We start from the raw sequence: 72,089 nt of genomic DNA on the forward strand, positions 1-72,089 counted from the left end.
TCCACATGAGATTCGATGCCAATGAACTAAGAAAGGCAAACATGCACAGAATAAATCCAACAAAGTAGGTTAGGACTTAGGGGGAAAGAATTCCCTCTATTCGAGTGGCCACTATCTACAGTGGCTACTATGGAAATAGGACAAAGTTGAATCAAAAATAATAATTCAAAATAAGCTGTCCCTGTCTACCACTCCCGAGAATGTAACAAACATGTATATGTATTCTATAGACACATCCGTACTTATTGCCATAAAACCTAGGATAATCAAGATATCGAAATGACATAAATGTTATCATTAGATGAATGAAAATGGAAAACCTATGAATAACAGCAGAGTTTAGGCTTTTAACATAATATATGAATGTTTTTTCTGTCATCAATAATGATGCATGAAAATAATTAAGTTACATACATTAAGAGACTATCAGGAATGTGTTCTACATTCTAACCAAACAAATGTTATTTTAAAATTTTTAAAAATTTTTATTCATTATCATTTATTCAGATTACATCCAAACTGTTATCCCCTTACTTGTATCTTCCTGTTTCCACTCTCCCACCCTATTCCCCTCCTCAAGACCTCTGACAGAAGGAGAACACTTCCCCCACCATAATACCACATCCTGTCAAGTCTCATCTGGATAACCTGCTTCCCCTTCCTGTGTGTGCTGCCAGGCTTTCACACCAAGGGGAAGTGATCAAACAGAAGGCACCAGAGTCTGTCAACAAAGACAAAGGTTCTTTCTATAGGCAAAGCATTAAAAGAAAAGACTGCATAAGGAAATTATATATGATACCTATCTTTTACTCAGCAATAGGAGCAAGTATGGAGGAAACTACTGTGCTAGATAGAGTAATGTTTCACTACCAGACACTAAACATGGGGAATTAGTTAGAGAGGTCATGTTTTAGAACTCAGTTTGACGGTGAAGATCTGTATTTGTATGGATATTGGACTTGGCTGGTGTTAAGTCACTAGATTTGATAAATTTTCTTCTACTGACATGATAATAAGTCTTCCAGTGGAAAGCGAACAAAGGTAGTTTTGTGATATTTTGCACATGTGACTAGAATACATTAGCATATAAGCATCACACTAGGGAGATATGATTCAGGCTGGAGGCTATATTTAAGGATACCATTCCCTATCGTGGAAAATAGGACATGTTGTAGCATAATCCAATAATACTTCTCAATAGCACGGGCCCTTTATGACCTCACCTCTCATGAACTTTTATGAAAGTTCATATGAAATCTACTGAAATGATTGTCAATTTCTTCATGCATATGGCTGCTGACAAAGCCTGGGAACCACAGCTGCCCAAGGGAATATTGTCCCAAGAGCATTTATGGCATGAATGTGAATGAAATCATGGCACCTGAGGCTGGAGAACACGCCCTGCATAACATGTTTTCTGACCTATTTTGATGAAAATATTTCAGATCTCAGATCCAGATCCTGAGGCCAAGATTTTCCAGCTGTATCCAGGGAGCATGGCACAGAGCGGGCAGAAGGAAACTAGGGTATATAAATATGCCCCCTGCAGTCTGTAACAGTAGTAACAGATACATAGAGCTGTGTGTGTGTGATGTTTGTCTGCATGAGAAGCTGTTTTCACCTCTGCTAAGTCTCAGATTTTGGCAGACATGAGGAAGCTGCATGCTTTCATTATTTCCTTCTTGCTACTGAAATTTTCTCTCATCTTGTGCAGTTTGATAGAACCCACCTGCTTTTGGAGAATAAAACACAGTGAGGACGATGATGGAGATTTACGGACAGACTGTAATTTTGTTCTTTTCACATATCCACAGTCTATAGAGGAAGATTTTTATAACATAGTCATTGACTTTAGGTAAGTCATTAGCTTCTTCATTGCCTCATGAATGCCATGAATTATAAATCTGTGCCTGTGTAGAGAAACTCTGACGTGTTCTGTCCTGTACTTCCCTCAGTAACATGAAACTTTTCACCTTTGTTCATCATTATTTTTAATATTTTCAAGTGCATTTCATTGTAGTATGGCATTTCTTATATTATACTCCAATTCACTAAGCTGTGAGGTGAGAGATTCCGGCTTCATTTTTCTGCCTCATGCATCTCCTTATGTTAAAAGTTGCTGTTGCACAGGGTCTCATGATCTAACATGAAAACACAATCCACACCACTGGTGTGAGTTCAGTGTGAAGACGCTGCCCCATAGTGTCTCTCCAAGTGTCAAGAGCCAAGGAATTCTCCATCAGCATGTATTCCTAAAGATCTTTTTCTTTTTTTCCTTTAAAAAAAGTTTATTATGCATACAGTGCTCTTCCTGCATGTACACCTGCAGGCCAGAAGAGGGCACCAGATCTTACCATAGAGCCACCATGTGGTTGGTGGGAAATGAACTCAGGACCTTTGGAAGAGTAGGCAATGCTCCTAACCGCTGAGCCATCTCTCCAGCACCTTCCTAAAGATATTTATAAAGAGGTTACTTAATTTTGGTCTTTAACAATAGGGTTAATTTTCGTACATAGAAAGCTGTGTGACTAGTATATATGATTACATGTAGAATATTACATGTATGTTTGTGACTATACACATACATTGATTTACCCATCTATCCCAGTTCCCAATGTCATTCTGGAACTGACAGTAAGTATGGAAAAAAGTCAGCTATGAGACTCAGTGTCACCACAATTTTACATTGTTTCACTTGTGCATATGCTCAGTTACAGATTTGTGGCATGATTAATATCAGAGACATGATAAATATTCATATTAATTAATGTAAACATATAATATTAAGGAAATTTTAGAAAAACTAATATACTCCTCATGGAAAAGGAGGTATTCTCAATTTTTTATGAAGTTCTTATAACCCAAGTGCCAGAAGTTAACATTGGTGTCTGCAGAGCATAGAAAAGCAGAGAAAAAGTATTGAAATTCATCAACTTTGCTGCTATATAATGTGCCTGGGCCTTATTTATCTATGTACTGAGCTGTCCTCAGTCTCTGAGTCTCATTCTACATTTCCAGCTGACTTGAGGGAATAAAAAGACAGACTTGAAACTACTCAACACACAGATATATGATCATGGGCCATATCACATGTTGGTTGATGGCAGCCTAGAGATGTGATGACCTCTGTAGTGCTGCCCAGTTGTGCATCAAGAAAGGGCATGCAGGTTTGTTTGAATATATTCTACATGTATAATGATGGAATTGCCTAAATATGCGTTTCTCAGAACCTATTCCCTTCATGAGGTGCTTGAGGGTTTACTAGAAAGAGAATTACTCATTAGAAAGGGGTGTGAATCCCTTCTGGAATGATCATAGTGCTTCCTACTGCTATTGTGTATTAGGACATATGTAAAAACCAAAAAGAACAAGTGTAAACCGTGGAGTCTCATCCCACAGAAATGAGAATTAATAGAACTTTAGTAGGTTTCCCCTACTTTTTTTGATTTGCTTTATTTTTTATTTTTTGTTTGTTTCTTTGGTTTTACACATAACTTTCTGCAGATTTGTGTTTATTAGTCTTTTAAAAATTATTCTCTCATACAATACATTCTGACTGCAACCTTCCTCCCTCCTCAATTCCAACTGCTGCTCCTCCACCTCCATTTTCTCACAGATCCACTGCTCCTACATTTCTTCAGAAAAGAACAGGCCTCCCAGTGATACTAACTGAACATGGCAAAAAAGGATGCAAAAAAAAAAAAAATTAGGTACAAACATTCATACCAATGGTCAATGAGGCATCCCTGCTGAAAAAAGTGGGTCCAACCTCCTGGTTGGAATCCTACAAACATTCCAAGTTAACCAGAGAATGTATGCAGAGGACCTAACAGAAACCAATGTTCCTTTTTTCCTATGGCTTCCAGATGTGCCATTAAGTTGCTTGTACTTGATTTCCCAATCTCTTTTTGTTGTTTTTTTTTTTCCCAATCTCTTTTTGAAGGCACTTAGTGTAATGTTTTCTAACCCAGATATCGCTGGGTAGAGATTTTTTTTTTCAGTTTTCAAGTGTGTGTAAGCTTTTTGTTATTCCTGTTGTTGTTGAGGTCCAGCTTTAGTCCTTGGTAGTATGATAGGATTCAAGGTATTATTTCAGTCTTATTGTATCTTTTGATACTTGCTTTATGACCTACTAGAAGGTCAATTTTGGAGAAGATTTTGTGAGGTGCTGGAAAGAACGTATAATCTTTTGTGTTTAAATGAAAAAATATGTAGACGTTTGTTAGGTGCAATTTTATTCATAACTTTGGTTAGTGCCATTATTTCTCTCTTTAACTTCAGTTTCCTTGATCTATCCTTTGTTGAGAGGGGGTTGTTGGAGTCTCCCACTATCAATGTGTGATGTAAACTTTATTAAAGTATCTTCTACAAATGTGAGTGCCCTTATTGGGGCATAGATGTTCAGAATTGTGATGTCATCATGATTGAGTTTTCCTTTGATGAATATGAAGTGTCCTTCCTTATCTATTTTATTTAATTTTGGCTGAAAGTACATCAATTTTATTAGATATTTGAATGGTTACTCCAGCTTGCTTCTCATGTTTGTTTGCTTCAAAGACTTTCCTCTACCTATTTATTCTCAGGTAATGCCTATCTTTGTGGCTGAGTTGTGTTTCTTGGATGCCTCATCAGGTTGAATCCTGTTTTGTATCCATTCTGTTAGCCTGTCATTTTATTGAAGATTTACGACCATTGATGTTGAGAGAGATTAATGGCCAGAGACTGTTAGGTGCTTTTATTATGATGTTGGTTGTGATATTGTGTTTGTGTGCTTGTCTAGTTTATTTTGCTAAAGTGAAGTTATCTATTTCCTGTATCTTCCTGAGTGTAGTTAGTGTCCTTTGGTTGGAGTTTTCCTTCTAGTGTCTTCTTGTAGGGCTGCATTTGCGGATAGGTGTTCTTTAATTTTGTTTTGTGATAAAATATATAGTTTTCTCCCTCTGTGGTGATTGAAGTTTTTTCTGCATATAGTAGTCCGCTCTCATCTTTGCTTTCCCAAGGTTTACAAGACATCGGTCCAGACTATTCTGCCTTTTGTAGTCTCTGTTGAAAAGTTGGGTGTGATGAAGTATAACCTCCATCAGACCGGCATGTGGTCAGGTATGTAGGACAACTTTTGTGATGGATAATTTATATTGAAGGTCCTAGCTCACTAGGCCCTGCCACCAGAGGCAGGTGGTCCTGGGTTGTATAAGAAGTCAGGCCCAGTAATTCATGGGAGGTAAGTCAATAGTAGGCACTCCTTCATGATGTCTACTCCTGCCTTCCATTTGTACCTTGGCTTCTCTTCATGATCACCTATGAGCGGTAAGATGAAATAAATATATTCATCCCCATGTTGATTTCTCTCAGTGCTTTATAAGAGCTACAGAAAACAAAACAGGCCAGTGATGAAAAAATAAAATAAAAGAAAGTTAGGGACTTCCTAAAACATGGTTTTGTCTTCAGTTGTTGATATAATAAAAAAATAATTACAAGTTTATTGTTTGAGGTGCTATTTATTACTTATATGCTACAGAAGTGGTATTAGCAAATAAATATTAATAAAAAAGAAAAGCTGGGTGTGATTGTGGTACGCTCGCCATTGTATGTTACTTGGACTTTTCCCCTGGCCACTTTTAATATTTTTATTTTTTCTGTACATTTATTGTTAGGACTACTATGTGGCAATAGGTTTTACTTTTATGGTTACTCTATTTCTTGTTCTGTAGGCCTCTTGTATGTTTATAGGCTTCTCTTTTTTTAAATTGGGGAAATTTTCTTAAATGCTTTTGTTGAAAATATTTTCTAGGTCTTGGATCCTGGCATCTTCTCATTCCTCAATTTCTATTATTCATAGGTTTCATCTTTTCATGATGTCCTTTTTTTTTTTGGATGTTTTGTGTTAGGAAACGTTTAGATTTAACATTTTCTTTGATGGTTGTATCAAAATCTCCCATGGTATCATCTACACCTGAGATTCTTTCTTCAATCTCTTGTATTCTGGTGTTAATGCTTACCTCTGCAGTCCCTGTTTTCTTTGATAAGTTCTGTTGTTTCAGGCTTTCCTCAGTTTGTGCTTTTAATATTGTTTCCATTTTCATCTTCAGATATCAAACCATTTTAAAATTTCCTTCACCTGATTGTTTGCCTTTTCCTGAATTTCTTCCAGTGGCTTCTTCATTTCCTTTCTATAGGGCTCTGTCATTGCTCTATAAGGGCCCCAATCTGTTTGGCTGTATCTCCCTGTATTTGTTTGTGGATTTTATTTGTTTCTTCCAATATCTTCTTCATTAAGAAAGATTTGAGGTCATTTTCTTGCATTTCAGATGTATTAGAGTTTCCAGGGCTGATTCCTTTGGGATACCTGGTTTCTGGAAGTGTAATAATATTTTGGCTTTTGTTCATGTTTTATGTGATGGTCTTTAGTCATCTTGGTGTCTCTGGTGTTGGTGGTAGTTTCTGGTGTCCTTCACCAGCCTTTGAGTTCATTCTGAGACACTGAGTGCAGCTGCTATGTGCCATAGCAGGCATGTGGCTAGTGCTTGAAGCCCGTGCCCATGACTGCATGGAACTGGGAACTTTTTGTGGATTGGCCAGGTGACTTGCTGTCAGGTTCATTTGTGTTCCAGACAGTAGGGTTTCCTCTGGGCTAGAAGATGCAGGTACTGGTGTTTGTGTGCCTCACAGTTCCCTCTGAGACCAAGAGCTCAGTAGCTATATACCCCACAAGGTATGTGGTTTGTCTTTGGAGCACTGGTCTGTGCCTGCAGGGCCCCAGAAAATTTTCTGTGGACTAGCTGGGTGGCATGAGGCCAGCCCCACGCATGCTCCAAATAGTGTAGACCGATCTCCCCTGCACATCACCAGCACCTGTGTTTTGTAGTTCAATATTCAGTCCTTAGGTTGCTCTGGTGTCACTGCTGTACTGAATAAACATGGTCTGTGTTCAGTGCTGCTATCTTGGATTCCCCCCTATGTTGACATTTTTAATCTACGTGGACTTTAGTTTTGTGCAGAGTGATAAATATGAATCTATTCTCATTTTTATACATGTAGATATCCAGTTAGACCAATACCATTTTTTGAATATGCTATCTTTTCCCATTGTGTGGTTTTGGTTTCTTTGTCAAAAATCAAGTGTCCAGAGATGTGTGAGTTTATTTCTGGATCTTCAATTCAATTCCATTGGTCAACCAGCCTATTTATATGCAAGTACCATGCTGTTTCTATTAGTTATGCTCTATAGTAGACCTTGAAATCAAGGGTGGAGATTCCTTTGGAAGATCTTTTATTGTACATGATTATTTTAGCTATTCTGCATTTTTTGTTTTTCTTTATGAAGTTTAGAATTGATCTTTAAAGGACTGTAAATAATTGTTTAAGTATTTTGGTACAGATTTCATTGAATATTAGTTACTTTTGGTAAGATGGCCACTTTTTTCTTTCCACCTTTTTAATCCAGCTTTGTATATTTGTATCCTTTTTAACTATTATTATTATTTATTCATATTACATCCAGATTTTAATCCCCTCATTCTTATCTTCCTGTTCCCACCCTCCATCCCTTTTTCATTCTATTCCCTTTCCCATGATCTCTGACAGGTAGGGTCCTCCTCCTTCACTGTCTGACCACAGCCTATCAGGTCTCATCCGAATAGACTCCATCCCATTCCTTTGTGTTCTGGCAGGACCTCTCATCTAAGGGGCAGTGATCTAATTGATGGCACTAGTGTTTTTGTCAGAGGCAGTCCCTGCTCCCTATCTGCATTTGGAGAATGACCTGTCCATTGGCTAAATCTAATCAGTGGGTCTGTGTTCTCTGATTGTCATGGCCTTGGTTGGTTCAGTTTGTGTGGGGCTCCTGGGTCCAGAACTCCCAGCCTTGACTGTCTCCTTGTGGATCACCTGTCATTCCATCGCTAGTCTTTCAATTCCCCAACTCTTGAATACAATGAATAGTTCAACATAAAACAGACACAAAAGTCTGTTATAAAAAAATGAGGAAGATCTTTGATCTCATTAGCACAGGAGACAACTTCCTGAGCACAACACTAAGAGCTAAAGCTCTAAGATCAGCAATTAATCACTTGATTTATTTCTAAAGTGGTTGTACAAGTTTACACTCCACAAGCATTGGAGTAGTCTTCTCTTCTCCACATCCTCACCAGCATTTGCTATCACTTGAGTTTTTGATCTTAGCCATTCTGACAGGTGTAACATGGACTCTCAGAGTTGTTTTGATTTGCATTTCATTAACGACTAAGAATTTTGAACCCTTCTTTAAGTGCTTCACTGCCTTTCAAGATTCCTCTGTTGAAAATTCTCTGTAGCTCTGTACAGCACTTTAAGTGGACTATTTGGTTTATTGCTGTTTAGTTTCTTGAATTCTTTATATATTTTGGATGTCAAGCCTTTGCCATATATTGGGTTGGTGAAGCTCTTTTCCAAATCTGTGGGTTGTGGTTTTGTTCTACTGACAGTGTTCTTTGCATCATGAAGCCTTTCAGTTTCATAAGGTTCTGTGAAACCTCATGAACTGTGGATCTTAGCTGTCTCCTGTGCCAATGAGTTCAAGGCTGCTTCCTACTTTCTTACTGGTAGACTAGTGTTCTTGGTTTCATTTTGAGGTCTTTGATCCCTTTTACACCTGAGTTTTGTGCAGGGTGATAAATAAAGATCTATTTGTGTTTTACATATGTACACTCCAATTATGCCTGCACTATTCGTTGAAAATGCTTTCTTTTTTTTCACTGTGTGGTTTTGGATTCGTTGTAAAAGAAGTCAAATGTCCATAGGTGTGTTGGCTTATTTATGGGTCTTTGATTCAATTCCATTCATCAAGAACTCTGTTTCTATGTCAATACCAGGAAATTTTATAATATTGCTCTGTACTTTAGCTTGAAGTCAAGGATAGAGATACCTCCAGAAGATCCCTTATTTTAAAGGATGGTTTAAGGTAATTTGGGCTTCTTTCATATTAAGTTGAGAATTGTTCTTTCAATGTCTGTAAATAATTGTGCTGGTATGTTCATGGGAATTGCTTCAAACTTTTTTCTCTTTTTTTTTAGATTTTATTTTATTTTTTAATTTTAAATTATTTTATTTTTGTACATATATATTTATATTATTACACATATATACAATAGATTACCTATGGCAAGAAGAACCGTGACACAATCAGGAATCATGTAAATGTTACATTATTAGTGTTTTCGCTATTTGTATTTGACAGCCTTGAAGTAGACATCTTTTCTATCTTGGTGCATCTAAATTTCTGAATGTAAATCAATCTCCATCACATCTTGCCATTATCAACTTAGAACACTTACCTAGACTTAAAACATCTTAACCACTAAACAATTAAGCTTCATTGTAAAACTAACCTACCTGGTCTTCAACTCCCCCAGAGACTTGAGAAGGAGTAAATTTGATTATCTGAGTATGCTGTGAGTGCAGGTTAGTAGCTTTCCAAATGTAAAGATGACAGAGACAGTTTTCTACCTGAATAGTCACCCAAACCTCTCTATAACATTGGAGCATCTTCTTCAGCCTTCTGGCTCACTATATCTGACAGAGGCATGAACTATTGAGGACTTGCTTACCCAGTCTTGGCAGAGTTTGGCTGTCGACTCTGCCTGCATCCAAGCTTGCTCATTTTTTAGGTAGAATTCTGTCTGTGGTAGAAACGAGGAGCTCTTTCCAGTGGCTAGTTTGCTACATTTGAAGCCATATCCACAAGGAGGTTTTTTTGATCCTCATTATTTTCTTTGAGGTAGGCTGGGTGTTGCCAGGTGTTAACCTGGCAATGAACATTTAAAGTAATAAAAACAATTTTAAATGCCATATTCTGCATGTCTCTGGGGTTTTTGAAGATGTTGTCTTTCTATAGAGTCATATCTATCTGCTGTACCTAAGATGTATATTCTTGTGATAAAAGTAGACTAGCAATTGACATGACCAGGATTTAATCTACTAACATTTAATTTGTATAACTTCTCCTAAACAGCTTGATAGCACTTTCAAAGCATTGGAAGTAAACTTTGTTTTATAATTGAGTTATATGGGTACAATAACTCATTTTAGATCAGAAATATATATATGTATATATATAAAATATGTATGAAGAATAATCTTACATTTTAATTCTATACCATTGTATCTAGAACTTATTTTGCATCTATATACAAAATTATGTATCAGTGAATTAAAAATATCTTGTGAGTGACAGTTGAGGCATTAAATTGAAGAGTACATTCACTAATCTATTTTTTTTGGTCTAGCTTCTCTTTACATTTCTACATTCCCCCTTATTTCTTTTCAACTACTTTCTCCAAACAGGATGTCAATGTTCAATATGTTGAGAGGGATGCATGCTGTCAAGTCTGATCCAATGTCAATGTCTGGTTCTTTTGTTCTGAAAGAATATAATTTCTCACAAGCATCATAGAGTTCAAAATTTGTAAGTGTGTAGAAGGTGTGTGTGTGTGTGTATCTGTGTGGGTGTGGGTGTGGGTGTGATTCATGGAACAATTAAGGCTGGATTTCTGCTCTTTTTATGATCAGGAAAAGAAGACAACTGTAAATCTTCATTCATGACAAATGAAGAATGGCATCTAATAGCAATTTATAAGGGTTCTTTAGTCAACAAGAATCATTGTGTATGCCTAGAGATGAGCATTTAAGCCAGTCTCAGAGGTATTATCATATGGTTGGATTAGCCATATGTTACCTACTTGTTCTGGAGTTTAAATTCTTCACATCCTGATTGTAGCACCCCCCCCCAATTCCTCTCCCTCCCTCCCTTAGTACTCAGACAGAGGAGCCCTCTTCCCCTAATATCTGACCTCAGCCTATCAAGTCTCATCTGTATTAGTTGTAACCTTCTCCTCTCTAGCCTGGCATACCCATCTTGCCAGGAGGAAGTGATCTCTGTTCGGTGGCCAGAGTGGATGCCTGAAGTAGTTCCTATTCTTCAGCCATGGGATCCACAAGGAGACTGTGCTACTACTCCCAAGCAGTGGGTCTCGGTCCACATCATACATGCTCCTTGGTTGGTGTTTCTGACTCTGTTTTGTAGTATAGTTATCCTGTGTAATGTGGCTAATGTCTGATTATGAGTGAGTATATACCATGTGTGCCTTTCTGGGTCTGGGTTACTTCACTCAGGAGGGTGTGTTCCAGTTCCATCCATTTGCCTGCAATTTTCAAGATTTTCTTGGTTTTAGTAGCTTAAAAGTACTCCATTGGGTAGATGTGCCACAGTTTCTTTACTTATTCTTTGGTTGAGGGACATCTAGGTTGTTTCCAGATTTTGGTTATTACAAGTAAGCTGATATGAACACTGTTGAGCAAATGTCCTTGTTGTATGGTGGAGCATCTTTTGCGTATATTCCCAGGAGTGCTTTGGCTGGGTCCTGAGATAGAGTTATCCCCAATTTCCTGCTAAAGGACCAGATTGATTTCCAAAGTGGTTGTACAGGTTTTCACTCCCACAGGCAGTGGAGGAATATTTTTCTTTCTCCACATCCTTACCAGTGTGTGCTGTCACTTGAATTATTGATCTTTGTCATTCAGATAGGTGTAAGATGGAATCTCAGAGTTGTTTTGATTTGCATTTCCCTGATGATTAGGGATTTTGAATGTTTCTTTAAATGTTTCTCAGCCATTTGATGTTACTCTGTTGAAAATTCTGTTTAGATCTTTACTGTTTTAATTTTTTATATTTGGTTTTGTGGTGTTTAATTTCTTGAATTCCTTGCATATTTTTATATTAGTATCTTTTTTTCAGATATAGGTTTGGTGACGATCTTCTCCCAGTCTGTAGGCTGTCATTTTGTTCTGTTGACAGTGTTCTTTGCTTTACAGAATCTTTTCAGTTTCTTGTGGTTTCATTTGTTAATTTTTTTATTAATTTATTCTTGTTACATCTCAATGGTTATCCCATCCCTTGTATCCTCCCATTCTTCTCTCCCTCCCATTTTCCCATTATTCCCCTCCCCTATGACTGTTCCTGAGGGGGATTACCTCCCCCTGTATATGCTCATAGGGTATCAGGTGTCTTCTTGGTAACCTGCTGTCCTTCCTCTGAGTGCCACCAGGTCGCCCCCACCAGGGGAGATGGTCAAATGTGAGGCACCAGAATACATGAGAAAGTCAGATCCCACTCTCCATTCAACTGCAGAGAATGTCCTGTCCATTGGCTAGATCTGGGAAGCGGTTTAAAGTTTACCGCCTGTATTGTCCTTGGCTTGTGGCTTAGTTTGAGCAAGACCCCTGGGCCCAAATCTGCCTATCATAATGTTCTACCTGTAAGTTTCTAGGACCCTCTGGATCCTTCTACTTTGCTATTCTCCCATGCTTCTCTCATCTAGAGTCCCAATAAGATGTCCTCCCCTCTGTCCCAGTTTCCTGGTAAGTGAAGGCTTTCGTGGGACATGCCCCTTGGACTAGTATGCAGATATAAGTGAGTATATACCATTTAATTCTTTCTGCTTCTGAGTTAACTCACTCATTATGATCATTTCTAGCTCAATCCATTTTTCCACAAATTTCGGGAATTCCTTGTTTTTAATAGCTGAGTAGTATTCCATAGTGTATATGTACCACAGTTTCTTTATCCATTCTTCTAATGAGGGACATTTAGGCTGTTTCCATGTTCTGGCTATACTGAACAAGGATGCTATGAACATGGTTGAGCAAAGTTTCTTGTTGTGTGCTGGAGCATCTTCTGGGTATATTCCAAGGAGTGGAATAGCTGGGTCTTGAGGAAGCCCTATTCCCATTTTTCTGGGATTCATTTGTTAATTTTTAGATCTTAGAGCATTTGCTTTTGGTGTTCTGTCCAAGAAGTTGTCTTCTGAGCCAATGAGTTCCAGAATCTTCCTCACTTTTTCTTCCAACAGATGAGGTTTGTTAGGTTTTAAGTTGAGGTCTTTAATCCACATGAACTTTAACTTTGTGCAGAGTGATGAATATGGCTCTATTTACATCTTTCAGTTGCTCGGTTAGATTTACACTAAGATACTTGATATTATTTGTGGCTATTATGGATGGTGTAATTTCCCTAGTTGATTTATTAGCCTATTTGTAATTTTATACAGGAGGCCTAGTGATTTATTTGAGTTGATTTGTATCCATCCACTTTGCCGAAGATGTTTATCAGCTACAGGAGTACCTTGGTAGAAATTTTAGTGTTACTTATGTATACTATCTTGTCATCCATGAATGATATTTTTGACTTCTTCCTTTCCAATTTCTGTCCCCTTGGTTTCCTTTAGTTGTTTTATGTTTCTAGCAAGGGATTCAAGTACCATATTGAGGAAAAATATCGCAAGTGGACAGCCTTAATGATCTATCTATTGGTGAGATTGTGGTGTTGAAGTCTTTCACTATAAATGTGAGGGATTTGGTGTGTGATGTTTTTTAGTAATGTTTCTTTTTTGAATGTAGGTGCTAAGGCCAGGTGTGGTGATACATGCCTTTAATCCCAGCACTTGGATCACTATGAGTTTGAGGCCAGCCTGGTCTACAAAGCGAGTCCAGGACAACAAATGCTAACAGAGAGAGACCTTTTCTCAAAAAACAAAAACAAAACAAAACAAAACCCCCAAAAAATGTAGGTGCTCCTTCATTTAGGCATAGATGTTCAGAATTGAAACATCATCCTGGCCTATTTTCTGCTGATGAGCATGAAGTGTTCTACCCACGTCTTTTGATTAGTTTGGGTTGAAAGTCTATTTTATTAGATACTAGGATGACTACTCCAGCTTGTTTCTTTGGTATGTTTGCTTGTAATACCTTTTCCCAGCCCTTTACTCTAAGGTAATGGTTATCCTTATTTCTGAGGTGTGTTTCTGGTATGCAGCAGAATGATGGCTCCTGTTTTTACATCCATTATCTTAGCCTGTGCGTCTTTATTGGGGAGTTAAGGCCATCGCTGTTGAGAGATATTAATGATCAGTGGTTATTGGTTCCTACTTTTTCGACATTAGTATTGGTAGAGTATGTGTGTGTAAGCTTCCTTCCTTTGTTTTTTGTGAATGTGGGAGTATTTATTTCCTTTGTTTCCTAGGCAAAGTTACCCTCCTTGGGTTAGAGTCTTCCTTCTAGTATCTTCTGTAGTGCTGGATTTGTGGTTAGGTACTGTTTGAACTTTTAAAAAATGGAATATCTTGTTTTCTCCATCTATGATTATTGAAAGTTTTGCTGTGTGTAATAGTAATCTGTGTTGGCAACTGTGATCTCTTAGTGTCTTCGTGGCATCCATCTAAGCCCTTCTGGCTTTCATCGTCTCTTTTGAGAATTCATGTGTAATTCTGATATGTTTACCTTTATGTGTACTTGACATTTTTCTCTTCTAACTTTTAATATTATTTCTTTGTTGTGTAAGTTTAGTGTTTGATTGTTATATGGCAGGAAGATTTTCTCTTCTGTCCCAATCTATTTGGAGTTCTGTAGGCTTCTTGTACATTTATGGGCATTTCTTTCTTCAGGTTTTGAAAGTTTTCTTCTATCATTTTGTTGAAAATGTTTTCTGGGCCTTGCAGCTGTGAGTCTTCTCTTTCTTCTATCCCTATCATTCTTACATTTGGTCTTTTCACAGTGTCCCAGAGTTTTTGGATGCTATGTTTCAGTAGATTTTTTAGGTTTAACATTTTCTTTGATAGTTGTATTTATTTCTTCAGTCATATCTTTCACCCCTGTGATTCTATCTTCTGGCTCTTGTATTCTGTTAGTGATGTTTGTATCTGTAGATCTTGTCTTTTTCTCTAGGTTTTCCATTTCCAGGATTGTCTTGGATTGTACTTTCTTCATTTCTTCTATCAAAGTCTTGAGTCCCTTTATTCTTTTCCTTCTCCTGTTGGATAGTAATTTTTCTGTCTTTTGCCACTTTCTTTAAGTGATTTGTTCAATTATTTCATCTCGTTATTTGTGTATTCCTGTTCTCTTTTGAGAGGTTTATTTTTCTCTTGTAAGGTCTCTATTATTTTCATAACTTCAGATTTGAAGTCCTTGCATTGTGTGTAAGATGTAATAGTATCTCCAGGGCTTATTTTGGTGTTGGGAATGCTGGTTCCCAGTGGTATTAAATGATCCTGGGTATTGTTGCTTATGTCCTAAGCTGACCACTTTCCATTGCGATGTCTCTGGTTGGAGCATGTGCCCATTGCCTGCTTACATCCTAGAATTTTCTGTGGCTTTTCTGTGTGATTTGAGATCTGATACACTTCTGTTCCAGACTTTGGTGTCTCTGTTCAGTGCTAGAACTCACAGAGGCTGCTGTTATTCAAAGCCATGCATCCCTTTGCAACCCAGGATTTCAAAAACTGCCCTTCATCGAGATGTGTGGTTATAGCCTTTGGAGGCTCTGCACTCCTTTTTTTGCAGGGACTTGGGACATTTCTGTGGGTTTGCTGGGTGGCCTAAGGCTGGTCCCAATCTTGCTCCACAGTTTGGACTCCTTTCACCTGTGAGTCTACAGTACTCATGTTTTGTGGTTCTCAGATTGGTCCTTAGGTTGCTGAATAGTCACTGTGTTCTTGCTAATCAAATAAGGCATGTGTTTGGCACTGCCATATTGGATCGCCCTCCTTCTTCAATTTCTTATTTCAGAGACATGAACTTTTTTCATACAGGTCTTGCACTTGCTTGGGTAGAGTTTCACTGACGTAGTTTGTGTGTGTGTGTGTGTGTGTGTGTGTGTGTGTGTGTGTGTGTGTGTGTGTGTAGCTATTGGGAATGTTGTTGCTTCCCTCCTTCCTTTCTCTGCCTGCTTTTCTTTGGTATAAAGTTGGGCTACAGATTTTTTTAAAATCTAATTTTGTATCCAGTCACTTTGCTGAAGGTGTTTATCAGCGGTAGGAGTTCCTTGATAGTATTCTTTGGGTCACTTATGTATACTATCATATCATCTGTGAATAGTGAAAATTTGTGTATTTCTTTCCAATTGGTATCCAGTTGGTCTCTTTTCGTTGTCTTATTGTTCTAGCTGGGATTTCAAGCAATATATTGAAGAGATATAGAAAAAGTGGGAAGCCTTTTCATGTCCTTGATTTCACTGGGATTGATTTATGTTTCTTTCCATTTAGTTTGATATTGGCTATAGGATTGCTGTATATTGCCTTTACTATGTTTAATTAGATGCTTGTATCCCCGATCTCTCCCAAGACTTTTAATGTAAATGGGTGTTGGATTTTGTCAAATGCTTTTTCAGTATCTAAGGAGATGATTATGTGTTTTTTTATTTAAGTTTGCTTATATGATAGATTACATTGATGAATTTCCATATATTGAACCACTCTTGCATACCTGGTGAAGCCTACTTGTTCATGGTGGATGAAACTTTTGATGTGTTTTTTGATTCAGTTTGCCAGTATTTTTTGAATAATTTTGCATCTATGTTCATAAGGGTAATTGGTCTGAAATTCTCTTTCTTTGTTGGGTATGCTTAGTTTTCAAGGTGACTGTGGCTTCATAAAATGACTTTGGTAATATTTCTTCTGTTTCAATCTTGAGGAATAGTTTAAAGAATATTTGTATCAGCTCTTAATTATTGGAATATTTGTATCAGTTCTTAATTAATGGAATATTTGTATCAGCTCTTAATTAATGGAATATTTGTATCAGCTCTTAATTAATGGAATATTTGTATCAGCTCTTAATTAATGGTCTAGTAGAATTCTCTGCTGAATCCATCTGACCCTCTGAGGGTTTTTGTTGTTGTTGTGAGACTTTTGATGGATGTTTCTATTTTCGTAGGAGATATAGGACTATTTAATTCATTTACTGTTTCTTGACAGAGTTATGGTAATTGGACGCTATCAAGAAAATTGACTATTTCATTTAGATTTTCAATTTCAATGACATATAGGATTTTGAAGTAAGATCTAATGATTCCTTGTTTTTTCCTCAGTGTCTGTTGTTATGTCTCTATTTTCATTTCTGATTTTGTTGATTATTCTACCTCTGCCTTTTAGTTTGTTTCCCTAAGGGTTTATCTAGCTTGTTGAATTTCTCAAAGAATCAGCTCATTATTTAATTGATTCATTGAATTGTTCTCTTTGTTTCTAATTTATTGATTTTTTTTTTTTTTAGCTCTGAGTTTGATGATTTACAGCCATTTACTCCTCTTTTGTGAGTCTAATTCTTTTCCTTCTAGAGCTTTCAGGTGTGCTGTTAAGTTGCTAGTATGGGATCTTTCCAATTTCTTTATAAAGGTACTTAGTGCTCTGAACTTTCTTCTTAGAACTCCTTTCATTGTCTTCCACAAGTTTGGGTATGTTGTGCCTTCAGTTTCATTGAATTATAAGAAACTTTTAATTTTTTTGGTTCCTCACCAAGATATCAATGAATAAGGAGTTGTTCAGTTTCCATGGGTTTATAGGCTTTCTGTTGTTTATGTTGTTGTTCAGTTTCAGCTTTAATCCATGGTGGTGTGATAAGATGCAAGGGATTATTTTGATGTTTTTATATCTGTTGCTGTTTGTTTTATGACCAAGCATATGGTTGATTATGGAGAAGGTTCAGTGAGGTGCTGAGAAGGTGAATTCTTTCATGTTTGGGTGAAGTGTTCTGTAGATATCTGTTAGGTCCATTTGATTCATAATGAGTATAATTTTCATTATTTTTCTATTTAGTTTCTATCTTGATGATCTATAAATTAGTAAGAGTAGGGTGATGAAGTTTCCCAGTATTAATGTGTGTGCTTCAATACGTGGTTTAGGCTTTAATAATGTTCCTTTTACAAATATGGGTGCTCCTGCATTGGGGTGTGGATGTTCAGGTTTGAGATGGCCTCTTGGTGTACCTTATTTGATGAGTATGAAGAGTCCTTCACCATCTTTTTTAGTTAGTTTTAATTGAAAGTATATTTTAATATATACTAGAATTGCTGCTCCAGCATGCTTCATGGGTCGAGTTCATTGGAGTACCTTTTCCCAATCCTTCTCTCTGAGTCACGTCTTTCTTTATTGCTGAGGTGTTTTTTGTATGCATCAGAATGATGGGTCCTGTTTTCACATCCATTCTGTTAGGTTGTGTCTTGTTATTGGAGAGCTGAGGCCATTGCTGTTAAGAGATATTAATGACCAGTGGTTGTTAATTCCTGTCTTTTTTTTTATGTTGGTAATGGAGGAGTGTCCATGTGTATTTCCTTTCTCTTGGATTTGTGGGTTATTATCCTTGGTGTAGTTAGCCTCATTGGCTTGGAATTTTCCTTATAGTATCTTTTGTAGGTCTAGATTTGTGGTCAGGTACTGATTAAACTTTTTGTGAAGGAAAATATTGTTTTTTAAATGCACAGTGATTAAAAGTTTTGCTGGGTATAGTAGTCTGGGTGGCACTGTGGTCTCTTAGTGTCTGCATGGCATCCATAGAGGCCACTATGGCTTTCATAGTTTCAGTTAAGAAGCCAGGTGTAATTCTGATAGGTTTGCCTTTATATATTACTTGGTCTTTTTCTCTTGTAGCTTTTTATATTCTTTCTTTGCTGTGTACATTTAATATTTTGATTATTATATTGGGGGGAGAATTTTTTTTTCTTGTCCAATCTATTTTGAGTTATTTAGGCTTTTTGTATGTTTATGGGCATTTCTTTCTTTATTTTAGGTAAATCTTCTCCTTTGCTTTTTAAAAAAGATTTTCTTGGCCAATGGAGTTTGGAGGCTTCTCCTTCTAATTCTATTATTCTTAGGTTTGGTTTTTTAAATACGGTCCCAGACTTCTTGGGTATTTTGTGCCAGGATCTTTTTAGTTTCACTGTTTTCTTTGACTGGTATAATGATAAATTCAATTGTATCTTCTACCCTTGATATTCTCTCTTTCTTCTTCTGTTTTTGTTGACATTGCTTGTGCCTGGTTTTCCTGTTGCCTTCCATAGGTTTTTAAACATAAGTTTACCACTGATTGTGTTTTCTAATTCCCTCTTTAGGTCTCGAACTGTTTTATTTGTTTTTTCCATTTCTTTCTCCCAGTTGATTAAATTTTTCTCTAATTCTTTACAGGTTTTATTCACTTCCTTAATCTTTTTAATATATTTTCCTCTCACCCCCCCCCAGTGATTTATTGTCCTCCTTCAAGGCTTCCATCACTTTCTTCATGTCAGATTTAAAATCTTCTTATGGTTTGTGAGTGTTCGTAACTCCAGGGCAGTCATTGTATGTGTGTGTCCCACATGGGCCAGGCAGTTTGGAAACCAGTAGAGAGAGCTCCAAGCTGAAGGTTATTTGCTAGAGCTCCACTGAGGTCTTCTCAGGATGGTGGAAAGTGAATGTTTGAGCCTGCACTCAGCTCAGCTCTACTAGATTCCTTGTCTTTGTATCAGTTGGGTCATGCAGGAGAGGAGCAGGCTGAGATTACTTCAAGCTGATATCCAATCTGGTGCCTCTCAGGCCTCCTTGGTATAATAAATGACACATGTTGTGTTTAAATCTGACTCATCTCTGTTGGTTTACTTTGTGTAATCCAGATGGGCCAGGCAGGTAAGTATTGAGTTGGCAGAGAGAAGTCCAAGTTCAAAGATGCTGGTATGACTCACAGGCCTCCTCAGGCTGGCAGCTAATGTGGGTTGTGGCCAGTGCCCAGATCACATTTTCTTGTTAGTTTTTACTTTCCCAGATGGTCCAGACTGATAAGTAGTGTGAGGGTGGAGATAGATCCAAGCCTACAGCTTCTCAGAAGTATTACAGGCTTCATCCAGATAGCCAGGTAATGTGGTTTATGGCTAATGTTGGACTTAGCTCTTCAGACTGAGTTTTGTTGCACATATCCTCATTCCACAGGGGGCCTGCTGTCCATTCAAGTGTTTGGAGGAGTACATGGTTCCCAAAGCTTTTGATTCCCAAACCAGGGGGACATCAGTCACGATGGGTGGTCAGGGAGCTGGTTCTCATCTTCCTCAACTCCTTCCCTTCAGTCAGTTTGGCAGTCTCTGGTCCTCTGTTACCTAGACCTGTATCTTGGTTAATGCATGTGTGTGTGTGTGTGTGTGTGTGTGTGTGTGTGTGTGTGTGTGTGTGTGTGTAACTACAGGATAAAGTGCCATGACTTAGATATATGGATGAAGTCATGTTTTCTCATGTTTCTCTAGAATGAGAATTCTAAGACAAATATATAGCAGACCAAATATCTAGGGCTCTGTTCTAGTTCACGGATCAGATTCAGATATCAAAAAACTCTTTATGTACTTTTGTACAGACAGGCTCATATCAGAATGTTGTATTTTGATGAAGTCTTAATATGCTTTAGTCTTTAAAGATTTATTCTTCAATTGCCTTGTGTTAGGTAAGTTATAATTTGTATAGAAATTTAGAGAAGTTATCGTAAAAGATTCACTTCAATTAATTTGAAAATTCAGTTTTTGCAACATCCTCCATAATGATCTTGTGTCTTCTTTTAGAATACCAACATGGAAATATGAGTTTTTTCTTGTGCTGCTTTTTGCTACTGATGAGATAAACAAGAACTCTGACATTTTACCCAATGTGTCTTTGATATTTACCTTTCCTGTTGGCATGTGCTTTAAAACATTGGAAATAATTGATGAAATAATTTCACCACAAACATTTCCTAATTATATCTGTGGAATATCTATTTGTGATGTACAGCTTATAGGACCATCATGGACTACATCTTTAAAACTGTCAATTTATTCTAGAATTCCAAAGGTGAGGCTGTGTTATAAAAAGGAGAGGTAACAATTTATCTATGCCAATACCAAGTTATGACAGAGAATGAATGGGATGCATGGGTTTGTGTGTGCTGATCTGTATGTTTTGAAAAAATAAAGTATTGATATGTCACTAAAATTTCATTATATTACAAAGAAAGAATAAAGTGGGGAAGTGGGGAATTTGGGAAGTTTTTGCTTTACGTTGTGGCTTGTCAGAAATATTAAATAATTTTATTGGAATTCTATAGGACATTTAGAAGGTGAACTTACTGTCCTTAACAGGAGTTATGGAAGGTGAGGAACACAAATTATACCTAAGAAAGAACTTCTAACCAATCTTATTCCTCACATTGCTTCTTCTGTTCTTCATCCTTCAGATTTTCTTTGGACCATTTCTTTCTATTCTGAATGACAATGTCCAGTTTCCCCATGTTTACCAGATAGCACACAAGGATACATGTTTGACCCATGCCATAGTCTCTTTGATGCTTTATTTTTCATGGACCTGGATAGGTTTGGTCCTCTCTGATGATGACCAGGGCATCAAGTTTCTCTCAGATTTGAAAGAAGAGATGCAAACTAAAGGAGTCTGTTTATCTTTTGAGAATGTGATCCCAGATAATATACAGTTATATGTGACAAGGGGTATAATATATGAGAAACAAATCATGACATCCACAGCAAAGGTTGTTATCATTTATGGTGAAGTGAACTCTACCCTAGAAGCCAGCTTCAGAAGATGGGTATATTTAGGTGTACAGAGAATCTGGGTCACCACCTCACAGTGGGATGTTATCACATACAAGAAAGACTTCAACCTTGACCTCTTCCATGGGACTGTCACTTTTGCACACCACCATGGTGATATTTCTGAATTTAGAAATTTTATGGAAGCAATGAACACTTCCAAATACCCAGTAGACATTTCTGGGATGAGACAAAAGTGGAATCATTTTAACTGTTCAATTTCCTGTACCAACTATAGCACTACGAATCCTTGTTCATTCAATACTTCTTTGGGTTGGCTATCACAACATGAATTTGCTATGGATCTGAGTGAAGCAGGTTACAACTTATACAATGCTGTTTATGCTGTGGCCCACACCTACCATGAAATCATTCTTAAACAAGTAGAATCTCAGCAAGCAGCAGAACTCATAGGAATATTCTATGACTGTCAGCAGGTAAATTATCTTACATTAATGATGCTTAGGTTATGGTATTTTAATATAGCCCCACAAATAATCAAATGAATTATTCTCTCATTAGAAGGATTTCTATACCTAAAAACTCCTCAATATAAAATTTTTAAGTGGATAAATGTACGGCACAATATTAATATTAAATGGATGACAACATTTTTGCATGAAGATTAGTTATATTTTGAGAATGTTTCTGAATATTTCATCATATGAGTTCAATAAGAGAAATAATAACTAAAATTTCTATTGTAAAGTTCTCACATGATAACTAGAAGATAAGTTTATTCCTCAAGAGAAAAAAACATATTGATCAATGTCACGGATAATTATTTTTATGAAGTGTCAATTAGTTATGCTGACAAATAATGACTAAAAGTTTTTATTAAATGTATTTGTATTATACATATGAATACAATATTTACATGATTTACTCACTACCTATCTTCCATTCAAAAGCTTCCAGCCCTATTACTCTTTCCATTTTATGGATTCTCCTTCAAAAAGGTCTGCAACACACACACACACATACACACACACACACACACACACACACACCGCATTTAACATCAAGACTTACTTAGTTAGTGTTGTGACAGTTTTCCTACATGTAATGAATGTTTAGGTCTCTTGCACTATGTTAATCAATATTTGGTAAACATTTTATGACCTTTTATGTCATAAAACAGAAATAAAATAAAAATATAATTTATTTCCCCATGAGATAGCTTGTTTTTAACTTGATAGGATACCATCAAATAAATGTATTTTCTGTGCTATATATAAAATTTTTGAACATTCACAATGTCACTTGGCTTTTCTGGATGTGGATATGTAATTATCCAGTGATGCATCTCATTCAGATGGCTTCTTTGCTGAAGAACATTGTATTTACTAACCCTATTGGAGAACTAATAAACATGAACCTGAGAAAAAAAAGTGTGTGCAGATTATGACATTTTCAGCATTTGGAATTTTCCACAAGGTTTTGGATTAAAAGTGAAAATCGGTGGCTATTCCCCATATGTCCCACAAAGCCAACAATTGCATATATCTGAAGACTTAGGGTTGTCCATGGGAGGAGCACTGGTATGTACACATAACTTTCATTTTCCATAAATTTATGTTGTAAAAGATTGTGGTATTGCAGGGTGGCTTAGTTCTTTTTTAAAAAACACATTTATTTATTTATTATGTATACAGTGTTCTGCCTGCTAGTACATCTACAAGCCAGAGGAGGGCACCAGATCATATTATAGATGGTTGCGAGCCACCATGTGGTTGCTGGGAATTGAACATATGATCTTTGGAAGATCAGTCAGTGCTCTTAACAGCTGAGCCATCTCTCCAGCCCGATGGCTTAGTTCTTAAGAGCAATGGCTCTTCTTGCAAAGGACTCAAGCTCAGTTCTCGGGATCCATGATTGAAGGCTCATAATTCTCAATAAATGCAGGTCATGGGGATATTTGCCTCTGGCTTCCCTGGACACCTACTATGACATTCCACTTCACCATACTGTAGAAACATATATACAAAATTAAAAGAATAAAAAATACTTAAACTATTAAAATTTGGTGATGAGGTATAAACCATGAAGTTTTGTGATTCTATATGTACACTTTTATACCCTAATCAATAATGTCATGTAACTGTTTACAGAAGCATTTCTCTGTATTGTAGACTTTCATTATACATTTAAAAAATTTCAAATCTGTGAGGTTCTTCAACAATGTGCTGTGTTCATGTTCATCCTATAACTTTTCACTATTCCATCACGCTTGCTCTTCTGCTCAACTCATTGTTCTTGCTTTTGCTCTATAAACCCTCAAAGAGCAATTTATTCCACTTAAGTATTCCTTTTTTAAAATTAATTTATTCTTGTTACATCTCAATGGTTATCCCATCCCTTGTACCCTCCCATTCTTCCCTCCCTCCCATTTTCCCCTTACTCCTTTCCCCTATGACTGTGACTTAGGGGGACCTCCTCCTGTATATGCTCATAGGGTATCACGTCTCTTCTTGGTAGCCTGCTGTCCTTCCTCTGAGTGCCACCAGGTCTCCTCCTCCAGGGGACATAGTCAAATATGAGGCACCAGAGTATGTTTGAAAGTCATATCACACTCTTCACTCAACTGTGGAGAATGTCCTGTCCATTGGCTAGATCTGGGTAGGGGTTTGAAGTATACAGCCTGTATTGTCCTTGGCTGGTGCCATAGTTTGAGTGGGACCCTTGGGCCCAAATCTGCCTATCATAATGTTCTTCTTGTAGGTTTCTAGGATTCTCTGGATCTTTCTACTTTGTTATTCTCCCATGCTTCTCTCATCTAGAGTCCCAATAGGATGTCCTCCCCTCTGTCTCAGTTTCCTGTTAAGTGAAGACTTTCATGGGAGGATGTGGAGAGAGAGGAACACTCCTTCATTGCTGGTGGGAATGCAAACTAGTACAACCGCTTTGGAAATCTATCTGGTGCTATCACAGAAAAATGGGAATAGGGCTTCCTCAAGACCCAGCTATTCCACTCCTTGGAATATACCCAGAAGATGCTCCAGCACACAAGAAACTTTGCTCAACCATGTTCATAGCAGCCTTATTCATAATAGCCAGAACATGGAAACAGCCTAAGTGTCCCTCAGTAGAAGAATGGATAAAGAAACTGTGGTACATTTACACTATGGAATACTACTCAGCTATTTAAAACAAGGAATTCCCGAAATTTGTGGACAAATGGATAGAGCTGGAAATGATCATAATGAGTGAGTTAACCCAGAAGCAAAAAGACTCAAATGGTATATACTCACTTATATCTGCACACTTAAGTATTCCTGGTGGATCAATTTAGGAAGAAAGACATCTTAAAATTTTTATTATGTTTCTTTTTTTAACATATACATTTATATAATTACACATGAATAAAATAAACTACAAAGAGCAGGAAAAGCCAAGAGACAATCAGGAGTTATATAAATGTTACATTCATAGTGATTTGACTCCCTGTATTTGTCAAACCTGAAGTAAACATCTTCCCATCTTGTTTAGCCTAAATTTCTGAATGACAATCATTATCTATCATATCTCATCTCTATTAACTTAAAGCATCTATCTTGATCCAAAAATATCTTATCCCTTTGCCAACTAAACTTGATTGTAAGACTAAACTATCTAGTCTTCAACCCCCATCAGAGACTTGAGACAGAATAAAATTTAAACAAGTGAGTGAATTAGAAGTGCAGGTTAGGAGCTTCCAAAATGAAAAACTGACTGAAAGAGTTTACTGCCTGGACAGTCACCCAGCACTCTCTAAAATGTTGGACTGTCATCTTTGGCCTTCTAGCCCAATATCTCTGTCAGACATATTTGCAAGGCAGGAACTATTGAGGACTTGCTTATCCTGTCTTGGCAGAGTTCGGCCATTGACTCTGCCTGCATCTAAGCTTGCCGATTTTTAGGCAGAATTCTGTCTGTGGCAGAAATGAGGACATTTTGTCCAGTGGCTGGTTTGCCACCTTTGAAGCCAACTCCATAAGGAGGTTCTTTGATGTTCATCATCTTCTTTGAGGCAGTCTTGATGTTGTCAGTACTTAACTTGTCTTGTTGTCAAAAAAATCTTTAGGCTAAGAAAAACATCTTTAAATGACATATTCTGTGGGTCTCTGAGGCTTTTGATGACCTTATTTAACTATGTTATCTTCTATATCTATAGAATCATATCTGCTAGACCTAGGATATATATTCTTGTGATAAAATTAGACTAGTATATGACAGGACCCTGATTTGCAGCAATATACAAAATTCTATATCAATGAATTAATAATAAACTTTTTTGTGAGTAACAAGGCCTTGAGTTAAGGAGTAGGTTCAATAATCTTTCAGTTCTTCTATTCTCTATATTTCTATATCCCCCCTTTCTTTATTTCAGCTTCTATCTCTTTGCCTGTAAAGGAAAGATAAAGGAAAAGAGAGATGTCCCCAAATCCAACCTAGTTTTCTCTCTATAGAAGACCAATAGTAACTTACAATCACCTCCCGATAAAAATAAGTATCTTCAGACAAAGAGAGCAAAAAGAAACCTATGTAATCTACCTTGGAGGAAATGGGACATCATCCTCTTAAGGGTTCTTCAGTCTGATTTGGGACAAATAATAACTAAGAAGGCCCCCCAAATTGGGGATAATGGTTAAGCAAGCCATGGATTACATTTGCGGTCCAGTTCCTAAATGTTGAGAGATTCCAAGCTTAATAGGAATCCTGTGTGGGACAAACTGAAATGTTGGACCAATTAGGATCAGAAGTTTTCTACCACTCTGTCCAGGAAGCTGTCCAATTCTGATGAGTAACAGTAAATGAGGCAGCTGGTGCTGGAACAAGGGGCATGCAGGATGTCAGCGCTCAACATGCTGAGAGGAATGAATACTGTAGGTCTGATGCAGCATCATCAGTGTCCAGTTCTTTTGTTCTGAAAACACAATTTCTTACAAGCATTATACAGACCTAGCATTATAATTGTATGAGGTGTGCAGGATGTACAGAGATATTAAGGCTGACTCTCTGCTCATTGTATGAGCAGAATAAGACATCTGCAAATCTTCCTTCATGCCGTACTAAGAATGACCTCTAGTAATAAGTCACAGAGGATCTGTGACCAACATAAGCCTTGCCTATGCATATACATTTGTATCTCAGCCAGTTTCAGAGCTATTCACATGTAGTGGGATTAGCAATATAAGTTACCTGCTTGTTCTTCAATCTGAATTCTTTACACCCTGATTGTGACTCCCTCCCTTGACACTCCTCAATCCCAACCTACTTCTTCAGCTCCTGATCCCTTCTCTTCCCTCATCTCCTTTACCACCCTCCCCTAGTCCTTAGAAAGGCCAGCTCTCTTAACCTAATGTCTGACCTCAGCTTTTCCACTGTCCCTGTACTACATATACCCTCTTCCTCTGTGGCCTGCCAAAACCATTCTGCCAGGTGTGAAGTGAACAGCATTAGGAGGCCCAAGTCCATGTCAGAGGTAGTCTCCACTCCCCATATTGTGGGGCCCAACAGGAGCCAGTGCTGTCTACATACTACAATTGAGCTGAGTGTCTAGATTGGTGTATCTGTGTCTGCAGCAAACTTCTCCTCCATTCAGATTTGTTAAGTGTATATTTTATTTATTATAATTTATTCACTTTACCTTCTGTTTGTTATCCCCTCTCTTTCATTTTTCTCATTGCCACTCTCCCTTCTCTGCTGCTTATTCCCCTCCTCTAGACGTCTGGGGAAAGTTTATCATCAGTGCAGTCTGCATACCCTTCCTCTGTGTGCCTACTAGACTGTCCTGCCAAGAGGCAGAGGCCAAGTAGTGGGCCCCCAAGTGCATGGCAGAGGTTCAACAGCAGTTCCCCTTCTCTTCCCATGAGGAAAATCTGCAGTTTGTTGGCTACATCTAAAAAAGGGGACTTGGTTCTTTGCATGTGTTGTCCTTGATCATCAGTTTCTGGACCCCCTGTGCCTCGACCCACAAGCCTTTTTGGTCTCCCTGGAGCTCCTGTTCCTGCCCAGACATTCCATTCTCCCCAGTCTTACTTACAGTCTCAGCACTCTGCCCAGTGTCCAGCTTCGAGTCTATGTAACTGTCCCTATCACCCAGTAGCTGGAGTCTCTCAGAGGACATATATGTTGGGCTAAAATCCACTTATAAGTGAGTACATACCATGTTTTTTTTGGGGAGGGGGTCTGGGAGATTTCACTTAGGATGATCATTTTTAGGTCCATCCATTTGCCTGCAAATTTCAAGATTTCCTAGTTGTTAATAGCTGAGTAGTATTCCATTGTGTAGATGTACCACAGTTTCTTCATCCATTCTTCCATAGAGGGATATCTAGGTTGTTTCCACATTCCAGCTATTACAAATAAGGCTGATATGAATATATTTGAGCAAATATTCTTGTATGATACAGCATCGTTCAGATAATATATATACCCAGGAGTGGTATAGCTGGATCTTGGGATAGAAATATTCCCTATTTTCTGAGAAAGTTCCATATTGCTTTCCAGTGTGGTTGTACAAGTTTGCACTCCCACCATCAGTGGAGGAGTGTTTCCCTTTCTCCACATCCTCACCAGCATGTGCTGTCACATGAGTTTTGATCTTTCCCATTCTGTTAGATGTAAGATGGAATCTCCAGGTGGTTTTGATTTTCATTTCTCTGATGACTAGGGATGTTGAACATTTATCTAAGTGTTTCTCAATCATTTGATACTACTCTGTTGAGAATTGTCTGTTTAGTTCTGTACCCCATTTTTCAGTTGGATTTTTTGGTTTGGTGGTGTTTAATTTCTAGAGTTCTTTATATATTTTAGATATTAGCCCTATGTTGGAAGTAGGGCTGGTAATGATCTTTTCCCAATCTGTGGGCAGTTGCTTTGTTCTGTAGGCTGTGCTTTTTGCCATACAGAAGCTTTTAAGTTTCATGATGTCCCATTTGTCCCATTTATTAATTGTTGATCTCAATGTCTGGGCTGTCAGGGTTCTGTTCAGGATGTTATATCCTGTGCCAATGAGTTCTAGGGTCTTTCCCACTTTTTGGAAGAAATAAATATTAATCTCCTCTCTCATACATTGACACATAGAATGCTACCTAATGAACAAAATATTTTATGGATTTCAATTTCATTACAGGTTTAGATGACATGCTCAACTGCTTGAATATGATAATGCAGGATAATAGGGAAAAAAAATATATATATATATATCCCACATTAGTTACCAATTCTTATTCCATCTGCCTTAGGTTCCCACTTCTACATGTAGTGTGACATGCACTCCTGGATTCAGGAAATTACATCAAGAACAAAGAGCAGAATGCTGCTTTGATTGTTTCCAGTGCCTAGAGAATGAAGTGTCTAATGAGACAGGTATGTAATTGTGTGCAGAAGAAATTGCTGAAATTGAATATATTTTTAAAAAATTTTTTATTAATTTATTCTTCTTACATCTCAATGGTTATCCCATCCCTTGTATCCTCCCATTCTTCCCTCCCTCTCCTTTTCCCCTTATTCCCCTCCCCTATGACTGTTCCTGAGGGGGATTACCTCCCTCTGTATATGCTCATAGGGTATCAAGTCTTTTCTTGGTAACCTGCTGTCCTTCCTCTGAGTGCCACCAGGTCTCCCCCTCCAGGGGACATGGTCAAATGTGAGGCACCAGAGTACGTGTGAAAGTCATATCCCACTCTCCACTCAACTGTGGAGAATGTTCTGACCATTGGCTAGATCTGAGTAGGGGTTTAAAGTTTACCGCCTGTATTGTCCTTGCCTGATGCCTTAGTTTGAGTGGGACCCCTGGGCCCAAATCTGCCTATCATATGAATATCTTCTTTTATCCAAAGTAGGCCATTGATAGGGTATGAAAAAAAACTGAAGACATGAAATATGTTTTTAATATCATCATTGTACTGATATCAAGCATATTATGGACCATGGAATGAACATGCACTGCCTTCCTTAAACCACACATTTTGCTTACATTATGATGGTTACATATCCTATCTTTTGCAGAAAATGTCTAACAAAATGTAACTAGTATTCTACCAGAAAATTTTGTACACAGTACTGATATGCATATATGTAATCTTGTTTGATTTTATTGTATAAATTAAATTTACATGACTGTCCATAATCTTGTTTTCCCAGAACCCAACTCATAATCTTGTTGTTGTGTAATAAAATGTATTTAAGATCTTAGGGACTAGCTCATAGAATGAAGTAGTTACTGTAAAAGAATTAGGACAGGAGTGCAAATCACCAGAATGCATGCATAGGTATGGTAGTGTTCTTCAGTAATCACATCCTACTGAGAAATGAAGGAAGGATCCAAAATATGCATAATGTTGCATTATTTGTGGGTTGGAATATATAGTTAGGAACAAAAAGGGACTTTACCACAAAGAGTGGACATTAATGAAAAATAGCTGATGATTGTCTTTTGAACAGCAAATCCATGCAAAGATGTGTGTATTCTCTCATTGACATGCAAAAATACAACAAAAACTATGGCTACACTTTTATGCACACCTCATACACATGTGAGTTTATCTAAGGTAAATATATTTGAGTTGAAAGGTAATTACGTCCCCTTCCATTTCTTCCTCCAGCACCTACCAATACAGTCACTTTAAAATTTTCTACATATCCCCTCTACTCTCAATTTGATAGCAAATGGACAAGAGAGGCAGAGTAAATCAAGATATATTATATGTATGTATTAATTTTAAATAAAATATTTAATAACAATTTATATTTTTATGTTGTGATATGCAAAATTCATGAGTAGTTTGGATTTGTTTGCTTCCAATATATGAGTTGTGACAAGAACAAAAGTAAATACTAATTAATATAGAGAAATACATATATACCAGACATTATAGGAATGGATATTAGTTTGAAAAACAAATGTCTTCTTTCCAAATCCTTATGTTAATTGTTGAGGTGATGAACTTACACTGAAGTGGATTTTCTTACATGCGATGTACAGCTTCTTTATTGGAAATATTGCTTTATGCAAACAGTATGTGCATAAGGGAATTTTATATCCTTTTGCTATATGGAGATACAGACCAAGGGTATGAGCCAATGTGCACAATGCATTGTATTGGCTGGCTTTTTAATCTAGATGTGATGTCTTATTCAGTGATTTATTGCTGTGAAGAGATGCAATGAATATAATAATTCCTTTAAAAGAAGGTATTTAATTGGGGCCTGCTTCAACTTTCAGAGGCTTAGTCTGTTCTTGTGATGGCAGGGAACATGGCAACACACAGGCAGATATGGTTCTGGAGAATGTTCTATATCCAGATACTTAGGCAGCAGGAACAGAGAAAGACAGGCACTGGGCCTGCTTGATATCTGAACATCCAAAAGCCCAACTCTCAATGACACACTTTCTCAAACAAAGCTGCATCTACTACCACAAGGCCACATCTTGTAATCCTTTCTAATAGTGCTACTCACTATTGATCAAACAGTGAAATCTTTATGAGCCTATGAGGGCCTCTTACTCAAATCACCACATACCACATTTTTGGCCTCATAGGCCTGAAGCCACATCATAACACAGAAACAGCCCAACTTCAAAACTACTCACGATCTATCACAGTCTCAACACTGTTTAAATTTCCAAAGTTTACAGTCTTTCCTGAGGCTCATGGCAATCTCTTAACTGTAACCCCTTGTAAAGCAAAATAATAAAGCAGATCACATACTTCCATACTGCCAAGATACCATGACACTGAACACATACTACCATTTCAAAAGGGATGAGCCAAAGCAAAGAGAGGACACATTGTGGAATCCAAAGACAGATCCAAATTCAGTAGACAGAACTTCAAAGTCTGCATCTCCATGTGGGATGTCAAGGCACTCTTCACATCCCCAACTTCTTCAAGTTTTTTTGACTGCAACAAACTTCTGTCTTGGGCTAGTTAAAAACCCTTTCTTCAGCTTTCCCTAACAGGTAGCTCATGACTCTGGCATCTCCAAAATCTTGGGATCTCTAATAAAACCCAGTCTTCACATCCATAGTTTTACTCAATAGCCTTTCCTGGCCTCCACACTTTGAAATATCTGACAAATACCTGGCTTAGTAGCTTTCCTTACTTGTGAAGGGAGATTTCACAAGCAATTTATTCTTTCTTTTACTCTACAGCCGGAACCCTGTGGCCAAAGCTTGTAAGGCTTTCTGCTTATTAGAACTAAAACTTGTCCCCTTGTTTAAAAACATCAACAGATTTTTCTTTTGTTATCATAATGTCAGGGAACATTGCAGTGTGGAACCGGGCATGGTTCCAGAGTGGTGACAGTGTCCCACATACAGATCCTCAGACAGGTGGAAGAGAGAGACACTGGGTGTGGCTTGAGATTTTGACAACCCAAAGCCCATCACCAAAGTCAATTTCTCTAGCAGGGACACACGTACTCCAACTGGGACAAACCAATTCCAACTAGAACATATATCATCCTGACCTTTTCAAATAGTGCTACTCCCTAGTTACCAAGCATTCAAATCTCTGAGTATATTGGGCCATTCTCACATGAACCACACACACACACATATTCCACAGATATGAACATAATAAATTTAAGTTTGAGTAACTAATATTAGACATTTTATATTACTATATTTCATGTACAAAGTGTTTTTCTTATATTTTTATTAAGTTTCATGAATGTGAAAGTTACACATAACAATAAGTAGCTTCACTCCTACCTTTACCATGAGGGTGGTATGCTCCACCAGCAGTGCAGGATTGCAGTGGAGCAACTGGATCTCACTGCTTCCTAAAACAGCAAAAAAAAAAAATTAAAAATTGTTGCTTAACAACAAACTGTTTACTGTGGTATCCTGTAATTAACACAGGTACTAAATGCTTAAGTATATAATTATGATGTGTTATTTGTGTTCGTTGTTAATGATCTCTAGCAGATGTGGAGCAGTGTGTGAGATGTCCAGATGACCAGTATGCCAACACAGAGCACACACACTGCCTGCAAAGACGTGTGTCCTTTCTGGCTTTTGAAGACCCACTGGGGATGGCTCTGGCCTGCATGTCCGTGTGTTTCTCTATCCTCACATCTCTTGTACTTGGTACTTTTGTGAAATATAATGACAAGCCCATTGTGAAAGCCAATAACTGCACTTTAAGCTACATCCTATTGATCTCCATCACACTCTGTTTCCTCTGCTCCTTGCTCTTCATTGGGCATCCCAACATGGGCACCTGCATCCTACAGCAAACCACGTTTGGAGTCCTTTTCACAGTGGCCTTGTCCACTGTCTTAGCCAAGACAATTACTGTGATCCTGGCCTTCAAGCTGACTACTCCAGGAAGAAGAATGAGATGGATGCTGGTATCAGGGGCACCTAACTTTGTCATTCCCATCTGTACCTTTGTCCAACTTGTTCTCTGTGGAATCTGGATGGTAACGTCACCACCCTTCATTGACACAGATACACACTCTGAACATGGGCTGATCATCGTTGTGTGCAACAAAGGCTCAGTCATTGCATTCCACCTTGTCCTGGGATACTTGGGCCTCTTGGCTCTGGGAAGCTTCACCGTGGCTTTCTTGGCAAGAAATCTGCCTGACAGGTTCAATGAAGCCAAATTCCTGACCTTCAGCATGCTGGTGTTCTGCAGTGTATGGGTCACCTTTCTTCCTGTCTACCATAGCACTAAGGGGAAGGTCATGGTGGCTGTGGAGGTCTTCTCCATCTTGGCTTCCAGTGCAGGGCTGTTAGGGTGCATCTTCTTCCCCAAGTGTTATGTTATTTTGATAAGACCAGATTCATATTCTTGTCAAAAGTATAAGGATAAATCACATAATTGAATTTTTGATAGATTTTTTTGCATTTTAGATTATACTTACAATATTTTTGTTCCTTTCCCTGAGGAAGAGCACTTTTTCCATTTCCAGATTTAATCAGTTACCTGGAGTTTGTTATGTAGGCTTGAGACCTTCAAACGTTCTCTCATCTCGTTTACCAAGTTTGTTCGTGGCTTCTTTGATTAGGTCACAGTTTTGGCAGCCTTGTGGGTGAGAAATTATGGTATACCTTGTGCTATTCCTAGAACAAATATTATCACAGCAAGATCTCTTGCCCTTTCATGCTCAGGATCATTCTTTCTTCTATATTTTTTGAAAATTAGGTAAGGCAGGGTTTTTTATTAATTTATTCATATTACATCTTGATTGTTAGCCCTTCCCCTGTTTCCCCCCATTCCTCCCTCCCTCCCACTTCCCCCCTTCTCCCCTCCCCTATGTCTGTGATTGTGGGAGACCTCCTCCCCCATATATGCTCTTAGAATATTGAGTCTCTTCTTGGTAACTTGCTATCCTTCCTCTGAGTGCCACCAGGCCTTCCCATCCAAGGGACGTGGTCAGAAAAGGGGCACCAGAGTTCGTGTGAGAGTCAGATCTCACTCTCCACTCAACGGTGGAGAATATCTTGTTCGTCGGCTAGGTCTTGGTAGGGGTTCGAAGTTTACTGCCTATATTCTCCTTGGCTGGTGCCTTAGTTTGAGGAGGACCCCAAGACCCAGATCTGCCTGTCATAAAGTTCTTCTTGTAGGTTTCCAGTACCCTGTGGATCCTACTATTTCCCCATACTTCCATGCTACTCTTGCCTAAAGTCTCAATAGGATGTCCTCTCCTCTGACCCACTTTCTTTTTTTTATTTTTTTATTAATTTATTCTTGTTACATCTCAATGGTTATCCCGTCCCTTGTATCCTCCCATTCCTACCTCCCTCCCATTTTCCCATTATTCCCCTCCCCTATGACTGTTCCTGAGGGGGATTACCTCTCCCTGTATATGCTTATAGGGTATCAAATCTCTTCTTGGTAACCTGCTGTCCATCCTCTGAGTGCCACCAGGTGTCCCTCTCCAGGGGACATCTGACCCACTTTTTGATAAGTAAAGTTTTTCATGGTACGTATCCCTTGGACTAGTGTTTTGATATAAGTGAGTATATACCGTTTGTCTCTTTTTGCTTCTGGGTGAACTCACTCATTATGATAATTTCTAGATCAATCCATTTGTCCACAAATTTCGGGAATTCCTTGTTTTTAATAGCTGAGTAGTATTCCATAGTGTAAATGTACCACAGTTTCTTAGTCCATTCTTCTACTTCTAGGCTGTTTCCATGTTCTGGCTATTATGTATAAAGCAGCTATGAACATGGTTGAGCATATGTCCCTGTTGTGTGGTAGGGCATTTTCTGGGTATATTCCAAGGAGTGGAATAGCTGGGTCTTGAGGAAGCCCTATTCCCATTTTTCTGAGAAAGTGCCAGATAGCTTTCCAAAGTGGTTGTACTAGTTTGCATTCCCACCAGCAATGAAGGAGTGTTCCTCTCTCTCCACATCCTCGCCAACAGACACTGTCAGTAGAACAAAGCGACAGCCTACAGACTGGGAAAAGATCTTTATCAACGCTTCATCTGACAAAGGTTTAAGATCCAAAATATATAAAGAACTCAAGAAATTAAACACCACAAAAACCAAACAACCCAATTTCGAAATGGGGCTTGGAACTTAACAGAGAATTCTCAACAGAAGAATATCAAATGGCTGAGAAACACTTAAAGAAATGCTCATCCTCGCTAGTCATCAGAGAAATGCAAATCAAAATGACACTGAGATTCCATCTTACACCCATCAGAATGGCTAAGATCAAAAACTCAAATGACACATGTTCTTTTTTTTAATTAATTAATTTTGTTACATCTCAATGGTTATCTCATCCCTTGTAAGAGGTTGGGACATCTCTCCAGAATATGAAAGCCCATGAGGGGCAGGGCCAGTTCTGCATAGCCCCTTGATATCCATGAAATCCCAGGCAGCTGTCTAGGCCAGCGATGTCCCCATGGTCTCTAATGATAACATGAACCATGAACCTAGATACTGACCCCTGCTGCTTTATGGCAAGGGGTACAGACATGGAGCTAGGCTGTAGCAGGGGACAGGACTTCACCATTGCCTCAGGTGTCCAGGCTGGATACTCCCAACAGGCTATTCTTTTCCCCCATCATGTCTCCAGTTTTCTCTCCCTTTACAATGCTCAAACTATTCTGCTTCTAATTCTCCCCCACCTGTTCACCACACACTTGCACATTGCTGGGGCTCCTGCTTCAGGAAGCCACACAGCTGGTGTTCCTTTGGGAGACCTCCTCTGTCTGCCCTGTGTGACATGGAAGGAAGTAGAGCTCTATGTGTCCACAGACTGCTTGTGTGGCATGGTGGGTGGGCCGGTTTATGGATGTGTTCTTCCAATACTGGTGCATTACTTGATGGCAGGGATCTGTGTGTCTTCTGTCCACTGATGCAGTGCCCTGGAAGACAGATATTTAGGTATCTTTCTCAGCCTGGGCTACAGGTCTCTGAATGTCTCCTGACTTACTTTAAACTTCCATTCCTATCAGAACAACCATGGGTACTGTGATGACTTCCTTGTCATGGACCTCAGCATAGCTGTGAGAGCACCCAGCACAAGGCAAGTCAGGTGGAAACATTTTTTATTGGTTCAAAGGTTTTTTCTTGATCCATGGAGATAAGATTTGATTTCTGTCTTTAAGTACACTAACATGTAATGATTTATTATAATTATTTTCTTATATATTGAGGCATCTTTGCATATCTCAGACCAAGCCAACTTGATCCTGGAGAATATTCTTCTTGAAAACTACCACTATTTGGATTTGAAGTATTTTTTGGATGATTTTTGCATCTATCCTCATAGTACATATTAAGATATTCTTCTGTTTCTAGTTTTAGGCATCCCGCTCAAACTATGGCACCAGCCAAGGACAAGACAGGCCATAAACTTCAAACTCCTACCCAGATATAGCCAATGGTCAGAACAGTCTCCACACTTGAGTGGAGAGTGGAATATGACTTTCTCACGAGCTCTGGTGCCTCACATTTGACCATGTCCCCTGGAGGGGGAGACCTGGTGGCACTCAGAGGAAGGACAGCAGATTACCAAGAAGAGACTTGATACCCTATGAGAATATAAAGGGGGAGGAAATCCCCTTCAGGCACAGTCATAGGGGAGGGGAGTAAGGGGAAAATGGGAGGGAGGGAAGAATGGGAGGATACAAGGGAGGCGATAACCACTGAGATGTAATATGAATAAATTAATAAAATTAAATTTAAAAAAGAATGGTAGTATGGTGAAGACTTTTACTTTTTAAAATCTCTCAAAATGCAACTTTATTGGAGGTACCCTATCAAGTAAATAAAATCACATATTACTTTGAAAATGCCATTATAATATTATTATTTAATGCTTTTCATGAAAAGAAAAAGACATGAGAAAACAAATTTTTAGCAAATAAATGGGAAGGTACATAATGAGAAAATAGTCAAAACAACTGATCTCTGCTCTGGCTGTTCACCTTGCACTGATCATGAGTTCCAGAACATTTTCAAAATTACTCAAATCCATGTAAATAAACTTATCACATCCATCACCACATATTTTTGACAAGTAATGTCTAAGGGTTTTTTTTTTTAAGTTTTGATTAAATGATACTGAGTGATGCTAAAGCAAGTATCAATTATGTACTCACATGTATATGCATATTTTAAGCTTTATATATGTGTTGTTAAATCTTAGTAACTAACTACAGAGGTTTAGAAGCTGCTAAAGGACTATTGATTTGTGTTGCAATCTTCTAAGGAAACCAAATTTAATATAGTATTATAAGGTGATTAAGGGGAATGAGTTTTAGTGGATTCAGTGTTTGGAGAAGTATAAAAAAAAAAAGCTGTGTAATGGAGGGAATATGTGGAGAAATAACTAACATTAAAAGTATTTTGAAAAGCTACAGATAACTCTAGTATTTGAGAAACTCCTTAAATATATACGTATATAATTGTAATTTAAATGGATTTAGTATATAATAGGTGACACAACGTCTTTACTGGATGCCTTTTACCATTAACTGAAATCTCCAGCATAAGTAATGGATTGCATCTCTCTGAAACATTGGCAAAACCGGTTTCTTAGGGCCTGACAAACATCACAGGCTATTTGCAAGTAATAATCTGATAATAAGACACTATTCATAAAGACACAAATTGCTTATACCATTAAGAGTGGAGAAATCAAATTGATGCTCAACTAAAAGTTTCAGTGCTATTGACTAGACTTGGTGATGCTGGAAGATACTCTGACTGTAATCAGAGGAGAAATGACCATCAGTGTCACCCAGCTACAAACACTATGAACTAAAAGAGGCACTTGCCTATAGGTGCACTATCAGCATTAGTGATAAAAAAGAAAGCAACCACTTTCTGATTGAGCTTTCAGCCCACTCTATGAATAGAATTCATATTATACACTCCTAGGGGCCAGCCATTATGTTCTACTTTCTAAAAAGACTTAGTAATAAAATTATTTCTAATAACATAATGTCACATTCATTACCAGTGCCTAGCTCAGTCATCATTATAGAAGATTTTTCTTGCAGTATATGGTCATTAACACACACACACAACTGTACGCTATACACATAGTGAGAGATTTGGGTACATTCATTACTAATTGTCTTTACCAAACATATCCTCAAGACTAAGGAAGAAAATTCAAAAGGATTATAAAAGATATGAATTGTGATTGACCCTAATGAAAGCATGTCTTTAGACATAGCAAACTGTTCTATGAATAAACTCAGAATATCTTTGCATACACACAAGATCTACATAGGTTCATGTCATAACAAACCCCACCAAGTAGTAAAGAAATTTGATATGAAGTCTTACCACCATCCAAGAAGCTATTTGCAATTGATACTTATTAGGAAGAAGAAAGTCAGTTTTCTCAAATGGAACATTACCTGGTGTATTAACTAGACTCTAGGACAAACCCCCAGGTAAGAGGATATACAACAGATAACAGACTCCATGGTATTTGTATGCTTTTTAACTTGTTCTGGTGTTGTGTGTATTATTGACTTTTGCTTGCCTTTATTTTCATTTGTTGATATACAAACACACAGAAAGTCTCAGAAAGTGATACAGAGAGACACACACAAAGAAAAATCAGGAACAAGGCAAGGCTGCCCACTCTCTCCATATCTCTTCAATCCAGTACTCAAAGTTCTAGCCAGAGCAATAAGACAACAAAAGGAGATCAAGGGTATCTAAATGGGAAAGGAGGAAGTCAAATTATCCCTCTTTGCAGATGATATGATAGTGTACATAAGTGACCCTCAAAATTCCACCAGAGAACTCCTAAAGCTGATAAACACCTTCAGCAAATTGGCGGGATACAAAATTAACTCAAAAAAGTCTGTAGCCTTCCTATACACAAATGACAAGCTTGCAGAGGAAGAAATTAGGAAAGCCACACCCTTCACATTAGCCACAAGGAATATAAAATATCTAGGAGTTACCCTAACTAAGCAAGTGAAGGACTTGTATGAAAAAAATTTCAAAACTCTGAAGAAAGAGATTGAAGATGACCTGAGAAGATGGCATGATCTTCCTTGCTCATGGATCGGGAGAATTAACATAGTAAAAATGGCCATCCTACCAAAAGCAATCTACAGATTCAATGCAATCCCTATCAAAGTAACTACACAATTTTTAAAAGACATTGAAAGTTCAATTCTGAAACTCATATGGAAAAACAAAAAACCCAGAATAGCTAAAACAATCTTGTACAATAAAAGATGCTCCGGAGGAATCTCCATACCTGATCTCAAACTGTACTATAAAGCAATAGTAATTAAAACAGCATGGTACTGGCACAGCAACAGGCTGGTTGATCAGTGGAATCGAATTGAAGACCCAGATATGAATCCACACACATATGGTCACTTGATTTTTGACAAAGAAGCCAAATCCATTCAATGGAAAAAGGATAGCATCTTCAACAAATGGTGCTGGTCTAACTGGAGGTCTATGTGTAAAAAATGCAACTGGACCCATATTTGTCACCTTGCACAAAACTCAAATCCAAGTGGATTAAAGACCTCAACATAAAACCAGAGACACTAAGCCACTTAGAGGAAAAAGTGGGAAAGAGCCTGGAACATATTGGCACAGCAGACAACTTCCTGAACAGAACACCAACGGCCCAGGCCTTAATGTCAACCATTAATAAATGGGACCTCATGAGGCTGAGAGGCTTCTGTAAGGCAGGAGACACTGTCAAGAGAACACAGCAACAGTCTACAGACTGGGAAAAAATCTTCACCAACCCTACGTCTGACAAAGGTCTAATATCCAAAATATATAAGGAACTCAAGAAATTAAACATCACCAAACCGAATAACCCAATTAAGAAATGGGGCTTGGAACTAAACAGAGAATTCTCAATAGAGGAATATCAAATGGCTGAGAAACACTTAAAGAAATGCTCAACCTCCTTAGTCATCAGGGAAATGCAAATCAAAACAACTCTGAGATTCCATCTTACACCCATCAGAATAGCTAAGATCAAAAATTCAAGTGACACCACATGCTGGAGAGGATGTGGGGAGAGAGGAACACTCCTTCATTGCTGGTGAGAATGCAAACTACTACAGCCACTTTGGAAATCTATCTGGTGCTATCTCAGAAAAATGGGAATAGGGCTTCCTCAAGACCCAGCTATTCCACTCCTTGGAATATACCCAGAAGATGCTCCAGCACACAACAAGAAAATTTGCTCAACCATGTTCATAGCAGCCTTATTCATAATAGCCAGAACATGGAAACAGCCTAAGTGTCCCTCAGTAGAAGAATGGATAAAGAAACTGTGGTACATATACACTATGGAATACTACTCAGCTATTACAAACAAGGAATTCCCGAAATTTGTGGATAAATGGATTGAGCTAGAAATGATCATAATGAGTGAGTTAACCCAGAAGCAGAAAGACTCAAATGGTATATACTCACTTATATCTGCATACTAGGCCAAGGGGCATGTCCCACGAAAGCCTTCACTTACCAGGAAACTGGGACAGAGGGGAGGGCATCCTATTAGGACTCTAAATGAGAGACACATGGGAGAATAGCAAAATAAAAGGATCCAGAGGGTCCTAGAACCTACAAGTAGAACATTATGATAGGCAGATTTGGGCCTAGGGGTCCCACTCAAACTAAGGCACCAGCCAAGGACAATACAGGCAGTAAACTTTAAACCCCTTCCCAAATCTAGCCAATGGTCAGAATATTCTCCACAGTTGAGTGGAGAGTGTGATATAACTTTCTCATGTACTCTGGTGCCTCACATTTGACCATGTCCCCTGGATGGGGAGACCTGGTGGCACTCAGAGGAAGGACAGCAGGTAGCCAAGAAGAGACTTGATACCCTATGAGAATATACAAGGGGAGGTAATCCCCCTCAGGAACAGTCATAGGAGAGGGGAATAATGGGAAAATGGAGGGAGGGAGGAATGGGAGGATACAAGGGATGGGATAACCATTGAGATGTAAGAAGAATAAATTAATAAAAAAATAAATAATGAAATAAAAAACTAAATAAAAATATAAAAAAAAAAAAAGAAAGAGAATTTTTAATTAGCATTAAAGCAACCAGAACAGCAGAGCTCTCTAACACATAAGTGCAGGTCGGCAGGTATGCTAGCCCAAGGCACCAGATGATAAGTCACAAAGAATGTGGAGCTAGGAGACAAAGGCCTATTGAGTGTTCCAGGGACTGGCTGGCCGTAAAAGATAGGGAGGATACACAAGGACAAATTCCTGAGAGAAACAGGTACTGGACATGATCGAGTGAGTAATGAGCCAAGACCCCTCATCTGATCTTATGGTGTTTGCCTAATTCCCCCTTGAGGCCCACACACAATGTTACAGGTTTGAGTTTAACCAGACGTTTCATTAGCTCAGGTAAACATCTACCCTCAGGTTCTGAGAGAAACAGGAACCAAGGACTGTTCCCGTGAGATTAAGTCTGACCTTACCGCAGATCTGCTTACATAATTTGCTGATGTTCGAAACAACCAATCCTGTGTGGCTGTGCCAAAACGTCCCGCTCCCCTCGACCTTTGTCCATATAAACCTCAAGCCCCTGAGCTTCTGGGTCGACCCCTCTGTCTCCTGCATGAGATACGTGTCGACCCGGAGCTCCGCCAATATACTGCCTCATGTGTTTACAGCAAGATGGTCGTTTGTGTGTCTTTGGGTGCGTGCCATCCCGAGGCTTAAGTGAGAGTCTCCCTTCGGAGGTCTTTCAGTTGCAGGTGCTTTTTTCTCACCCCTTCTGGTGGACACTTCCACCCTTTAAACTAAATGTCTATCTCTAGGCTCTATGGCACCTGATGAATAGGTAAGGCTGCTACATGTCTCCTGAGGAAATGTACCTGTTTTAGAGACAAGCTGGTTGCCAGAGCAAAAGAAGAGAAGGCATTAAGCTTGCCCTTTTAAGTATGTGAATTTTAGCCTTTGAATTTTTAGGATCTAACTAGGCTGACAAGTATTTTGTCACCTGTAAGTCCTCAGTGTCTTTTTGCATCTGGTGTTACCGCCAATTGTCCCCCATGAAAGCAGCTCATGTTTAGAGGGATAAGCCAGCTGCCTGAACAGTGACACCTTAACTCTGCAAACAAAAAGCCTTTCAACATGGGAGGTACACAGTTTGAATGTCTGTTAATGAGAAATTTGTCAGTTTAAATCCTAGGCTGTTTGAGAAGTAATTTATCAGTAAGGGAGTCACACCCCGTGGAGACCAGCCTGGTCTATAATTTACAGAGATCTGTCTGTCTTTGTCATCATGGTGTTAGCATTAAGATTGTATGTATGATTTTCAGGGGGTCTTCTATCATATCCACTCCAAGAAGTCCTGCCTTTCACTTCCTGTTCTGTCCAGCTGATGACTAAACAGCACTTTATTGATGTTGATACATTCACTAAGCATTTCTCCACATAAGAGTAGATAGAGAGTTGGTCTTCAAACTCTTGAGTGATCCATAGAATATGGCATTTAATGATGAGGGCTTTCCTGACAGAGAGAGACATCCGCTCCTGGCCACATCTCCATATACTTCATTGAAGATGAGTGCATCAAGAGATGAGGGTGACAGAATGGTCACTGGACTGAGGAACTGCTCTTATCTCTACTGTTGATGACAGACTGGCTACCCACAATGATTAACAGTGATGCTGGAAAGTTGGCTGTCCAGCTTTGAAGAGAATAGGTGGACCAGACTGTCGGAATTCATGCTTCACAGAGCAGTTTGTTGGATGTTTTGGGCCAATAAGGCGGATGACTGATAACCCTGAGGATGGAGAGAACCCGGTGAGTGTCCAAGTGGTCAGTTCTTGCTGTCCAATCCACACTTGGAAGTTGCCCACCAGCACTTCCTTTATTGGATAGAATTTCCTTCTTGGGTCTCTGATGGGATTGAAGACTAGATAGACACAGTGTTACTAGAAGCTTTAGTTTAAGAATTAAGAACACATTTATAGATTGATAATTGCAATTTCTTATGAAGGGAAAGACTCTCTTTGGTAGGATAGGGGAATACTTTCTCCAGGGTTAACAAATATAAAAGGACTTGGTTAGGTATTTGATACCTGATGATTCCATATATATATATATATATATATATATATATATATATATATATATATATATATATATATATATATATTTGTGTATATAGTTCTTAGTTATTTTTTTTTAAAAGAGAAAGGGGATGTGTGGGAAGGATTATAAGCTTTGTTACAAGTGAAGGCAGTGTTGGTGGGCTTTGCCCTTGGAAAGCAGCAGGGATACTCCCTGAGATTAACCTTGAGATAGACTGGGTGGAGCCATCCTGAGCTTGGAATTCAGGAAGCAGACTAGGGACTAGGGACTCCACCCAGATTGTGTTTCTAGTTGACCCTCCATGGGAGGAGGAGACCGGACCTGCATTATAGGAAGAGAGGAAGCAGCAGATTCAGACTGAGCTTGAGTGCACACGGATTGAGAAAAGGATCAGCAAACAAGTCGGACCAGCACGCAGGCTAGAATAACCTAGGGACTCATCCCATGGAATGGCTATGGGAAGGTTCACTCTTATTTCCCTTTAACTTTTTTTCCCTCTTCTGTAAGGTAGTTAAGTTGTTAACTGTAAAGAAACAGAGCCAACAAAGCTCCATGATGGTCAATTCTCTCTTAGTGTCTGGAACATGCTGAAGAAAAAAAAATCAGACTCAAGTAGTATGCAAAAAAGGGCATTTATTCTGTAGGATCCAACATGTTGAGGGGTCACCACTGAGACATGATGGTGACCCCCTGTGAGCTTGTGTGGCTTTTTAAAGGATGTTAGGGAATTCCTGAGGGAGTGGGGGCTAGGTAATCATTAGCATGTTTGGATCACTCTCAGACAAGATGGCAACCCATGGTGAACTTGCAGAACTCTTTTTATGAGCATTTAAAGTCCAAAGAGGGTTAATTAATCATTTAAACTAGAAAGCCTGGGAAAGGTAAATAAACATAAGGGCTACTCTGGCTAGGTTACTGTAATGAACATACAGATCACCTAGATATTTATTCAAAAACAAATTCTGGGCCAGGTATGGTGGAAAAGGCCTGTATTTTCAGTAATCAGTGGATTGAGGAAGGAGGATATGAGTTCAAATTCATGTTTGGCTACAGAGCGAGTTGGAGCATGCATGTATATGCATATATACATGGAGGTCAGAAAATAACCTAAATTATCATTCCTTTTGCACCTCCCACCTTTTATTTGAGACGGGTCTGGAATTGGGCCACATAGGTTGTTAAGTTGTCTGGCCGATGAGCTCCAGGTATTTGCCTGTCTCCACTTCCCATCTCACCTTCACAGCAAGGAACAACACATTGGCACTTCACATGAGCTTTGAGGATCCAAATTCAGGTCCTCACATTTATGAGACAAGCTTTTTTCATGACTTCTCCACAGACTAGAAAGCAAATTCTGATTAAGCAACTGTGGAAGGGTTTCCTGAGTGATGGTGATATGGCAGCCTGAGAATTCCAATGTGAGAGAGGAGAAACCAGATGAAGGCTGAGGAGATGACTCAGTGGGCAAAGGGCTTACTGCACAAGCATAAAGACCTGAGCTCTGATCACCAGCACCAGGCAAATTCTGGATCGGTGAAGCAGCCTGCCTGTAATCCTGACATCAGCAAGTAAAGATAAGGAATTTGAGAGTTAGCAGCATAGCTAGATGGACTGAATCAGAGAACTATAAATTCAAATGAGAGAGCTATCTCCAGAATATAAAGTGCAGAGTGATCAAGGACTACACCAGACTTCAACCTTTGGCTTTCACACAAACACACATGCAGACACACACACACACACACACACACACACACACACACACACACACACACACGAGACCACATACACACACAAAAATTCACATGTATTCATCCAGGGTATGTCTAAGAAACTTTATAGACAAAATGGAGGGATGTGGCCATATCTTCATCTTCCACAAGCTTCAGAGCTAGCCCTGCAAGCTACCAGCTAAATCAGGTAGACATTTCTATGCTGCCTTGATTGAACATATATAAACTGGATACATCTGAAAGCAAAAAGGGAATTTTAGGCATAAGTATCTGAAAAACTCTTGTGACATGGAAGAATGGATGGAAGAGATAAAGCAATACACAGCCACATGGTATCCTAAAATTATTCATTCAAGGTATCATGAAACTCACACTACACTAAGAGTTATCTGGGTACCTCAAAGTGTTCATCAACATATATTGAAAAAGTTCTGGACATAGATATGAGTTTATTCTTTCCACAAACTCTTAGTCTAGTTGGCCAACTTCCAACTTTTTTCTTGGTGCCATAAAAGGAAGACAAATAGAGAACTGTTACGAACATGTATCTGGTGAATGAGTAGTTTCTATTCAGTTCTAGAGACATCATATGTAAACAGTATTGTTAAAAAGAAAAGGGGAAAGGAAAGCTATGATGAAAGGAAGTCAATTTGAAATGAGAAGACATGTCCTCAAACCAGAGATTCAGGAAGGGTAAGACCTTTCCACACAGCAAGGACAAAAACAAGAGTTAGTGTTTGGATGTTAAGTGAGTAAAAACTGTGCTAGCTGGTGTATGGCTAGACTAACCAAAACAGACAGCCCTGCTTGAGCTATATATATAATAAATGATGTTGGTCCTTAGATCATCTAATGTACTTTGTGCAGTTTGTAGAGGAGGAAAAAGAGTCTTCCAAGAACACTCCAAGCAGAGTGTGGGGAAAGAGATCGAGGTCTGAATTTTAAGTTACTTAGACACAGGTTTGAGCTCTAAAGAAGAAATCACTGAAGTCCATTTAAAGGCAGCGAGCTCTCCAAGCCCAGAAGTATGGAAGTAGAAACTGATAACCACTCCCCTATGGAATCCAGGAGCCCCTCCCATGTGGAACTATTCTGATCTTCAGATTTTATGGATCTAAGAAAGTTGCTAAATATACTTTCCCTAGCCCTACTCAACCTCTTCTAGTGAGAGGCATTGGCTGACTCTGACTGTTCATTCCAGGAAGACATTGTTCCAGACTTTCCTGGAAAGTTGACAAATGTCCCTGAAAGAGAAGTAGGGATTAAGGCGACTGAAACAGAAAGAATAGACCCAATACAAGTTCTGATCAAGGCTCAACTTTAAGAAAGCACAGCTTAGATAGCAAAACACCAAAAGTTCTTGCACAACCTCACTTCCTTCTAGCCCACTACACAGGCTGAAAAGAATACATTCCTCTGAGTAGTTTTCCATCAAAACTTTCTTGTTCCTTGCACCTATATAAGCAACTCTGGTGCCCTTTTGTGATGTGTGAATAGAGTGCTGCATAAAAATAAATAAATTTTTTTTAAAAATTCAGAATAAAGAGAACATGACTCAAAGCATTTTTAGGTGATTGGGGAGACAGCTCTCCATTCTTTACTTTTTCTAAGTAGGTTTTTATGGTAGAGTGAGCTCGCTCCCCCATTCCTTGTCCTTGAGGATTATAAGGAATACCTGTAATATGCTTTATAGGAGAAGAATCACAAAATTTTTGAGGAGCATTGCTAACATAAGCTGAAACATTATCTGTCTTAAGAGTCTTAGGCACACCAATGTGAGAAAATGCAGACAAACAATGGGAAATAATATTTTTGTAGCTTCTCCAAAGTGGACAGAAGCAAGTGTATATACTGAATAGATATCTTTGGAAACATGAACTTATTTTAACTTTCCAAATTCAGGTATATGTGTAACATCCATTTTGTCCTAATTGATTAAGAATCCAACCCCTAGGATTTATTCCTTATTGAGGAACAGGATGAAATCGTAGGCAAGTAGAACATTGTTCAACAATTTGCCTCTCGAGTAATATGAAAGTGCTTTCTTAAACTTTAACTATTCTGATGAGGCAAAGCATGAGATTTTTTTGAGCAAATTCTACCTGAGTAAAATATACTTGTCTAGTAGCTTCATCTGCAATACCATTTCCTTTTCCTAAAGGAGCAGGCAATCCAGGATGAAATCGGTAACACAGCAATATTTGGCATATGTGAGGATGTGCTTGTCGGGGGGGGGAGGAAATATGATCTTGGGAACAAGTAAGTAGCATCAGACTACATATTACTAGACCAAACCCGACAGTAACTTTTATGTAATGAAGGAAAATTAAGACCATTCTCATAGGCAACATCAGCTTAAATGAGGATAAAGTAAAAGCTAAACTCTAAATGAGAAACAAAGGTTTGTCCACTTTCTCAATACCTATGCAATATAAAGCTGGAAGTCTTAGTTAAAGCAATAAAAAGATTGAAACATACCTAGTGGATAAAATTGGAAAGGAAAAAGGCAAAGTATCTTTATTTGTAAACATGACTAAGAATTTTAGTGGGGAGGAACTCCTACAACTGATAAACATTTTCAGAGAAGTAGCTGCATACAAAACAAACACAAAACACGTAACAGTACTATATACAAATGACAAATGGAGTGAGAAATAAATCAGGAAAGCAAGACCATTCTAAATACCCATAAATACTATAAAACATCACGAAGTTAATCTAATCAAACAACTGAAAGGTTTTTTTTTTTTAAGATAAAAAAATCATGCCTGTCTCTCTGTTCCTCCCTATTCCAGAGATAGCTGCATCTTATGTAGTGCAAATCTTGTCCAGGAAACATAGACAGAAGGTCATAGTGGCTGGATTTGGCCCTTGTGTGTACCTGGTTACCAAGGTGTTTCAGCCAATTTACTGGTATGACCTATTACTGTTTATTATTAGGCCTATAACTGTTATTGCAGCAGTGTTTTCTAACTCACTAGCAATCAATCAAGACACAGACACCTGTTATAGTTTAAAATAGCCTTAATTAACCTGGGGCAGGGCAGATATTAATACCCTAAACTACTTCCCATAGTGAGGCAGGTATGGAGTACCAGTGCCAATCCCATGCCATCTGCTTCTACTTCCCGTTCATCATCACAAATACTTGCGCTTCATCTGGGCCAAATCTCCATCAGTGCCAGCCATGTGCTTCTCCTCCACCTGACCCATGATGTCACAACCTTATTATCCTCTCCTCTCCTCTCCCACCATCTCTCTTCCAAAATTCTCTCTGTCTCCACCAGCACAGGAACTTTAGCCATGCCTATCCCATTTGCCCTGGCCCGGTGTGATGGCATTTTAATTGGTCAAAGAGGGTAGGTTCTTAGGCAAGGTGGGTCACAGAGACAACAAGCAGTAATTAGCATCAAAGTACATCAGACCAACCTCCAACACAGGGTTTTTTAAACTCTAGCAATGTGAATACTTTTGCCTTTTATGACACTTTCATTGACTCGAAGACATGGTCTACATGTTTCAATATGACTTGACCAATGTCAAATTCAATAGAGTTGTCATATGAGAATGTGAAACTTGTCTTTAACAGGAGGACACCACCATCTTCCATGAGTGAGATCTGACCAACATTAAAAAGAGCAAGGCTAATGCTGAATATGTTTGGGTTTCTACAGCATCAAGGGGGAAGCAGAGGCTCATTTGAAGGCTGGACCAAAAGCGTCATCATATTTGCCACTTCTGCTAATGCTCCTATATTTAAGATAAGCATAAGCCATAACTATTACAACTTGCTTATAATGGAAGCAACACTCTCTGAACCATCAATTACTTAGCATCCTTGTCCACTGTCCTTCATGACAACTTTGATATTGTGGAAGGACTCATGACCATTGACCATGCCATAACTGCCATACAGAAGACTGTAAAGTGCCCTCTGTGAATCTGTGGCATGATAGTCAGGGTAATGTAGACCATCATCCTTACATAGAAGGTACTGTCATGGATGTCAACAAAGCCATCCCAGAGCAGAACAGGAACCTCACCAGTCATTCCTTTTGTGTCCTTACTCCCAATTTGTACATCTTGTATGTCAGATGATACCTGAAGAAATTTTCCAGCTATGATGACATCAAGAAGATGTTGAATCAGATATCAGAGGTCACACTAAGGGCATTCTGGCCTACACCCAGTATCAGGTTGTATCCTGAGACTTTACAGTAAAACCTACTCTTTCATCCATAATGCTAAGGGTAGATTGCTTATAATAACAACCTTGTAAAGTTCCTTTTCTTGTACTAAAATGAACATGAGCACAACAATTTGATGGAATACAACATGGCCTACATATACTCACAGAGATTAGGAGCCCTAAGCCACACACCCAAGCAATAATGATAGACCAAGAGAAGCCCGTAGCTGCTGAAAAGCCTCTGTTTGAGTTCAGCTTCCCAAACATAAAGATCTCCCTTCACAATTTTCATCCCAAACCTCCAGAAGAAGGAGAATGTCTGGGAGAGCCTTCCTCTCTTGAATAATATTAATGAAGTTCACTGCCCCCAAGAACACATATCATGTCTTTGAAGAAATAAATACAAGATATCAGACAATAGAAAGCTTTCCTATGCTTGTGAGTTAGTAGAATTGATACATTAACATAGCCAAAATCAATCTACTGAGTCCCTGAAATTTTAATCAGATCCACCAGAATCCATCATGGTACTTAAAAGGACAATTATCAGCTTCATATGGAAACACATAAAACTCAGGATAGGTAAAACTCAGGATAGGTAAAACAATCCTGAAGAATAAAACAACTGCTTGAGGTCTCACCATTCCTGAATCCAAGTTGAACAGAGCTGTACAATAAAATTATTTTATTGACATATAAACCAATACATGTATCAATCAAGAATAAAATTGTCCACAGAAAGCACACACACACACACACACACACACACACACACACACCACATGATTTTTATTTTTAAAAATACCAGAAATATACACTTGAAAAAAAGAGAATTTTCTAAGTATGTTCCTGTTGAAATCCATATCAGCATGTGGAAAAATGAAATTAGATCCAGAGGAATGGAGTTGCGGAGGTGTCTGAAGAGGATGTAAAGAAGGTGGAAAGAAAAACTGATATCACAATATCTTGTACATTAAAAAAAAGTGTATACCCTAGTATTTTGCTATTTTATTTCCTGTTAAGAAAAGTATCTCTTTATCCTGAAATAGACTTAATATGAGTCGCCACAACCACTATTTCTAAGTTTGACTAAATATAGGGCTGCCATGTCTCTCACATGTGAGAGGGATATTCTAATGCTACAGGATTCTTGCAGTTTTAAATATCATGTTATAACACCCAGTTTTGTACATAGGCATTAAATAACCATTCCATGAGTGAGGACTTGTTTTCCTGCTGGAAGATAAAAGGACATCTTTATGAGTCTACTTGTGCTGAGATCTGTAGCTTCCATGTAATGTCATTCATCTGATTAAAGACTTTCAGTTGTAATTCCAGTTAATGTACTCAGAGTCCAGGTTTATGATTACTCCATAAGGAAGTTTTATCACCAACCAGAAACTGGAAACCTGGTAATATAATCTCCAACCATCCCTCAAAAGGGTTAAAGTGTTGTCTTTGTGTTCCATAGACCTTAAGTTGTTGCTCCCACTTAAGAAATGGTAGTTGAGTTGCATATGGAGCCAAAATATATCCCAAATATAAAACTTCCTGATGAGCTCACTAGGGTTTGTCTAAGTCATGATGTTGCCTGAAACGGATCAACAACTGTAGTAGACCCATTAAAAATAAGGAGACAGAATGAGAAATCAAAAGACTTCTGACTTTTATAAAAGGCAGTCGAGATTGCATTCTAGCAGACACCAAAGAAATCCCACAACCGAAATTTCTTAAATCATTTTTAAAAACTAGAAACAGAAGTATAGCTTAAAATGTACCATGAGAATAGATGCAAAAATCGTCAAAACTACTTTGAATCCAAGTACAGGTAGTTTTCAAGAAGATATTCTTCAGGATCAAGTTGGCTTGCTCTCAGACATGCAAGGATGCCTCGATATATATATATATATGAGAAAATAATTGTAATAAATCATTACATGTTAGTGTACTTAAAGACCAAAATCAAATCCCATCTGCAAGAATCCAGAAGAAGCCTTTGAAGCAATTAAAAAAAATGTTTTCACCTGACTTGCCTTGTGCTCAGTGCTCTCACAGCTATGCTGAGGTCCATGACAAGGAAGTCATCACAGGACCCAGGTTTGCTCTGATGGCTATGGAGGTTAAAAGTGAAGTCAGCAGACATTCAGAGACCTGCAGCCCAGAGATCTGCTACTGGTATAAACATAAGATCATTTTTTTATTAATTTATTCTTGTTACATCTCAATGGTTATCCCATCCCTTGTATCCTCCCATTCTCCCCTCCCTCCCATTTTCCCCTTATTCCCCTCCCCTATGACTGTTCCTGAGGGGTATTTCCTCCCCCTGTATACGCTCACAGGGTATCAAGTCTCTTCTTGGTAACCTGCTATCCTTCCTCTGAGTACCACCAAGCTCTCCCCCTCCAGGGGATGAAAGCCTTCACTTACCAGGAAACTGGGACAGAGGGGAGGGCATCCTATTGGGACTCTAGATGAGAGAAGCATGGAAGAATAACAAAGTAGAAGGGTCCAGAGGGTCCTAGAAACCTACAAGTAGAACATTATGATAGGCAGATTTGGGCCCAGGGGTCCCACTCAAACTAAGGCACCAGCAAAGGACAATACAGGTGGTAAACTTTAAACCCCTACCCAGATCTAGCCAATGGTCAGAACATTCTCCACAGTTGAGTGGAGAGTGGGGTATGACTTTCACACATACTCTGGTGCCTCATATTTGAACAAAGATCATTTTGTTTGACATTTACTTAATGTATTGTACTTTCATGTCTTGCTCTCCAACTCTTCTAGTGGCAACACATTTTTTCAAAATTAATGACTGATTAAAAAAATCCCTCCCATACCTAATTTTCAAATGTATAGAAGAAGGAAGAATGATCGTGAGAGCCAAAGGGTGAGTGAACTTGCTGTGATAATATTTGTTTTAGGAATAGCACGAGGTTTACCATAACTTCTCATCCACATGACACCCCAATGTGGCCTAATTAAGGAAGACAATAACAAATGTTGGTAAACTAATTGGGAGAAAGTGTGAAGGCCTCAAGTCTACATAAAGAACTACAGGCAATTGATTAAATCTGAAAATGGAAAATGGCTCTTCCCCAGGGAAAGGAACAAATATATTGTAAGTATAATCTAAAATACAAAAAAACTATCAAGGTTCAATTAAGCGATTTATCCCTATATTTTTGACAAGAATATGAATCTGGTCTTATCAAAATAAAATAACACTTTGGGAAGAAGATGCACCCTAACAGCCCTGCACTGGAAGCCAAGATGGAGAAGACCTCCACAGCCACCATGACCTTCCCCTTAGTGCTATGGTAGACAGGAAGAAAGGTGACCCATACACTGCAGAACACCAGCATGCTGAAGGTCAGGAATTTGGCTTCATTGAACCTGTCAGGCAGATTTCTTGCCAAGAAAGCCACGGTGAAGCTTCCCAGAGCCAAGAAGCCCAAGTATCCCAGGACAAGGTGGAATGCAATGACTGAGCCTTTGTTGCACACAATTATGATCAGCCCATGTTCAGAGTGTGTATCTGTGTCAATGAAGGGTGGTGACGTTACCATCCAGATTCCACAGAGAACAAGTTGGACAAAGGTACAGATGGGAATGACAAAGTTAGGTGCCCCTGATACCAGCATCCATCTCATTCTTCTTCCTGGAGTAGTCAGCTTGAAGGCCAGGACCACAGTAATTGTCTTGGCTAAGACACTGGACAAGGCCACTGTGAAAAGGACTCCAAACGTGGTTTGCTGTAGGATGCAGGTGCCCATGTTGGGATGCCCAATGAAGAGCAAGGAGCAGAGGAAACAGAGTGTGATGGAGATCAATAGGATGTAGCTTAAAGTGCAGTTATTGGCTTTCACAATGGGCGTGTCATTATATTTCACAAAAGTACCAAGTACAAGAGATGTGAGGATAGAGAAACACACGGACATGCAGGCCAGAGCCATCCCCAGTGGGTCTTCAAAAGCCACAAAGGACACACGTCTTTGCAGGCAGTGTGTGTGCTCTGTGTTGGCATACTGGTCATCTGGGCAGCTCATACACTGCTCCATATCTGTAGAGATTAACAACAAACCATAATAAAACTTTATCATTATATACATAATCATTTAGTATCTGTATTAATCAGAGCATACCACAGTAAATGATTTGTTGTTATGCAACAATTTTTAATCTTTTTTTGTTGTTGTTGTAGGAAGCAGTGAGATCAGGATGCCCCATAGCAATCCATCCTTGGTAGTGTACCATACCACCTTCATGATAAAGGGAGAAGTAGAGATCCTTATTGTTATATCTAACCTTCACATCCATGAAAGTTTATAAAAATAAGAAAAACAATTTGTCAGTACCTTATACATAGTAATATAAAATATCTATTATTAGTTAATTACTCAAAACTTAAATTTATTACATACAGATTTGTAGACTCTGTTTGTGGTGGTTTGAGTGAAAACAGCCCAATATACTCAGAGATTTAAATGCTTGGTTACAAGGGAATAGCATTATTAGAAATGATCGGGTTATATTTTCTTGTCTGAGTTGGTTTTACACAGTTGGAATAGGTGTGTCACTGCTAGAGAAATTGTGGCAGATGGTGGGCTCACGGATTTCTAAAGCTCCAGTCACCCACCTTGTCCCTCTCTTCCTTTTGTGTTAGGATCTGTAGGTGGAACACTCCATCACTTCTCTGGGACCATGCATGGCTTCATGTTGCAATACTCTCTACACTATGATAAGGGATAATGTCTGAAAATGTATTCAAGCCCCAATTAAATGCTTTCTATCATAACTGTTGTCATAGTCAATATATTGTTATGATAGGCCTGAACATGCTGCTACTTGGTAAAATATGAACTTTGCAACTTTGGATTGCAAATGCAGTTGAATGCTTTAAGTGAGAAATAACAGGCAATACTAAGAGAAGCATAGAGGATCACACTTAGGAATATTTTAATTATGTAGGACAAGCTCAAAATGTTTGAGAGGGGAAAATATTATTAAACAGCCTAGAGACTTTTAATATTTTGAGTTATACCTTTTTCTGAAAAATTTTCTGCCTTAGGCCAAGTTGAATAGTTTTTGATGAAATGTTTTGCCTGAGAAAATGTTAAGATGGCTTAGTTTTGACTGTCTCATATGGTTATTAGTGGTCACTCCTATACACAACAATAATGAAAAGGAGCTAGGAAAGCAAGGAAAAATTCAAAATGTATAGTTTGAGGATAAGGAGAGCAGCAAGAAGTGTAATGGAGCTAAGTACAGAGCTCAAGGCATTGAAAGGTTTAAAAAGAATCCTGATGCTAAATGGACTCATTTGAGTGGCAAGCTCAGAGCAAGACCCACTGAGCTAACCTTCCTATTTATGAAAGAAATGGGATGAGAAACTTAACCTATGGAAGATATCATCCAATATAAAAAGCTGTTGGAAATGTATTTAAACAAAGGGCCAAGTTTTAGTTCCAATAATCAGAGAACCTTGGAAGCTTTGGCCACATGGTTCTGATTTTAGAGTAAAAGATAGAATTAAGGGATTGTGAAATCTCCCACCCTAACTAAGGAAAGCCAGTAAACCAATTTTTTGTCAGATATTTAAATGTGTGGAAGCCAGGAAAGGCTATTGAGTAAAGCTATGGATGTGAAGACTGGGATTTAATAGAAATCCCTGGATTTTTGGAGATATCGGAGTCATGAGATACCTGCAAAGGAAAGCTGAAGATAGGGGTTTAAACTAGCCCCAAACAGAAGTTTGCTGCCATCAACAAAAACGGAACAAGTAGGGGATGTGAGGAGTGTCTTGACATCCCACATGGAGATGCAGACTTTGAAGTTCTCTCTGCTGAATTTGGATCTGTCTTTGGATTCCACAGTGTGTCCTCACTTTGCTTTGGTTTATCCCTTTTGAAATGGTAGTATGTGTTCAGTGTCATAGTATCTCGGCAATGTGGAAGCAATGATATGCTTTATTATTTTGCTTTACAAGGAGTTACAGTTAAGAGATTGTCATGAGCCTCAGAAATGACTGTAAACTTTGGAAATTTAAACAGTGTTGAGACTGTGATAGATCGTGAGTAGTTTTGAAGTTGGGCTGTTTCTGTGTTATGATGTGGCTTCAGGCCTATGAGTCCAAAAATGTGGTATGTGGTGATTTGTGTAAGTGTAACTCTCTGCTTGATCAATAATGAGTAGCACTATTGGAAATGATTACAAGATGTTGCCTTTTGGGCTGGAGAGATGGCTCAGCGGTTAGGAGCACTGACTGCTCTTCCAGAGGTCCTGAGTTCAATTCCCAGCAACCACATGGTGGCTCACAACCATCTATAATGTGATCTGGTGCCCTCTTCTGGCCTGCAGGGGTACATGCAAGCAAAACATTGTATACATAATAAATAAATAAATAAATCTTAAAAAAAAAAAAAAAAGATGTTGCCTTTTGGTAGTAGAAGAGGCCTTGTTTCAGATAATGTGTCACTTAGAGTGGGGCTTTTGATGTTAAGATATCAAGCAGGCCCAGTGCTTCTCTCTCTGTTCCTGCTGCCTAAGTATCTGGATATAAATCATTCTCCAGAACCATATCTGCCTGTGTGTTGCCATGTTCCCTGCCATCACAAGAACAGACTAAGCCTCTGAAAGTTGAAGCAGGCCCCAATTAAATACCTTCTTTTAAAGGAATTATTATATTCATTGCATCTCTTCACAGCAATAAATCACTGAATAAGGCATCGCATCTAGATTAAAAAGCCAGCCAATACAATGCATTGTGCACATTGGCTCATACCCTTGGTCTGTATCTCCATATAGCAAAAGGATATAAAATTCCCTTATGCACATACTGTTTGCATAAAGCAATATTTCCAATAAAGAAGCTGTACATCTCATGTAAGAAAATCCACTTCAGTGTAAGTTCATCACCTCAACAATTAACATAAGGATTTTGAAAGAAGACATTTGTTTTTCAAACTAATATTCATTCCTATGATGTCTTGTATACGAACTTCTTTATATTAATATATACTTTTGTTCTTGTCATTACTCATATATTAGAAACAAAAATCATAACTACTCATGGATTTTGTATATCAGAGCACAAAATATAAGTTGTTATTAATCATTTTATTTTAAATCAATGGATATATATATGTATATATAATGTATCTGTAATGTATCTGGATTTACTCTTCCTCTCTATTCCATTTGCTGTCAACTTGAGAATAGAGGGGATATGTAGTATTGCTTCAAGTGATGGTATTGGAAGGTGGTTAAGGAAGAAATTGAAGGGGAATTTCAATTAAAATATATTTAAATTGGGTAAATTCACGTGTGCATGAGGCATGCATACAAGCGTATCCATGGCTGTGTGTGTAATTTTTGCATGTCAATGAGAGACCACATGCATCTTTGGATGTATTTGCTGTTCAAAAGACAATCACCAGCTGCTTTTCTTTGCTGACTACTCTTTGTGGTGACGTCCCTTTTCATTCCCAACTATATATTCCAAGCTAACTATCATGCAACATGATGCATATTTTGGATCCTTCCTTCCTTTCTCAGCAGCGTGTGATTACTGAGGAAATCTGCCACATCTTTGCGTGCATTTGGGAATGTGCACTCCTGTCCTGATTCTTGCACAGCAGTTGCTTCCTTCTATGAGCTATTCTCTAATATCTTAAATTCATTTTATTAAACAACAGCAAGATTATGAGCTGGGTGCTAGAAGAACAAGATTATAGACTGGTCATGGAAATTTAATTTATAGAAAAAAATCAAAGAAGATTAGACATATGCGTATCAGTATTGTGTACAAAATTTTCTGGTAGAATACTAGTTACAAACTTTTATTAAACATATTCTGGAAAATATAAGATATGTAACCATGACAATATGAGCAAAATGTGTGGTTTAAGGAAGGCAGTGCATGTTCATTCCATTGTCCATAATATGCTTGATATCAGTACAATGATACACACAGTTTCTGTCTTCAGTTTCCTTTCATGCCCTGTTAAAGTCTTAGTTTGGATAAAAGAAGATAGTCAATTTCAACAATTTCTTCTGCACACAATTACATACCTGTTTCATTAGACACTTCATTCTCTAGGCACTGGACACAATCAAAGCAGCATTCTGCCGATTGTTCCTGATATAATTTCCTGAATCCAGGAGTGCATGCCACACTGCATGTAGAAGTAGGAACCTAAAGCAGATGGAGTAAGAATTGGTAACAGAGATGGATTATATAAATTTTCTTATTATCCTGCATTATCTTATTCCAGCATTTGAGCATGTCATCTAAACCTATAATGAACTTGAAGGCAAAAAAAATAATTAGGACATTAGGTAGCATTCTATGTGTCAATGAATGTGTAAGGAAATTAAGATTTCTTTCTTCCAAAAAGTGGGAAAGAGATTATGTCTCATTTGTACAGGAGAAACATCCAGAATGGAAGACCAACAGACCAGGCTCTAAGATCAACAATTAATGAATGGGACATCAGGAAACTGAAAAGCTAATGTAAGGTAAAGGCAGTGTACACAGAACAAAACAACAGCCCATAGTGGAAAACCTGCATCCAACAGAGGGCTCATATCTAAAATATATGAAGAATTCAAGACACTAAACACCACCAAGCCAAATAGTCCAATTAAAAATGGAGTGCGAACTAAACAGATAATGCTCAATAGAGGAATATTGAATGCTGAGAAACACCTAAAGAAGTGACTTTGACATTCCACCTAAATACATCTCCAAATGGCATGGATCAATGACTCAAGTGACAACACATGCTAGCAATGACGTGGAGAAAGCGGAACACTCTTCCACTGAGGATGTGAGTGCAAACCTGTACAACCACTCTGGAAGTCAGTATTGTACTTTCTCAGAAAACTGGGAATAGTTCTACCCCGAGATCCAGCTACACCACTCCTGGGCAAATATCCAAAACATGCTCCACCATACGACAAGGGCACTTGCTCAACTGTGTTCATAGCAGCCTTATTCATAATAGCCAGAATCTGGAAACAACCTAGATGTCCTTCAACCAAAATATGCATAAAGAAAATGTGGCTCATCTACACAATGGAATACTACTCAGCTTTAAAAACAAAGAAATCTTGAAATTTGCAACAAATGGGTAGAACTAGAAATGATCATACTAAATGAGATAACTGAGACCCAAAAAGACATCCATGGCATATATGTCAACACAGATATCCTCTGAGAAACTCCACCAAGCAGGAGATAGGGACAGTTACTGAGAGAATTGAAGCTGGACGCGGGGCAGAGTGCTGAGAGTGAAACTAGCAGTCGGGGAAAGGAAGGTCTGTGATGGACCAGCAGCTATACAAGGAGACCAACAAGGCCTCTGTTTGGAAGCATGGGGGGGGGTCTCCACAGACTGATGATTCAGTCAGTGACAACGCATGCAAAGAACTAAGAACCCTTTTTAAAATGTAGCCAAATAACTGCGGTTTTCCACATTGGGAAAAAGGGGAAACTGCTGCTAAACTTCTGCTATGTACTTGAGGGCCCACTACTTTGCCTCCGCCCCTTAGCAAGATTGTGTAGCAGGCACACAGTGGAAGAGAAGGCAGACTACCCTGGGGATAGACTGTTCCCAGAGGTCTAGAGCAGGGGAATAAGCAGAAGAGGGAGGGAGGGTGACAATGGGAAGATGAGAGGGAGGAGATAACAAATAGGAGGTAAAATGAATAAATTATAATAAATAAAATACACACTTAAAAATCTGAACAGAGATGAGGGTTGCTGCAGACACAGATAAACAAATCAAGAACCATGAATGGTGAGGATCTACACACACAGCTCAATTGTAATACATAGACAGCACAGTCTCCTCGTGGGTCCCATAATATGGAGAGTATGGAACACCTCTGACATGGACTTGGGCCTCCTAAAGTTGTTCACTTACCCCCTGTAGGGTGGCCTTGAGAAGCCACAGAGGAAGAGGTTATATGTACCACCAGTGACACTGGATGAACTGAATTCAGACGTTAGGGGAGGGGAGCTTCCCTTTCTAAGGACTAGGGGAGGGATGGGAAGAGGATGGGATTGGAAGGCATTAAGGGAGGGGGCTGCAATCAGGATGTAAAGAATTCAAAAGAATTCAAACTGCTAATCCCACTACATGGGAATAGCTCTGAGACTGGCTGAGATACGAATGTATACGCATGGACAAGGCTTCATGTTGGTCACAGATCCTCTGAGACTTATTGCTAGTGGCCATTCTTAGGATACCATGAAGGAAGATTTTCAGATGTCTTACTTCTGCTTATACAATGAGCAGAGAGTCAGGCTTAATAGCTCTGTACATCCCCCACACCTCATATGATTATAATGTTAGAACCGTGTAATGCTTGTGAGAAATTACATTTTCAGAACATAAGAACCAGACACTGATGCTGGATCAAACCTGAAAGAATTCATCTCTCTCAACATGCGCCCTACTGACATTCTGAATGCCCTGTGTTCCACCCCCAGGCACCTCAGTTGCTGTTACCCATCATAATTGGGTAGCTGTTAGAAATCTGATGCCAATTTGTCCAACATTTCAGTCTGTCCCTTATAGCATTTCTGTTAAGCCTGGAATCTCTCAACGTTTAGAAACTGGACCACTAATGCAATCCCTGGCTGGTTAACTATTTTCGCCAATTTTGGGGGCCCCTTCTGAGGTATTATTTGCCCCAAATCAGCCTGAAGAAACCTTAAGGGGCTGATGTCCTGCTTCTTCTAAGGGGGGTCGGGTAGGTTCTTGTTTGTTCTTTTGGTCTACAGATCATTGTTTTCATTATGGGATAGCTATAAGTTATTATTGGTCTTATACAAAGAGAAAACAAGGTTGGACTTGGAGATATCTTTCGTAGGTAATGTTGTAGGTGCTAAAGAGAAGGAAAGGGGACTATAGAAATACAGAGGGAGGATAGAACAAAGGTAGATGGTTGAACCTACTCCTTAACTCAAGGCCTTAATTGTTACTCACAAAAAAGGTTATTTTCAATTCACTAGTATAGAATCTTGTATATACATGCAAATCATGGTCATGTCAAATACCAGTCTAATTTTGTCACAAAAATATATATTCAAGGTCTAACATATAGACATGATTCCATAGATTTACAAAGTAAAATAGTTAAATAAGGTCTTCAAAAGTCTCAAAGGCTTACAGAATATGGCATTTGTTCGTTTGTTTTTTATCCTGGTTTTTTGTTTATATGTTTGTTTATTTGTTTGTTTCTAGACAGGGTTTCTCTGTGTAGCCTTGTCTGTCCTGGACTCACTGTAGCCCAGGCTGGCCTTGAAATCACAGCAATCCAAGTCCCTCTGCTCCAATGTGTTAGTAATAATTGTATGTGCCACCATGCCCAGCCAGACTATGGTATTTAAAGAAATTTTTATTATTTTAAAGATTCTTTGACAACAAGACAAGTTAACTTCTGGCAACACTGAGCTGAACTCAAAGGAGATGATCAACATCAAAGAACCTCTTTGTCGAGTTGCCTTCAGAAGTGGCAAACAAGTTTCTGGGCAAAATGTCCTTCTTTTTGTGACAGACAGAATTCTTCCTAAAAATGGGCAAGCTTAGATGCAGGCAGGGTTGACGGCTGAGTGATGCCTCAACAAGGTAAGCACGTCTTCAATAGTTCCTGCCTCGCAAAAATGTCTAGCAGAGATATTGGGCTAGAAGGCTAAAGATGATGTCCAAGGTTATAGAAAGTGTTGAGTGACAGTTCAGGCAGTAAATTTTCTCATTCATTTTTTCATTTTAGAGGTTGCGAACCTGTACTTCTGGTTCGCTCAGGCATTTAAGTTTTATTCCTTCTAAAGTCTCTGATAGGGGTTGAAGATCACATAGTTTATTCTTACAATCAAGTTTAGTTGGTTATGTGAGAAGATATTTTAAGTTCGAGATAGATGATTTAAGTAGATTTAGATTAAGATGATTTAGTAGAGATGACGTATTATATACATATATATATTGATTTTCATTCAGAAATGTAGACTACACAAGATAAGAAAGACATTTACTTCAAGTCTGACAAATACAAAGGGCCAAATTACTATGACTGTAACAATTATATGACTCATGATTATCTTATGCTTCTTCCTGCTGTATGTAGTTTATTTTATTAATGTGTAATAATATAAATGTGTATGTTAAAAAAGAAAAGTAATTAAATAATTTTAAAGGCTTTCTTTCTTCCTAAATTGATCCACCAGGTATGCTTAAGTAGAACAAATTGTTCTTAAAGGCTTTATAGAACAAAAATGAGAACAATGAGTTGGGTGGAGGAGCAAGCATGATGGAACAGTGAAAATTATAGGATGAACATAAACAAAACACATTGTTGGAGACCCTTACACACTTGAAAAATTTTAAACTTATAATGAAATTCTACGATATAGAGAAATGTTTCTGTAAACAATTACATGATAATGTGGATTATGCTATGAAAGTATACACATATAATTACAAAACTTCATGGCTTATACCTTATCACATATTTTGAAAATTTAAATATTTTTTATTCTAATATATATATTCTAATATATATACAGTATGGGTGAAGTAGAATGTCATATTAGGTGTTCAGGGAAGCCAGAGGCAAATATCCTCATGACCTGCATTTATAAAAAACTTGTGAGTCGTCAAACATGGATGCTGAGAACTGAGCTTGAGTCCTTTGCCATCATTCCAATGCCACAATTTTTTATAACATAAAAATATGAATAATTAAAGTTATGTGTACATACCAGTGTTCCTCCCATGGACCACTCTAAATTTTCAGATATATGCAATTGATGGCTTTGTGGGAAATAAGGAGAATAGCTTCCTATTTTCACTTTTAATCCAAAACCTTGTGGAAAATTCCAAATGTTGAAAATGTCATAATCTGCACACAATTTTTTTCTCGAATTCATGTTCACTAGTTCTCCAACAGGATTAATAAATACAATGTTCTTCAGAATAGAAGCCACCTAAATGAGATGCATCATTAGATAGTTACGTATACCTACCCAGGAAGGCCAAGTGACATTGTGAATGTTCAACAATTTGCAATATAGCCTAGAAAAGACATTTATGTTGATGGTTACTTATCCAGTGAAAAAAACAAGATATCTCATAGGTAATTAAGTTATATTATACTAAATTCCTATGTTTTATGGTGCAAAATGTCAGAAAATATTTACCAAGTATTGAGTAACAAAGATCAAGAGATCTTTACATTCAGTACTTGTGTGAAAGATGTCAATACACCAACTAAATAATTCCGGATGTCAAGTGTGTGTGTTGTATGTTTCTGTGTGTGTGTGTGTGTGTGTGTGTGTGTGTGTGTGTGACTGTTTGTGTGTATGTTTGTGTGTATGTTTGTGTGTGTGTGTGACTGTGTGTGTTTGTGTGTGTGTGTGTGTGTGTGTGCAGGAAAACTTTTTTAAAGGAGAAGCAAAAATCTGAGAGAATAAGAGGCCTGGAATCTGTGGGCTGGAAGATAGGTAGTGCGTAAATCATGTAACTGATGTGTACATACATAAGATACAACTATACGATTTCATGAAATCATTATCCATGACATTGGTCAATACATATTTCTTCTTGAGGAATAAATTATATTCTAGTTGTCACATGTATACTTTGTGATAGAAATTTTAGTTATTATTTCTCATAATGAACTCATTTGGTGAAAGGCTCAGATGCATTCTCAAAAAAATGACTAATCTTCATACTTGGTGTCTGTGTGACCCACAATTAGATTAATAAAAAGCCATTCCACCTGTGGAGGGCAGAGGAGATAAAGACGTGGCTAAGATTCCTGGCCATAGGAGAGAGACAGGAATCCTGGGAAGAAGAAGAAGAAGAAGAAGAAGAAGAAGAAGAAGAAGAAGAAGAAGAAGAAGAAGAAGAAGAAGAAGAAGAAGAAGAGACAGGAAGAGGTCCTAAGAGAGAGGAGAAAATGGCTGCCATGGGTTATATGGAAAAGAAACAAATGGCCAATATGGATGGAGATTTGGCCAATATGAAGAATATTAACTTGTATTTGAGATAATGGATGGGAGGCAGCTTGACAGAAAGTATTGGAAGCAGATGGCATGGGAGTGGGGTATACCTGCTCCACTACCAAATTCCACTAGGGAAAATAGTTTAGAGGATTAATGTCTGATCTGGCCCGGGTTAACTAAGGCTATTTTAAAATATAACAAGTATCTGTGTCTTAATTGAGTGCTAGTCAGACATACTAATATTACTGATAATTTAATAACAAGAATCTTGTGTAGTATATCTATCCACCTAAAAATTTTATATTGGGGAGTTTTGAAGTTCAGAAGGCCTTCTATTCAAAGAATAATCCATATGATCATTTGTGGGGCTATTTTGAAATATCATAACTTAAGCATAATCAATATAAGATAATTTACCTGTTGACAGTCATAGAATATTCCTATGAGTTCTGCTATTTCCTGAGATTCTACTTGTTGAAGAATGACTTCATGGTAGACATGGGCCATAGCATAAACAGCATTGTATAAATTGTAACCTGCTTCACTCAGATCCATAGTAAATTTATGCTCTGATAACCATCTCAAAGAAGTGTTGAATGAACAATGATTCATTGTGCTATAGTTGGTACAGGAAATTGAACAGTTAAAATGATTCCACTTCTGTCTCATCCCAGAAATGTCTACTGGGTATTTGGAAGTGTTCATTGATTCCATAAAATTTATAAATTTGGAAATATCACCATGGTGATGTGCAAAAGTAACAGTCCCATGGAAAGGGTCGAGGTTGAAGTCTTCTTTACATGTGATGACATCCCACTGTGAGGTGGTGACCCAGATTCTCCGTACACCTAAATATACCCATCTTCTGAAGCTAGCTTCTAGGGTAGAGTTCATTTCACCATAAATGATAACAACCTTTGCTGTGGATGTCATGATTTGTTTCTCATATATTACACCTCTTGTCACATATAACTGTATATTATCTGGGATCATATTCTCAAAAGATAAACAGACTCCACTAATTTGCATCTCTTCTTTCAAATCTGAGAGAAACTGGAAGCCCTGGTCATCATCAGAGATGACCAAACCTATCCAGTACCATGAAAAATAAAGCATCAAAGAGACCATGGCCTGAGTCAAACATGTATCCTTGTGTGCTATCTGGTAGACATGGGGAAACTGGGCATTGTCATTCAGAATAGAAAGAAATGGTCCAAAGAAAATCTGAAGGATGAAAAACAGAAGAAGCTATGTAAGGAATATGATTGGTTGGAAGTTCTCTCTTAGATATAAGTTGTGTTACTCACCATCCAGAACTCCTATAAAGGACAATAAGATCACTTTCTAAAGGTGCTATATTATCCCAATAGAATTCTTTAATGTTTCTGACATGCCTGTATGTTCAGCCAAAGTTTTTGTGTGTTTCTCCATTCACTCATTCTTTGTAGTACAAGGAAATATTAGTGACGTATAAATAATGTGTGCTTTAGTTCTTTAGAGTATACAGTTCAGCACACACAAATCCATGCTGCCCATTCATTCTCTGTCATAACTTAGGGTTAGCATAGGTAAATTGTTACCTCTCCTTTTTAATCACACAGCCTCACCTTTGGACTTCTAGAAAAAATCGCCAGTTTTAAAGATGTAGTCCATGATGGTCCTGTAAGTCCTACATCACATACAGTTATTCCACAGATATAGTTAGGAAATGTGTGATTACTGGTTTTTGGTGAAATGTATTTATCAATTACATCCCATGTTTCAAAACAGATATCAACAGGAATGCTAAATAACAGAGACACGTTGGGTAAAATGTAGGAGTTCTTGTTGATCTCATCAGTAGCAAAAAGCAGTACAAGGATAAACTCATATTTCCATGTTGGTATTCTAAAAGGAAACAGAAGATCATTATGGAGAATATTGCAAAAATGAAAAGCTCAAGTGATCATCCTGCATGCATTAACCAAGTCACAGAAAGACCCACATTGTATACGTTTACTTATAATTGGGCACTAGCCCAAAAGACATGTCCCGTGAAAGTCTTCACTTACCAGAAGATTGGAATAGATGTGAGGACTTCCTACTGGGACTCTATGTGAGAGAAATATGGGAGTATGGGCAATTAGAAAGATCCAGATAGTCCTAGAAACCTACAAGAACATCATGATGGATGGATCTGGACCCAGGCAGGACTACTCAAACTATTGTACTAACCAAGGACAATACCTGCAGTAAACATTGAGATCCTCCTCAGATCTATCCAATGGATAGGACATGATCCACAGTTGTGTGTGGAGCAGGGACTGACTCTGACATGAACTCTGATTTCCCATACTTGACCATTTCCCCTTGGTGAGGAGGCCTGATGGCACTCAGAGTGTGGATAAACAGACTACAAGATGAGACTTGATAGCTTGTGACAATATGATGGGGTAGGATGTCCCCTTCTGTCACAGACCTAGGGGACAGGAATAGGGAGAAAGAAGGATGGAGAGCAGAACAGGAGGGTATTTGTAAAGGGATAACAATAGAGTTGAAATCTGAATAAACTAATTAAATAAAAAACATTAAAACAAAAAATTGGAGCATTCTCATACTGGCAACTTATAAGCACACCTGAAAGCTCTAGAACAAAGAGAAACAAATATAGCCAATGGGAGTAGAGAACAGGAAATAATCAAACACTTGGCTGAAATCAGTAAATTAGAAACAAAGATGACATTACAAAGAATCAATGAAACCAAGAGCTGGTTTATCATTATATACTCCTTATATGTATTGATTATGTACAATCTCCTAAATTCTGTATGATTTGTAAATGTTTGCTTAAATAAATAATGCATTTAAGTATAGGCCATGTTTATATTTTTAATAGTGCCATTAATGAAAATTTTCATTGTTCCCCCTATAAGAGGGAGTATGAAAGATGAGACAACAGAAAAGCAAATTCTGTTGGTGTAAGCTGAAAAATAATAATGTGAAGCCACCATCAGAATTAATGTGGACACAGTGGGTAACAGTTGTAAAATACATTTCATAAAATCCACATGAGATGCAATTGAAATGATATGTGGCATGAGAATCAGAGGCTAAAGAAATCACAGAAATGGTCAGTATGTAGATAAATAAAGCCCAGGCACATTATATGTACAAAGTTGATGAATTTCAATACTTTTCCCCTTTTCTCTATGCTGTGCAGTCACCACTGTTAAGTTCTGACACTTGGGATATAAGAATTTCATAAACAAATTGAGAACACCTCATTTTCAAGTGGGAGTACATTAGTACTCCTAAATTTTCCCTAATGTTACATGTTTTCACTAATTAATATGAATATTTATGTCTTTCATATTAATCATGCTGCAAATCTGTAACTGAACATATGCACAAGTGAAACAAAATAAAATTGTGGAGACATTGAATCTTACAGCTGATTTTTTCCATACTTATTGTCAGTTCCAGAATGACATTAGGTACTGGCATAGATTATTAAAACAATGTATATGTATTTTCACAAATATGTATGTAATATTCCACATATAATCACACATCTTTCTATGTATGAAAATCAACCCCATTGTTAAAGATCAAAATTAAGTAACCTCTTCTTAAAGACCTTTAGGAATACATGCTGGTGGAAGAATTCTTTCACTTGCCACTTGAAGAGACACAGTGGTGCAGCCTTTTCACACTGAACTCATGCCAGTGGTGTGGATTGTGTTTTCATGTCAGATCATGAGACCTTGCGCAATAACAACTTTGAACATAAGGTGATCCATGAGGCAGAAAAGTGAAATCTGAATTTCTCACCTTACAGCTTAGTGAATTGGAGTATAATATAATAAATCCACACTACAATGAAATGCACTTAAAATACTAAAAATAATGATGAATAAAGGAGAAATGTTTCTGTAGTTCTAATGCTACTGAGGGAACTAGAGGAAGAAAACCTCAAAGTTTCTTTACAGAGGCAAACATTTTTAATCCATGACATTCATGAGGGAATGAAGAAGTTAATGACTTTAATGACTTACTTAAAATCAAGGATTCTGTTATAAAAATCTTCTTCTACAGGTTCCTGAGATGTGAAAAGAACAAAATTACAGTCTGTATGTAAATCTCCATCATCATCTTCACTGTGCTTTATTCTCCAAAAGCAGACGGGGTCTGTCAAACTGAACAAGATGAGAGAAAATTTCAGAAGCAAGAAGGAAATAATGAAAGCATGCAGCTTCCTCATGTCTGCCAAAATCTAAGACTTAGCAGAGGTGAAAACAGTTTCTCATGCAGACAAACATCACACACACATAGCTCTATGTATCTCTGTTATTACCATTACAGACTGCAGGGGACATATTTATATCTCCTAGTTTTCTTCTGCCCGTTCTGTGTCATTCTCCCTTGATACAGCTGGAAAATCTTGGCCTCAAAATCTGGATCTGACATCTGAAATATTTTCATCACAATAGGTCAGAAAACATGTTATGAAGGGCATGTTCTTCAGCCCCAGGTGACATGATTTCATTCATATTATTACATAATTGCCCCTGGGACAATTTTCTCTTGGGCAGTTGTGGTTCCCAGGCTTTGTGAGTACCCACATGCATGACCAAAATTGACAATCATTTCAGTAGATTTCATATGAACTTTCATAAGATAAGAGGTGAGATTATAAATGTCCCATGCTATTGAGAGGTATTATTGAATTATGGGACAACATTGTCCTGTTTTCCACGATAGCGAATGGTATTCTTAAATATAGTATCCAGCCTAAATCATATCTCCTTCAATGTGATGCTTATATGCTAATGTATTCTAGTCACATGTGCAAAATATCACAAAACTACCTCTGTTCAACTTCCACTGGAAGACTTATTATCTTGCCAATGCCAGAATATTTATGAAATATAGTAACTTAACATCAGCCAAGTCCAATATACATTCAAATACAGATCTTCACAGTCAGACTGAGTTCTAAAACATGAAAACATGTTCTCTCTTATTCATTCCTCATCTTCAGTGTCTGGTAGTGAAACATTACTTTACCTAGAACAGTTGTTTCCTCCATACTTGCCCCTCTTTCTGAGTAAGATATGTATCATATCTAATTTCCTTATGTAGTCTTTTCTTTTAAGGCTTTGCCTATAGAAAGAACCTTTGTCTTTGTTTACAGACTCTGGTGTCCTCAGTTTGATCACTTCCCCTTGGTGGGGAAGCCTGGCAGTTCACAGAATACGGGGAAGCAGGCTATCCAGATGAGAGTTGATGGGGTGTGGTCATATGGTGGGGGAAGATTTCTCCTTCTGTCAGAGATCTTGAGGAGAGCAATAAGGTGGGAGGGTGGAAACAAGAAGATACAAGTAAGGGGATAACATTTTGGATGTAATCTGAATAAATTATAACAAATTAAAATTTAAAAATTAAAAAAGTAGGAACGTTTGGTTTGTTAGAATGTAGAAAATATATTGCCTAATAGAGAGTCTCTTTTTATTACTTAATTAATTTATTCAGGTTACAACTCAATTGTTATCCCATCACTTGTATCCTCCCATTCTTCCCTCCCTCCAGCTTTTATCCTATTCCCCTTCCCTAGGTCTAAGACCAAGGGAGACCTCCTCCCCCACTATATGGCCATAGGCTATCAACTCTCATCTTGCTAGCCTGCTTATTCTTTCTTTGAGTGCCACTAGGCCTCCCCACCAAGGGGAGGTGGTGAAATGTGGACCACTATAGGTCATGTCACAGTCCCTGCTCTCCACATAATTGTGGAGAATGTCCTGTCCATTTGGTAGATCAGAGTAGGTGATTGATGTTTAATACTTACATTAATCTTGATTGGTGCAATAATTTGAGAAGAGCCTCCTGGGCCCCGATCCACCCATCACAATGTTCTTGTAGGTTTTTAGGACCCTCTGGGTCCTTCTGTTTTCCCATCTCCTCTATTTCTCTTACCTACAATCCAAATAGGATGTCCTCACATCTATCCAAATCTCCTGGTAAGTGAAGACACTCATGGGACATGCCTTTTGGGCTAGTGCCCAATTATAAGTGAGTATATAGCATGTGAGTCTTTCTGCTTCTGGATTAACTCACTCAGTACGATCATTTCTAGTTCCATCCATTTGTCCACAAATTTTGGCAATTCCTTGGTTTTTTTTTTCTTCCATCTTAATTTTTTATTTTTTACATGTATATTTGTTATGATACATATATACAATAAACTACAACAAGAAGAACCATGAATAATCAGGAATTATATAAATGTTACATTTTTAGTGTTTTGGATTTGTATTTGGCAGCCTTGAAGAGAACATGTTTCCTATCTTGGTGTGTCTGAAATTCTGAATGTAAATCAATATTTATCATATCTCATCATTATCAACAATTCCTTGTTTTTAATAGCTAAGTAGTATTCCATAGTGGAAATGCACCACAGTTTCTTTAAGCATTCTTCTACTGAGGGACACTTAGGCTGTTCTGGCTATTATGAAGATGGCTGCTATGAACATTGTTGAGCGTATGTCCTTTATGTATGGTGGAGCGTTTCCTGGGTATATTTTTAAGAGTGAAATAGCTGGGTCTTGAGGAAGCCCTATTCCCAGTTTTCTGAGAAAGTGCCAGATAGATTTCCAAAGTGGTTGTACAAGTTTGAATTCCCACCAGCAACAAAGGAGTGTTCCTCTTTCTCCACATCCTCACCAACATGTGGTGTCCCTTGACTTTTTTATCTTAGCCATTCTGATGTGTGTAAAATTGAATCTCAGCATTGTTTTGATTTGCAGTTCTCTGATGACTAAAGATGTTGAGCATTTCTTTAAGTGTTTCTCAGTCACTCGATATTCCTCTGTGGAGAATTCTCTGTTTAGTTCTGAGCCCCATTTCTCAATTGGGTTATTTGGTTTGGTGGTGTTTAGTTTCTTGGGTTCTTTATATATTTTGGATATTAGACATTTGTGAGATGTAGTGTTGGTGAAGATCCTTTCCCAGTCTGTAGGCTGTCGCTTTGTTCTGTTGACAGCGTCTCCTGCCTTACAGAAGCATGTCATCCTCATGAGGTCCCATTTATTAATTGTTGACCTTAATTCCTGGGCTGTTGGTGGTCTGTTCAGGAAGTTGTCTCCTGTGCCAATGTGTTGTAGGCTCTTCTCCACTTTTTCTTCTAACTGATTTAGTGTCTCTGGTTTTATATTGAGGTCTTTAATCCACTTGAACTTGAGTTTTCTGCATGGTGACAAATATGGGTCTATGTATATCTATATGTAGACATCCAGTTAGATCAGCCCCATTTACTGAAGATGCTATCCTTTTTCCATTGAATAGATTTGGCATCATTGTCAAAAATCAAGTGAGTATGTGTGTGGATTCAATTCTGGGTCTTCGGTTCAGTTCCAGTGATCAACCAGCCTATGGTGTCACTACCATATTGCTTTAATTATTGTTGATCTATAGTACAGCTTGAGATCGGGTATGGAGATTCCTCCAGGCATCTGTTATTCCATGGGATTGTTTTTGCCATTCTGTGTTTTTTGTTTTTCCATATGAAGTTGAGAATTGATCTTTCAATGTCTTAAAATTTTTGTAGGTATTTTGAAGGGAATTGCATTGAATCTGTAAATTGCTTTTGATAAGCTGGCCATTTTTACTATGTTAATTGTCCTGATCCACCAAAAAGGGAGATCTTCCCATTGTATAATGCCATCTTCCATCTCTTTCTTCAGAGATTTGAAGTGTTTTTCAAATAAGTCCTTCACTTTCTTGCTTAGAGTTACTCCTTCTTCAGATTAGGAAAATGCTTCTATGATTTTGTTGAAGATATTTTCTGGGCCATGGAATCATGCATCTTCTCTGTCCTCAATGCCTATTATTCTAAGGTTTTTGTCCTTTCATGTTGTCTTTGATCTCTTGGATGTTCTGTGTCAGGAATTTTTCAGATTTAGCATTTCCTTTGACGGTTGTTTCAAGTTCTATGATTGTATCTTCAAGTCCTGAGATTCATTCCTCCATTTCTTGGATTCTGTTAGAGAAGGTAACCTCCGTGTTGCTTGCTTTCTTCTCTATGGCCTCTTGATCCCATTTTTCTTCTGTATGTGCCATTATCACTGCTTCCATTTCATCTTCAGATCTTGAACTCCTATATTGATTTCCTTCATCTGGTTGTTTGTATATTCCTGAATTTTTTCCAGTGTCTCTCTATAGGCTTCTTTTATGTCTTCCACCTGTTTGGCTGCATCTTCCTGCATTTGATTATGGATTTTATTAATTTACTCCATTATCACCTTCATTACCAAGGATCTGAAGTCATTTTCTTGTATTTTGATTGTATTTGAGTTCTCAGGCTTGCTTTCTTTGGGCTAGCTGGGATCTAGAGATGCCAAGTTGTTTTGGTTTTTGTTGTTTGCATTATTACACTGTCCTTTAGTCATCTTGCTATCTCTGAGGTTGGGTGGTAGCTTCTGGTGTCCTTCACTGGTCATTAAGAGTAGATAGTTGGTGAGTGATTGTAGGTCATGTGCCCTTGCCTGTGGGTATCAGGGATTTCTTCCCTGGAACCATCAGGTGACCTGGTTTCTGCTCCAGGAGACTTTGCTCTACACCATAAGCTCCTGGCTAAGTCAACAGAGGTAGGCTTCTGCCTGATCTCATTCACTCTACTGAAGTGATTCCAACCAGCTGTGTTGGGGGCCACTGTCCCCGACCCGCGGGTTCAGTTATTCGTGGAGTGGCGAGGAGGGTTGCGACCTGTGAATAAAGAATTAGGCGGGAGAGAGAGACACGAGCCCAGGAAAAACTTTGCTTATCGAGGGCCGTTTATTATAAGGGGGTATCCAAATTTATAGTAAGCTTCTGAAAGGGCGGGGGTAGGAAGGAATGCAGTGGGAAAGTACAGAATCTTCTGGGGTAAGAACCCCGGGGTAATGTGTGGGGAGGGGGAGGAAATAGGTGGCTTCTCTCAGAAGTCACGGTACGCTGAATGTTCCTTTTCTCAGGGCCAGGCAGAATGTTTGATAAGTTCTTTCAACAGTAGGCTTGAAGCCAGCTGGAGTCTGGCTCAGCCAGGGGTCTCTTGGCTCCCAACAGGCCACTGTTTAATTTTCTGTCCTGACCCCTCAGGCCAGTCTAGCCTCTCCCAAGCATGTGGCAGATCCTGCTGGGCAATGAGGACTGGCTAGGCCAGGTTTTAACTGTCCAATTGTCCAGGCCTGGACCTCTGTGGCCCGTAGTC

General features: G+C 38.3%; 1 protein-coding gene and 1 pseudogene across 2 annotated transcripts; one reads left to right on the forward strand and one right to left on the reverse strand.

Annotated features, from left to right (window-relative positions):
• The first annotated feature begins 1,649 nt into the window (after positions 1-1,649).
• On the forward strand, positions 1,650-33,220 carry LOC127212767 (vomeronasal type-2 receptor 116-like; annotated as a pseudogene).
• An 18,790-nt stretch (positions 33,221-52,010) lies between these two features.
• Positions 52,011-67,106, reverse strand: LOC127212774 (vomeronasal type-2 receptor 116-like). Of its 2 annotated transcripts, XM_051172920.1 has the most exons (7): positions 66,901-67,106; positions 64,474-64,753; positions 63,284-64,090; positions 61,622-61,846; positions 56,926-57,049; positions 56,289-56,291; positions 52,011-52,915 (listed from the first exon to the last, which is right to left on the reverse strand). In XM_051172920.1, exons 1-7 carry the CDS (start codon positions 67,104-67,106, stop codon positions 52,011-52,013), a joined length of 2,550 nt encoding a protein of 849 aa, XP_051028877.1. The 2 variants fall into 2 exon arrangements, with proteins under 2 accessions (XP_051028877.1, XP_051028878.1); XM_051172921.1 differs by lacking the exon at positions 56,289-56,291.
• Between the last annotated feature and the right edge of the window lie 4,983 nt (positions 67,107-72,089).

This window comes from Acomys russatus, chromosome 31 (assembly GCF_903995435.1).
Source record: "Acomys russatus chromosome 31, mAcoRus1.1, whole genome shotgun sequence".
Classification (NCBI taxonomy): Eukaryota; Metazoa; Chordata; class Mammalia; order Rodentia; family Muridae; genus Acomys; species Acomys russatus.

Coding starts and splice junctions, on each gene's coding strand:
- LOC127212774 (XM_051172920.1), bottom strand. CDS start 67,106: ATGAGGAAGCTGCATGCTTTCATTATTTCCTTCTTGCTTCTGAAATTT. Junction 64,754..66,900: donor AACAGAATCCTTGATTTTAA/GTAAGTCATTAA, acceptor GTTTCCTTTTAG/AATACCAACATGGAAATATG. Junction 61,847..63,283: donor TATTCTATGACTGTCAACAG/GTAAATTATCTT, acceptor CATCTCATTTAG/GTGGCTTCTATTCTGAAGAA.